This window comes from Abramis brama (assembly GCF_963993115.1).
Source record: "Abramis brama genome assembly, chromosome: 2".
NCBI classification, from domain to species: Eukaryota; Metazoa; Chordata; class Actinopteri; order Cypriniformes; family Leuciscidae; genus Abramis; species Abramis brama.
In genome coordinates this window covers 11,869,716-11,941,804 of record NC_139964.1, presented here as the reverse complement: position 1 = coordinate 11,941,804, position 72,089 = coordinate 11,869,716, and the positions used below count along the sequence as shown (strand labels likewise).

General features: G+C 38.1%; 2 protein-coding genes and 1 long non-coding RNA gene across 5 annotated transcripts; all 3 read right to left on the bottom strand.

Annotated features, from left to right (window-relative positions):
- Positions 1–18,934: 18,934 nt before the first annotated feature.
- Positions 18,935–21,103, bottom strand: LOC311077681. Its single transcript, XR_014604963.1, has 3 exons — positions 21,022–21,103; positions 20,841–20,886; positions 18,935–19,166 (listed from the first exon to the last, which is right to left on the bottom strand). It is a non-coding gene; the product is annotated as an uncharacterized lncRNA (long non-coding RNA).
- A 38-nt stretch (positions 21,104–21,141) lies between these two features.
- On the bottom strand, positions 21,142–40,717 carry LOC311077929 (B-cell receptor CD22-like; the record flags this gene model as incomplete). The annotated part of the gene is made up of 7 exons (XM_084106574.1): positions 21,142–21,147; positions 21,215–21,444; positions 21,536–21,790; positions 23,304–23,552; positions 23,651–23,986; positions 37,476–37,548; positions 40,709–40,717. 7 exons carry the CDS (start codon positions 40,715–40,717, stop codon positions 21,142–21,144), a joined length of 1,158 nt encoding a protein of 385 aa, XP_083962700.1.
- A 5,098-nt stretch (positions 40,718–45,815) lies between these two features.
- On the bottom strand, positions 45,816–70,492 carry LOC311077668 (B-cell receptor CD22-like). Of its 3 annotated transcripts, XM_084106255.1 has the most exons (8): positions 70,436–70,492; positions 50,465–50,806; positions 50,127–50,375; positions 48,366–48,608; positions 48,183–48,282; positions 48,001–48,046; positions 45,957–46,034; positions 45,816–45,882 (listed from the first exon to the last, which is right to left on the bottom strand). In XM_084106255.1, the coding sequence occupies exons 1-8, from the start codon at positions 70,479–70,481 to the stop codon at positions 45,850–45,852; spliced, it is 1,137 nt and encodes a 378-aa protein (XP_083962381.1). In that variant the 5' UTR covers positions 70,482–70,492; the 3' UTR covers positions 45,816–45,849. The 3 variants fall into 3 exon arrangements, with proteins under 3 accessions (XP_083962381.1, XP_083962379.1, XP_083962380.1); XM_084106253.1 differs by having other exon boundaries at positions 45,828–46,034; XM_084106254.1 differs by having other exon boundaries at positions 45,830–46,034; positions 50,127–50,378; positions 50,477–50,806.
- Positions 70,493–72,089: the final 1,597 nt, after the last annotated feature.

The following is a 72,089-nucleotide window of genomic DNA, read 5'->3' as shown; positions in this document are numbered from 1 at the left end:
AAGCTAGGTTTTTTTTTTTTTTTTACAAATTTCTTGAAACAAATTTCACGATTTCAATTCAATTCTTCTGATTTGATTTAATATTGACTCATTTGAATAAATATTAGGTACACAAGATAGGCGTTAATTTTTCTCAAGAAAAAAAAATACATACACACAGACAGCCCTATCAGCTGGTAGTATTATTTAAGGTTAAAAATAACTCAAATTAAATATAATGCGTTTTTTATTATAATAACAACTTTATTTAATGATATAAGTACAAATATAATAAATATGTAATATAGTACACATATTTAGCAAAATACTCTCTATAGCTCTTTCTAGCCAACTAACGTGTCTATATTATGGTCATTAAATGGCTTTCCTGAGGTAAATGTTATGTGACAATTGTTCTCCAGCTGTTTTATTGACCCCTTTGTTTGATTGATTGATCGATATTATGTATGAAGAATATACATTTCGGTAAGCTGTACTGTTTCTTTCAACATTGTTCATTCGTGTTTATTTACTATTAGCTAGTAGAGATGATCGGGTCACGTGCCGCTAGGGATCAATTACAAACACCAAAACGGTATTTATTGTTTGAATTTCGTAATAAAATTGACAGAATCTGAGAGCTGAGATTTTTTTCATATCATAACTAACCTGCTCTGTCAAGTCTGTCGGTGTCCGTGTCCTCTTTGCTTCGCGATTTTTCTGTGCGTGAGAAAATAGATGTGTGGCATGAGAGTGTGTGAAAAGTGTCAATTGCGTGAGTCTCACGGTGAATGCGTGAGAGTTGGCAGCTCTGTTATTATATTTTGGCTTAATTCTATTTGTTATTCAGATTTTACCTCAAATATTACCTTTGAATTGGAACAACATAATGATAAGTAATTGGGATGTTAATGCTACAGTAGAAGTTTTCTTGATAATCTTATCATGTTGACTGTCCCTATAGATTCAGGTATATCACACATTTCAAACTGGTTTATTTTGTACTTCAAGTGGTAATTCGGCATTTTTGGGTTTATATGATAAACAGGTTTGAAAGTGCAAAATTCCCTGTTTTCCTTTTTTTCAAAATGGGCACCTTTAGCATCATTTTTCTCAAAAACTGCAAGGTTGTGTGTGGAGAACTTTTTCCTAGGGAATCTCTATATATTTCTGATGTTAAAAAAGTAGGTAGTGCCCCACTTGGTGGAACGAAACCCTATTTCTAGGCCTCTTTTAGGCTACCGACAGCGGCCTATCTCTCTCTCTCTCTCACTCACACACACACACACACACACACACACACACACTAACCCGACCCCTAAATCTACCCATCACGCACATGCACACAAGTCAAGCGTCTATAAAACGCCGATAGCAGGCCGGGTGAAACCCGTAGTTGTTGGGACATCAGAGACCGGTTTGTCCAGGAGGGCAACATGTTTATTAGCAATAGCTAACGTTAGCTCCGTAGTGTCCGACGTTTTGAGCCATTCCTACGCTTGATTTTTTTCCCATCGGACTTCAGTAAAGGGCTGCGGACCTTTCCCACCATCTTTTCCGACATGAAGAATACACTTTCCGGGTGTTAATCGAGCTTGATCGCCGCTATCAGATGAAGATGCGCTGCTTACGTCCTCCTCCATGTTTACATGTGCGTAGTGATATTGGCTTGATTTCGGCTGTGACCTACTTACATTTTCGATGCTGATTGGTTGAAAATCTAGCTCAACAGTTTTATATGTCTCAATACGCAGTCAATATAGTGCGCCAATAAATTACAATTTCTCATTAACTGCAGGATAATGCGTGGAGAACTTTTTGCTTGGATACCTTTTATTAACGTTGAACATATTGAGCAAAAGAAAAATTAGTGCCCCACTTGGTGGAACGAAACTGAACGATACAGCTCACGTACAGCGGCCTAGTACGGGGACCCACAGTTCACCAGCACCCACTCCACAATCTGTGAAATTCTCCTGAGGGCCCACACTGGGAAGGTCGTTTGCGTGTTGAGGCTTGTGTAGAAAAGACTCTCAACGGAAAGTTGGTGAGGCACGTCAGGTCTAAGAATCCACAGGTGTGGCTCTCGAGAGATTGCTGCCCCTGCTCCGTATCAAACTTTATGTCAAATTTTTCTTTTAAGGAATTAAAATTAGGGCTGCTGTCAGATAACGGGTCAGTGTTCTGTTAAGTACTGAAGGTTTACCAAACAGGACCCGTGCAGGACTCTGAACCACACCAATGTATTCTGGTGTATAAAATATGATTGCTAGCAGTGGACCGCCTTTCAGCAGTGGTGCATCAATGTGATGAGACAAAAAAAAAAAACTTAGATAAAATTATTCACTTTTTAACTCACTTAGAGCAGTTACTGAATGAACATCTGAACACTTTCTAACCTGCCAGATATCAGAATACTAACTTGCTCTCACTGGGTAAAAATGATAAACCTACTACTACACACCAATAGCCTAAATGCTGATGTTTTATATAGGCATATTTAAACAGGACTAGTTTACCCTGAGCTTAAGCAAATTCATTGATCACATACATACACTGTGAACCATTACCATGAATTTAGAGGATTAAAGAGTAATATTTTACAATAAATTATTGTAACCAGGATTTTTTTCCCATGATATATTTTAAAAAACAAAATTCAGAATGAGTGATCTATTGCAATAATTATCATTGCTGAATGTAATCTATAAATAACAAATATATCCACTTTTGGTCAGGAATAAGATTAGTGAATTATTCTACTTTATGATGCTGGAAAATATGTCACCTGATCATCTTTGTTTTTTGGCTTCCTTTGCAACAAATTATGTGTTTTGGTAAACTCTGTTAGAAAAACCACTAACTCACATAAAAAGCCAAGAGTGAAACTGACCAACTAAAGCAAACACAGATCACCATAATGGTGACCAAATATTTTGTATAAATATAAAACATCATCATCTAAACCTCTGTTAATTCTCAAAAATAACTTCTGTAGACGTCTGACAGAAATAAAGTCAGTCTGGTTAGTAATAAGTCAAGCTGGTAATGCTGTTTGTGGAGTTGTTTAATCCTCCTCTGCTGAGATCTTCACAGATTTAATGTCTTCTTTTCTCTTCAGTTGATTTCATCTAAGACTGTGACTGAAGTCAGTTGTAGTTCTTGTGTTTCTCTTTCCTTCAGTGATTCTGCTTGTTAACAGCAGGTGTTCATCACTAATGCTCAATCATCACTTAATTAATCACTTAATTATCTCATTAACTTTAACTCTGATTAAGAGTTACTTTAACACTCTTTAGAGTGGGACCTTATGTGCTCTGTGCAGAGTTGATTTTTCTGTGTAGCCAAGTCAGAAGTGTGACAAATGAAAACTTAAAACTATGATAAGCTAGAAAATGAAATAATATAATTTGCTGATTATAAGTTTGTCAAACTATTCTTAGCATGAATATGAAGATTTTATTTTAGCATTAAGCATGAAAATTTAACAAAAACTAATTTCAAATTCATAACTCTTTGTGTATTAAAGGAGACATATCATGCTTTTAAATTGTTCCTTTTTACATATAAATCATACATTTGTAGTCTATATAAAGCGGAACTGCAATGCTTGGGTCTGAATTCCTCATTATTATAGCTCCACAGGCCCCTTTTCTACCCCTTTTCTGATGTGCGTCTGAGAGCAACTCGTTTTGGTGCGGTCTCTTTAAATACAACTGAGACACTTCATACCCCGCCCACACTCGGTTCAACTCCACCCCGTTCGGCCATTTTTGTAGTTTGATAGCAGAGATACGATTATCTAGCGGCACAGAAACTTTTTATTCACACGTTATTAACAAAATGTCAACAACGGAAGACTTGTCCAGCCAGCCTTACATGTTCGAGTCAGAGTCGGAGCCGGAGCGAGATGAAAATGAAGACGACGAACCTGCAGAACAACGTCTTCATATGGATGTATCGCAATGGTGTGTTACTGTATTTACACATGAAACTTTGGTCTTCCGACCTTTTACCACCGTGTCGATTTATTTTGATTAATATGTGCGAGGGAGAGAGAGCAAGACAGCGTCTAGTTTGGAGACGGTGAAGTCTTGTTTACACTTTCGCCTGGCTCTGAAGAGAGAGAGTAAGCGCGCGCGACAGAGTCTCTCTCTCTGCTCGTTCTTTCAGTTAAACATGCGTCCTGTAGCAAGCGCGGCAGTTCATCTACATTAAACGGTGTAATGAAGCGTGTGGGTTACTACTGTCGTGGATTTTTTTCCCTAAAATTCTTTTTACCTGGCTCTATCTTTTGGGTCTCGTTCCTGACGTCCCCACTTTATAGATCACCTGCTATTCTGACTCGTTTTCCCCAAACCTAGTTTTCTAAACTAGCTTCCTACCTAAACTAGCTTCCTGCGCAGGAATAAATCGACAAACAGACCTGCAAATGTCCTTTAAATGCTTTAATCACGGCCAGGAGATCTTCCCGAGCAGTTCTCAGGGAATCTCTCCCAAGAAGCAAGGCCGGAGGATCTCAGACAAATTCCATTGAGAATCCCACCGAAAAATACATATACAACAGTTTTTATAGTATAGAGGTATGGCATAAATGTCATGCTGCATTACATAATTTCCCCACTATTTGATTGGTTCTTCATATGCAAACCCCTCTGTTACTAGGTAAAGCAAACTTTGATCTTGTGATTACTTATCACAAGGTTTTAATGATGACTTCATTTGTTCTAACAGACTGTCTAGTTTAACTTCCCATAACTATGTTATTTTTACCCATAGACACATACTCAAAGTCACAAGTTTTTCCCCAAAGAGTTTGGAAACATTAAAAGCATATGAATGTCATTCCTGCAAGAAAGACAAATGTTAGTTGATTAATTAAAGTTGATTAATTAAAATTCATTCACACTACATCCAACAACCGAACATTTTAACTTACCCTCTCGTAACTTCTGCATCCTTTAGCTTGGACTACAAAATTGCAGCGAGAAATAATAATGGCAGATTGCTTGAAGTGTTGGGCCGGAAGTCAATGTCCTTATTTGGCAGTTCCGCTGCAAATACTGTGACGTAATAGTTCAAAAAACGTCATAGAGAACAGAAAAATCGGAACAGGTTGAAAAATATGACCAAAACAGAATATAAAGATATCAACGAAGAACCTGAAGAGAATAATTTCATATTTTCTGTACTTCTAAACACTCCAAATATACAACAAAATGCATTTAAGGGCTAAAAAAGTGCATTTGGCATGATATGTCCCCTTTAAAGATGTGACATCATCTTGACTTGCAACACTAGGTTTTATTTTCTTATAAGCATCATCTAATGATGCACTGACATTAATATTTGACATTAACAGTGACACTCAACAAATAAAAACATAAAGCAACATTACAATGCAGGAAGTGTTTAGTGTTTGTGATGAACAGGCTGTTCTCACACCAGCTCAAAACCACAAACAAATGAGCTGAAGATTCAGAGTCTCAGTAAGAAACACAAAACTCAACAGAGACAAATGAAGAAGAACATGTTTTATGTGTAAGTCTGCAGAAGAGACTAAAATACACTCTTGTTACTGCAGAATAATTCAGGTTCATAAAAAATAATAATAAATGAAATGTGAAGCATGAACATTTACAATACTAAACTAGTTCCTTTATGACAAACATTGCAAACAGAGTTCTATAAATATTTAATTAATATAAAAAAGTATATTTTTATATATTTTTTGAATTTGTCATATGTACATGTATAACAACTTGTTTTTTGTTGTTTTTGTTTTACTCTTTAATAATTGGTTGAAAACCAACTCCATACAATCTCTTGTCATGAGACATGGCATTAATATCTTAATTATTTACCTACGCAAAGCATAAAGTTAAAGTCATGCTAGTCACTTACTTATGACTTTGCGGATTGCTCATGGTCAAAAGTCACAGTAATGGCAACATGCTCACCTGAATCATACAAGTCAGTGATTTAAGATGATTCATTTGAAATTGAAAGGACATGTTCACCTGACAATAAAAATACTGTCATAATTAATTCACTATCCAAATGATAATATATATTTTATATATATTTTTATCACACCTAACCCATAAGTGTGAAAACATACATTTATGCCGGATAGAAAAGGGCTGAAAATAAACATTATAAATTTTAATATTTTATTCATGTGTATCTCTCATTTGTTCTCTAATAAGCACTGTGTTTGTGTGTTTTATTTTCAGGTTTCTCCATCATCATCATTATTTGTGTGTGTGTGAGTCTGCTGCTGATTGGTGGATTCACTCTGACTGTGTGTAAATTAAGACACAAGAGACAAGGTTTTATCATTTATTATCTGTTGAAACAAATTAATAATTAAAGTTATTTGAGTTTCTCTGTTCTGCTTCAATGATCAACAGTAAAATCTCAATGAGTTTCTGTCTCAGATGCTGCTGTTCGTCTCCAGTTTGATCTAGTCGCTCTATGTTTTACTAATTGATTCATTTTGTTTTGGGTAATTAGGAAGAACCTCGACATCAGAAAAGAGAAAGAGGGAGAAAAATACATTGGTGAGTCACAGTGTGTGTGTGTGTGTGTGTGTGTGTACATATGTTGTGCTTATGTGATGTTTTCTCCTCTTATTGTACATTTTCTCTTTATTTTTCATGTTCAGTCATCATGTGCAGACAGCAGACGTGATTCTCTCTCAGATCCTGGATCAGCTCAGATTAACAGTCATGATGAACTACCCACAATCCCCTTTGATGAGCTCCTGTACGCGTCTGTCAGTTTCCAGAAGCATGAAGAGTCTCTCAGTGAAGCTTCAGTCACTGTCAGTAAGAACGAGCTTTACTCTGATTACGCCACGGTCAGTCGCCGCATGAGACTCAACTAACTCACTTATAACAGATCACAGATCAGCACACATTACACCAGTATTGCTAATGTTTACAATTCATTGATACAATTCTCTTTATAATCCATAAATTAGTGTTAAAGACGTGTTTTATTGATCACAGTTGTTCAGTCCAGTCTGTTGAATCATGACACACTTTAAAGTTTCTATTGCTCATGTTTCTTCTTTCACATGTTTAAAATAGCAGTTGTGTCAGAGGTCTATTGGTGTGTGTAAAGAGTTTGTCATCTCAGTTTATCTGAGGGTGTGAATAAAACAGGAAATACAACACCTAAGAGACACTTCTAGAAAATACTGTGAAGTTTCCACTCCAAATGCAGAGACACGTACATTTAAATGCATCTTTTGACACATAAAACCTCTTTAATAGCAGCTCTTAAACAGACACAAGTTTAAAACACCTTTATGATGAGACGCATGAAACATGAGAATATGTTCAAAGCTGTTAAAGGACTCTTTCTCATCTCTCTGAATATTGATTATTTTCTTTGATCTGATTTTCCAAGCTTTATAATATTTTTAATAAAAATTAAAATTATTCCATAATTTACTCACCCTCAAGTCATCCTAGGTGTATATGACTTACTTATTTCAACCAAACACAATCAATTATTAAAAATTATTCTGGCTCTTCCAAGCTTAATATAATGAATAGAATTTTTGAAGCCCCAAAAAACTGTTTTAAATTAACTCTGCTCAGAGCACATAAGGTCCCACTCTACAGAGTGTTAAAGTAACTCTGAATCAGTGTTAAATTTAATGAGATAATTACGTGATTAATTAAGTGATGATTGAGCATTAGTGATGAACACCTGCTGTTAACAAGCAGAATCACTGAAGGAAAGAGAAACACAAGAACTACAACTGACTTCAGTCACAGTCTTAGATGAAATCAACTGAAGAGAAAAGAAGACATTAAATCTGTGAAGATCTCAGCAGAGGAGGATTAAACAACTCCACAAACAGCATTACCAGCTTCACTTATTACTAACCAGACTGACTTTATTTCTGTCACACGTCTACAGAAGATCTTATTGAGAATTAACAGCTTAGATGATGATGTTTTAAAAGCTCCATCAAAAACATCACCATTATAGTGAACAGTGTTGCCTTTAGTTGGGTACTTTGTCTCTTGACTTCTCATGTGAGTTTATGGTCTTTTAACAGTGTTTACCAAAACACATTATTGCAAATAAAGCCAATTTTTTGTCTTAAAGTTTCTCATGAACACTGGAGGTGTGTGATGAACAGACAGTTTTTTTCCGTCCAGCTCAAAGCCACAGAAAACAGGTGAAGGTTGAGGGTCTCAGTTCAGTTTAATTAAACACACTTACTCAGGAAACCCACAGAGAGACACATGAGACTGAACAGAGAGACAGAAGATGAACAGAAGACAATAAAGACTAACAGCTGATCATTCAGTAATTCACCTTCAACATTTAATGAAAGAGATGAATTGAGGAAAAGACTGAAAAATGTTTATGATCAACAAATGATTTATGTGTGATTTGACAATTTTTCTATTTTAAAAACAGATCAAACTAAATGAAAACAATGAGTCCACAAGTCAATGATACAGTGTGTCTGTGTTTTGAATGTAATAACTTTGTATTGTTTAAGTTAGGAATATTATGTTAATAAAACAAGCAGCATCTCCAGGTTTACTGTATTATAGTAGGCCTGTGTTTACTAGGTTAAAGACACTTGCTTGTGTCTCAGTCCTTTTTGTGTTTGCAGGGTGGTTTGATACTGTGGTCAGTGTGATAAAGATCATCATCATGAGATGTTCGTCAGCTTGTGGTTTTCTTTTGCTCTATTTACTGTATATTCTCTCGGTATAACCAAAACCCTCGAGCCTCCTGCAGGTGTGAGAAAAACAGGAAATGTTTTTTAGTGCTAAAGGACACAAACTTTTCTCTCCATATAAAGATGCTTTGAATGTGTGCATTATATGAAAAACTAAATATTGTTATATCTCAGCTCTTCCGGGTTATCTGAAATAATAGAGGAAGCAGAGGCTCAAAACTGTTTCTCACACTATTTGGCGTTAAGCTGCGAGTGCTCCTGAACGCCAGCAGAGGGCGCTCTTACCACTGACACTACACACATCATTTCCCACAATGCTTTGTCTGTCATCTGTGTAATCATGTGCAGCTGTTTCCCATCAGCTCTTTATCCATGTGTCTCTTCCTATATAACCCTGTTCTGTTGTTTGTCTCATCGTGAAGTCATGGATCGTGGTTCACTGCATTACTGAGCGTTTCCCCTGTTTTCTATTTTCCTGGTTTTTGAATTCTGCCGTGTCCTGGTTTTCTCGTTCATGTCTTGCTCTCTGGATTTGTTTGTTTGGACTGATTTCTGTTCTCTGACCTTCTGCCTGCTTAGTGGACCACGACTTTGGATTGTGTTATAAACTGCACTTGGATCTTCTTTGTCAAATGGTAAAAGTCAAACTTCTCAACCTCACTTGTTTTACGTCGGTGTTCGCCTCTATTCCGTGATTAAAAACAGCTTCATTATCGTACGCGGTGGATGAAGTGATGAGTAGCATTTACATGTGCTTCTGACTCTGTTACTGACTCTGACTCTGAGAATCTCCTCCACAGTTGCACATCGAACCTTCAGTTCTTATTTATATTGTAAATATTCAAATATAACAACAACATACACGCCAGAGGCAATCAGGTTTTAGCACAGTTTTGACTCCTCCCCTTTATCCTTATATGGCGCTGAGCGCTGAGTGTCCGTTTGAATGAAAACAAAGTTTGCGGTTGAATCGTCGTGTGAACAGGCAGTTCAGAGAGAAGGAAGATTTTCTGTGAGTAATCAGTTAAATTTAGAAATGTTCTTCACACAGATCTGTTTTATGTCCTCAGAAGACTTGCAATTGCACACAACGAAGCGTATGGATGACAGTCGCGCTGAGGCTCGCGAATCACTAAAATATCTTTACAAACTCAAACAACATCTAACTAAGATAAATTATAGACATGCCTAAGTCTGCAGTATATACATTATTATTAAACACCGACCTCTAAAACATGCTGAGATATCAAAATTGACTATATTGTGCTTGTGCAAAACTCTCCCACAATGCAATGGAGTGGTTGCCAGTTCTTCATGGTAAAATTGGGTAAACGTACAATCGGTTTATATCAAATGTAGTTTTACTAATCAAACTGCAGCCTTTCAGAATATAAAACATATCAAATTAATTGAGGGATAGTGTGATTTAAGGAGACAATGAAGCATTGAACTTTTTTAAAGTCTATGAAAAGATGCTGTGAAAACCTCTGGAGAATCTCTCTAGTGTGTGTGATGTTCACCATTGCATTATTATAGATGTACAGCACCTTCAGTAAACACACAAACAGCTCTCTTATTGAACCCTCTGGCTCCATCTAGTGGCAGATAGAAGTTCATGTTCTATTGATATCACAGTGCTATGCATAAGTTTAGACACCCATGCTAAAGTTGACTAAAAAGAGGAATAAAAAATCATCTTTTGGAAATTGAACTTAATGCCTTAATTAAAAAAAAATTGGAAAAATCCAACCTTTAAGGACACCAATTTTCTTTGTGAATGAATAATGTATCGTAAATAAATAAATGTTCTTCCTTAAAATACAGGGTGCATAAGTCTGGACACCCCTATGTTAAATTCCCATAGAGGCAGGCAGATTTTTATTTTTAAAGGCCAGTTACTTCATGGATCCAGGATAATATGCATCCTGATAAAGTTCCCTTTGGCCTTTGGAATTAAAATTCCCCACATCATCACATAGCCTTCACCATACCTAGAGATTGGCATGGTTTTATTTCAGTTAGCCTAATAGCTGGTTTGATTTGCATTGAGAGATGATCTTATGGAAAGTACTCCATGCCAATCTCTAGTCTGCTTTATGAATTATGATTTAACTGTTTATTAATGCTTAACTAATGATTAATAGGCTGCAGTTATTATAAAGGGTTACCATATATATTATATTATATTTTTCATAATATAATTTCAAATATGCATTTTTTTTATTTAAAAAAAAAAACATGCCAAGAGGGGATCTGCAACTCAATATTATAATTATAATGTAATTATTATGTTATTATTAAGATATTAATAATGTGACTGATAGTATTGGCTGCCTATTAATTAAAACATAATTTCTACTCTAATAAAATCAATAGACATGTCCTTATTTTTTTGTTTCCTTTGTTTCTAGGATATTGATGTATAGACATAGTCAGTGTTTGAAATATTGCTCAATTTAAATGCAACCAAACATATGTCGCTCGTTACCATCCAACAGTGGACCTTTCTTGAAGATAAAATTCAAAACTTTTGAGTTGACTTGCTGCATCTGGTCATTTTGAAGAAACAGAAATGAAATACACAATTTTCTTTTAAGGTCTTTTTTCATAATATATAACTTCAAATATGCAAAAAAAACTCTGAACGATCTCTACCTTTACAAGTGGGGACTCACAATAGCCTGCAATGGAACTGTGTGTGTGTGAACAGTTAAGTCTGTCTTTATTATGTTATTATATATATATATATATATATATTACTGATTGACAGCTGCTGTCCGTGGTGCTGAATCCAGAACTGCCTGTTAAAGTGACAGAAGCATCAATCAGACTCAGACTTCAGCTGATGATCCTCTGAATGAGATGTTCAGATCTGAAGACATCTGAAGACTTCTTAGAGCAAAACAAGTTACACAACTTATGGAAGTTCATATGACAACAGTTGTATTTAGAAAAATGTAAACGTATGATATTATTTTTATAGGCATAATGTATTTATCCTGCAGGTCATGTCTGTTTCTTACAGCTGATAGAGATGTCAAAACCTCAAAGTATAAATGTCAAAACATTTAATTGACACAACATTCGATTTCCCAGAGAGACAGGAAGATAACGCTATGTAATAAAGACATGAATTCACTCAAGATGTTCTCTGAGTTGATCAGCCTTTGTATCTCAACATTTCCTGATGTGTGAATTATGTTTTGTGGTATATTTTGAACTATATGTTGTTTCTATAATTTAACAAACACACAAAAACACACATGCACTGATGCACACACGCACACACACACAGTTCTGTTTATTGCTATTAGTTTTATTTACATATTTTTAAAAATAATGTATTATTCTAAAGTTAATCATTTTTTAACTTTTTACATTTGGTTTATTTAATAAAATATTTTGTGAATACAACCTCTCTAAAGTTTTTTTTTTTTTTAGTGTTTCAGTGTATATCTGATATCTCTGCGCCCAAGTAGCAGTGCTTCGCCTGTGCTTCCCCCTAATATAGTCCCAAGTCAATATCTGCCTAGGAAATCGCCTAGTGTTAATCTGCATCGCTATTTGTACTCGTTGTGAATACACAGGCCACAAGAAGTAATTAGGTAGGGTTTTTTTATTTTTTATATCACTTTTATTCAGGACATGCTAGCTGGCAACAAATGATTCCATTAATTATGCTAAGCTAAGCTAGCGCCAACCCTGTCAAACTAAAACAATGCATGCACTGAGACAAAAATGCATTTGCCCACCTATCTAAATGTAGGAAAGAAGGTGAATAAGCCCTATTTCAAAAAATGGTGGAGTGTTCCTTTAAACAAATAGACTATGATATATATCTTTTTATATTTACGCTTATACTCATAGTTTAAATGAAAATGTACTTAATCCATAATTTAGTGTTAAAGAGATGTTTAATTGACAGGCGCGTTCAGTTCAGTCTCTTGAATCATGAGACACTTTATAAATTCTGCTCATGTTTCTTCTTTCACATGTGTAAAATAGCAGTTGTGTCAGAGGTTTATTGGTGTGTGTAAAGAGTTTGTCATCTCAGTTTATCTGAGGGTGTGAATAAAACAGGAAATAAAACCCACAAGTGACACTTCTAGAAAATACTGTCATGTTTCCAGTCCAAATGCAGAGACACGTTTAGTTAATAAAGGCTCTTTAACAGCAGCTCTTAAAGCAGTTTGGTTTACTGTTTCTCTTTCTCATCTCTCTAAATAATGTTTGTGTTTGATCTGCTTTAGATTTGTACATGCAAGAGACTTTTGCAAATTTTTTCTTTTCTTTTTTTAGTTCATTCTTGCTCTGTTGGGACTGACGTCATTTTTCTGATGTATAGTTTTACTGTAGAAACATATTTTATTAATTGAAAAATAAACACTGGGAAACAATATATATATATATATATATATATATATATATAAAATTATATATATATAATTTTGTTATTGTTTCTTGTTTATTACCCAAATAATAGTTATTTAAAGTTGTAGAATCAGAGAGATTATTATTTACTCTTTTTTTATATTATATTTAAAATGTCAAACATTGTCATGCATTGACTGAATCTAGTTTTCCTACTGCGAGAAAAGTTTAAACTCTGCAAAGGAGAGAGTCTGAGTCTGAATTCTGACTAATAATTGTATGTATTTTACTTTGTATTACATTCAGGACTGATCGAAATATGCATATAAACTACTAACAATCAGGTTATTTAAAGTCTTATCAATAGTTCATATTTTTCATTTAAATCTTTTGAAATGATTTGTTGTTATTGTGATATTTAATAAATGGAAATTATTTTTAATCTGAGCAAAAGTTTTGGTCAGAAAGTTTCTCATAAACACTGGAGGTGTTTTTGTGTGTGTGTGATGAACAGACAGTTTTTTTCCGTCCAGCTCAAAGCCACAGAAAACATGTGAAGGTTGAGGGTCTCAGTTCAGTTTAATTAAACACACTTACTCAGGAAACCCACAGAGAGACACATGAGACTGAACAGAGAGACAGAAGATGAACAGAAGACAATAAAGACTAACAGCTGATCATTCAGTAATTCACCTTCAACATTTACTTAAAGTGTTGAACTTTTATAAAATCAAATGAGAAATAGATACAAAAACACTGTCAAGTGTTTTCTAACTGTGAGGTGCCCACACTTTAAAAGGACCAGACTTCGGATTTCAATTATTTATTTTGACCTGTTGAACAGGTACCAATGTAACAGGTTTGAATTCATACGAATTGGGCAACTCGTAAAATATGTACAATTTAGGAAATTTTTTACAAATTCGTACGAGTGAGGTCGTATGAATTAGAATTAGCCACTTCGTAAAATTCGGTTCCTCAGGGTGGGGCTGAAGTCGTGGAAGGCACTTTTTTTCTGCCTGAAACCGCGCCGCTGCCTCCTACGCTCTCACTACCCTCGATGGTGGGGTGGCCTTAGGGTACATGGAGATCCCCCAGGTGGAGAGTGAAGTTGCGATGCAATTATGCCCGCAAAGTGTTGCTGCATGGCGTGGTTGCCCATGTCTCCCATCCAAGGTCTGTAAGTTCCCGGCCATGTTAAGGCTTACATCGGCGCTGGACAAGGGCTTCTCCGCCTTGCACGCTATAGCCCTCCTGCAGGTATATCAGGCCAAAGCACTCAAAGAGCTGCACGAGGGTAATTCTGACCCTCTATTTGACACTATTGATCATAATATTCTTCTGAAAATACTTGAGTGTGTTGTTGGTGTCCAGGGCCTAGCTTTACAGTGGTTCGCCTCAAACTTAAAGGGGAGGATCTTCTCTGTAAATATTGGGTCAGTCACTTCACCCTCTGCACAGATCCATTGTGGTGTTTCACAGGGATCCATTCTTGGCCCTCTTTTGTTTTCCTTCTACATGCTACCTTTAGGCTCAATGGGTCTCATTCATGAAACATTCGTAAATATATGAGTAAATATGTGAGTGATTTGCGCGTAAAGAGACATTCCCGAAAATTCTTCTCCTGATTCACAAATACTTCGTAAACGTCAGATTTGATAGTGAAATGTGTGTGTGGGTTAATGAATTCCAATCACTCGTAAATGGGACGCGCGTGCACGCTCATTCTCAATTACCATAAATCCCGCCAATTAAAACCGACTGACAGCTATATATGGGCATCATATTATGACACGAAACGAAGGATTTCAACATGTCTTCTCAAAAGCGAATGCTATTGTATTATTACATGTATAATTTTGAAAAAAAAAAAAAAAAAAGCGAATGAAGAAGAGAAATTTCTCAGATGCAGAAATTGAAGTTTTATTATCAGAAGTTCATTCAAAACGCCACATTTTATTTTCAAGCGTACATAGTGGCGTATCAGGTCCTAAAAAAAAATGATTTTTTTAGGTAATAGGCTACATGCTTTAGGTAAAAATGCTTGGCAGCATATTACAGATGCAGTTAATGGAGTTTCATCTTTTAATCGAACAGTCCCAGAAGTGAAAAGAAAATGGTTCGACATGAAGCTTGACTGCAACACTTGTAACTTGCGGACTTGTAAAAAAAAAAACAAAAAAAAAACAGCTTGAATATAAAAAAATAAAAAAAACTTGTGGACTTGTGTTCCGTTTGCAGATGCTATTACTGGCTCTCGTAATACAAGTAAAAAGAAAAACCGTATGTAATTACTATATATAATACTTTTTCAAAATGCTGTGTAAATATGTACCCGATTACGTTGAATTAAAATGCAGTTTATTAATGAGCAAAACGTTCGGATGTTAAACGTACTATTTACGCGTGGCTGGGAGCAGGTGTAGATTTCTTTCGTACCAACTAACATTTGGGAAATACGAACATTTTAATGAATCCGAAAATTTACGCCAGAACCACTTTACACACGATTTACACAAAAATTCGTTCTGCTCGTGTTTCATGAATGAGACCCAATATTCCAGAAATATAACATACACTATCACTGTTACACTGAAGACCTCCAACTATATCTTCCAATCAAACCATGAAATGACTTTTCATTAGATAATCTCTTCACATGCCTCGATGAAGTCCAGACCTGGATGACAAATAACTCACTGCAACTGAATGAAAATGTAATGACAATCACTTCTGGGGAATAATTAACTCAAATTAAGGGAATATTCATGAGTTTATGAATATGATTTGCTTATCGATTAAATTACCCGAAAAGGGAATATTTGATCAATTTGTCAGGGTAACTTTTACCAGAATTAATTTCAGTTATCTAAACATACTGTTTGTCCCACAAACTTTATGTAAGATTTCCTTATCAAATATCAATAAAAGTACCCTTCTTACAAACTCCAAGAAAGATTAATTTTCTGGCCATGAACATTAATTTTCCTGTGTTCATAAAATTAAACTACTCAACGTAGTAAATAATAAAAGCTTTGTAGCTGAATCGTACTTCTCATTGACTTTGTAATATGAGCATTTAGACAGAAGCAATCAAGAATATAATGGTTTTAATAAAATGAAACTACGAATACAGAATTCTACATTTACACACGGAATACATGTATATACAGAGTACAGCCAGTAAGACCGTATTGTATGAGCGCATCACTAATACAACTGATCACTTAAAGGGAAAGTCACAGGAACACCAAAGACAGAATAACAGAAGCTGATAATATTGACCATAAAATGATAGAGTGTCTGTTGTGAAGTGGCACTATTATGATTTTGTTCAGTATATTAGGGTAAAATGATCAACTATCATTTAAAGCTGAGAAATGCACATGTATCCACCAATGAACATCACTTTAGGTGATTTACTCCTCTGATTTAATTTTAGCATTTATATTTATATTTTTTTACAGAGTGACAATTCACCAGCTTTTAACCTTTATTTAATTCCACTGTTACATCATGTTTCTTAAACTATACAGAGATGAATCTCTTGTGACTCATCACTGATGATCCCTGTCAATCATCAGTGGCTCCGCCCACAGAGCTCAGGATTGGTTCATTTGTGCTCCGCCTCTCACTGCAGAATCTTCCTGTTGATCTGAACAAACAATACGATGAAGAAAGACTGACTTAAGTTCATCAACAACATTATAAACCCTTTCACAAGATACATAAAACAATCACACAATACTGAAGAGAGTGTTATTAATTATATTTGACATTTGACACTGTCGATCATAACATACTTCTTGACAGGCTGGAAAACTGGGTGGGGCTTTCTGGGATAGTCTTACTTAGATGGGAGAGGTTATTATGTGAGTATAGGAGACCATAAGCAGGGCTGCCAACTTTTGAGCTTAGCTTGGAGTGAGATTTTTTTTATGTAAAAACAAATATTGCATCACAATAAGTGTAATTGTGATTGTCAAAACATTTGGTAACTAAATACAATTGTATGCAGTTTAGTGACAACATGTTACAATGTTTGCATTGTACAATGACTGGTAGGATACAGTTTTTATTATTGCTTGACAAAAATTTCAAGATTTCAATTCCATTCTTGTGATATGTTTCCGATTTTGATTTAATATTGACTAATTTGGATACATGTTTATTTTAAATTTTATTTAAAAAATAATCTCACCTAATGCTGTAAACATAGAGGGCCCAATCTGCTGGTATTTTTAAAGGTTAAAAATAATAATAAAAATGTAATATGCTCAGCAAAATCTCCTCTCTAGCTATTTTTTCTATTCAATTAACATATGGTCATTAAATGGCTTTCCTGAGGCAAATGTAACGTTATGTGACATAATTGTTCTCCTGCTGTTATATTGACCTCTTAACCGTGGTTGAAAAACACTAATTGGTCGATATTATGTATACTTTCGGTAAGTTGTACTGCATCTTTAAATAAAAAAGTAACAGATGATCGGTTCGTGCACTTGAACTGAGGCGCTCAGCGATCTGTCACGTCACATTTACAAGCGCCAAACGTATTTTTGTCTGAATTTCGTAATAAAATTGATGGAATCTAAGAGCTGAGAATTAGTTTAATATCAAAAGTACCTCTTTGCTCCACAATTTTTCTGTGCGTGAGAAAATGGATGTGTGGCGTGAGAGCGTGTGAAAAGTGTCAATTACGTGCGTCTCACGCTCAATGCGTGAGAGTTGGCAGCCCTGCATAAGTCTGAGTGGACATCCATGACATGCGGAGTCCCTCAAGGCTCAACTCTTGCGCCACTCCTGTTCAACCTGTATATGCTCCCAATGAGCCAAATAATGAGAAAGAACCAAATTGCTTACCACAGCTATGCAGACGACACACAGATCTACTTAGCCCTATCGCCTAACGATTACAGCCCCATTGACTCCCTGTGCCAATGCATTGATGAAGTCAACAGTTGGATGTGCCAAAACTTTCTTCAGTTAAACAAAGACAAAACTGAAGTCATTGCGTTTGGAAACAAAGATGAAGTTCTCAAGGTGAACGCATACCTTCACTCTAGGGGTCAAACAACTAAACATCAAGTCAGGAATCTTGGTGTGACACTAGAGTCAGACCTTAGTTTCAGTAGTCATGTCAAAGCAATAACTAAATCAGCATACTATCATCTAAAAAATATTGCAAGAATTAGATGCTTTGTTTCCAGACAAGACTTAGAGAAACTTGTTCATGCTTTCATCACCAGCAGGGTGGATTACTGTAATGGACTCCTCACTGGCCTTCCCAAAAAGACCATAAGACAGTTGCAGCTCATACAGAACGCTGCCGCCAGGATTCTGAGCAGAACCAGAAAATATGAACATATCACACCAGTCCTCAGGTCTTTACACTGGCTCCCAGTTAAATTTAGGATTGATTTTAAAGTATTATTACTGGTATATAAATCATTCAATGGCCTAGGACCTCAATACATTGCAGATATGCTCACTGAATATAAACCCAACAGATCTCTCAGATCATTAGGATCATATCAGCTAGAAATACCAAGGGTTCACTCGAAGCATGGCGAGTCTGCTTTTAGCTATTATGCTGGAACCAGCTTCCAGAGGAGATCAGACGTGCTCCTACTGTAGTCACATTCAAATCCAGACTCAAAACACTTCTGTTTAGCTATGCATTTACTGAATGAGCACTGTGCCACTGTTCGTCCGACTGTTTATACTGTACTGTATTTTATTTTATTTTTCTAAACCGTTTTAATTATTCTTATTTCTTTTTATTATTTTTGCACCATTGTGTATGAAATGTGCTATATGAATAAACTTGCCTTGCCTTGCCTTGCCTATATTGAGAAGAGCTGCAGGTTCTGACACTTACTGATGGATTCTCATGTTTAGAAAAGCTCTGAGGATCAAGAGTCTTCAGGAGGTCTGCGATCAACGGTCTGTGTGAAAGAGAGCGAGAGATCGGTCATGTGATCATTAGTGATGGAGTATCTGACTTTGACGTCTCACTTACTGTGAGTGTGTCGTACAGGTCAGAGGTCGTGGACTTGAGCTCAAGAGCTGTATATGTGTCTTCATTGGGATCAGAGATCTACAGGAGAGACAGAAGGTCTTACACCACAAAATATCACAATCACAATGATAAATATACATTTTTAAAAACATGATCCAATGATAAACTTTGGAATATACACAATTTTATGGAAACACTATCAAAAAAGTTCCCTGACAATGTTCATAGTAAAGGGCTTTTTCATATGTTCGTAATTTTAACAGTAAAAAACTGTAAAAAAGCAACGGAAAAGACATGTTAATTGCAGAGATACCCTTACTATATACAGTGAAAAACTGCAATAGCTCTCATAGGACATTTCATGTAATTTTACAGTAAAATACTGTTAATTGTACGGATTTTGGAAGTACACTGTAAAAAAAAACCTTACCGTTGCATTTACTGTACCTTACCGTAAAAAATACAGTAGCAATTGTTATGTTTTACATTATTGAACAAAAATTTACGGTAAAAAAAACAGGCAGCTGTGGTCTTATCTTTCATTATGTTTATTACTAATATATTTCTCATTTTTGAGTGTAATAGTTCTGTGTCACTACCACATGCGAGCCAGCAGTGACAAAGAAATAATCTGAAGAACTTTAAAAATACATGGTGTAGAAAAAAGGTTTTGAACTACTGCATGATGTAGACCAACACAGACATCAAGAATCAGCGTATGAATCTCAACAACGGTGACAATCAACAAAATAATCAGATTAAACTCTGAACATCACAAAACAAGCTACGGAAAAGCTGCAACAAAAACAACATCAAAAATAAAAGCAGATATAATAATAAAAGAAAATACTAAGGCAATTCAGCATAATTTATTCATGCTGCAATGCATGCTGGGAGATATTGATGAGTTTTGATTGAATGCTCCCATCATGCACTGCACTTTTATCATCACCATTGTTGAGATTCTGAGTGTGTCTGAAAGATACAGTAGTTCAAACCTTTATTGTGCACAATGTTTTAAAATTCTTCAGATTATCACAACACTGATGGATCACATGCTGTAGAATCATAGAGCTACTACAGTCAATAATGTAAAATTATTAATATGAAAAACTTCTCCATTCAACTGAAATGATAAGGTGCTCAGAAGTGTGAGCGTTTGCTGCGGTAACGAAAAATAGCGAGATGAGATGATTACTGAATAAATATTTTACTCCATGTTTCATGTAAGTAAAAGCTATATAAAATTAACAAAATAAAATAACATGAATTTCTTCAAAGTTTGGTCTTGATGTGGATTTTATAGTTTCTGCAGTTTTTCTCACTTTGCTTTATCTTAATTTGAGCATATAGCTGAAACTAATTTACGCCACAACACAGAGATTAGACCATGTTTTTGACCAGATAAAATATAAATCAATGAGAAATGATTGCACGTGAATGAAGTCATCTCCGATTGGTCATGTATCTTGTACAAAACCCTTAATGGCTTGAGTCATCATAAATCTAACAGTAAATTATAATTAAAAACTTAAGCAGATTGGTTAAATTCACTAAAAAAAACTTCACGGCCAAGGCCATTCACAACTGCCCACTAAAATCACTAAAATCTTTTATATTATAGTACAAACTGGTTACCGCTGGATTGGGAAGGTTTGAATCCTGTCACTTTGTACATTTACAGTCTGAAACACAGATAACGGCTGATCGATTCATTCTCTGCGTTTGTGAAGTCATGTTTAGATGATTTACCTGTTTCACTGTGCGATCTTCAGATTTAACACTCCTTCGTTTCTTTCTGTTATAATGAAAGACATTAGCAGCATATGCATTTATTTGAAAGATTACTAATAATCAAACACAAATTAGCCATTTCCTACATTAGACCAAAAGTGAATTTATACAATTACTGCAGTTTGTTTATTGAGCTCACATTATAAACAGGATGAAGATGATGAAGATGATGATGAAGAATAATCCTCCAGATGCCGCTGTGATCACAATCACAGTCCTACCAGCAACATGATGAACTGAAAGAGGAAGATCATCATGATTAACTCTCCAAACTGATGAATGATGTGAAGATACAGGAGTGTGTTAATAAAAGCTTCACCTGTGACAGTTACAGCGTCTGATCTGTGAGATCCATGTTGATTGTGAGCCTGACAGTAGAAGCGTCCACTCTGTAGTGCACTGAAACTCTGTCCAGATCCAACAGCTGAGGTTTCATTCTCCTTAAACCAGCTGAAGTTCAGAGCAGGAGGGTTTGAGTCACTGATGCAGTTCAGAGTCACTGAATCTCCCTCCACTATTACACCAGATCCACTCATCAACACTGAGACGCTCCTGGGTGGGTCTAAAACAGACAAAAATGAAAATTCACAATAACTATTACAAAATTATGTGTTTGGAAATTTTAAACAATGTGCAGATGATCAATAACTCACACATGACGTTTAAAGTCACAGCATCAGAGTATTTCTCTCCATGTTCATTGATGGACTTGCACTTGTATTCTCCACTGTCATCAGAGCTGATCTTTGAGATGCTGTAGATTCTTCCAGATCCTACAATCGTTCCTCCTTTAAACCAGCTGATTTCTGCAGGAGGGTTTGAGTCACTGATGCAGTTCAGAGTCACTGAATCTCCCTCCACTATTACACCAGATGAAATGATGGACACTGAGACGCTCCTGGGTGGGTCTAAAACAGACAAAAATTAAAGTTCAATGAATATGATGATGGCTGAGGTGTCTGAGCACCAGGTCCCTGTGTTCGCACAACTGATCTCGCGAGTGGGCCAAGAAGAGGGCGGCCTCCGCGATCTTCGTAAATATGCGGGGCGACAGAGAGGACTTTGTACTGGTATGCCCGTCCCTCGAACTCAAAGCGTAGGAACGGTCTGTGTTGAGGGAGAATTGAGACATTAAAGTACACGTCCTTCAGGTCGATCGCTGCGAACCAGTCTTAGGGGCGAACACATTCTGCATTAGCATTTTGAACAGAAGCTTGTGAAGGGCCGATTCAAAACACGCACATCCAAGATTTGATGTAACCCACCACTCTTCTTGGGAACAGTGAAGTAGGAGCTGTTAAACCCTGACCTCACAATCTCGCAATCTCCGCATGCAGAACAAGGGGCCTCTACGTTCCCCGCTGTACTGAATCTCATAGCCAAATCTGAACGTCCCAATGAGCCAGCGTGACGGGCGCTAGCCAGGCTCCCAGCGACCGAACCAGCAGGACCAATGGGACCACAGACGCACCCGTGGAGGACAGAGACCCGTCCCGGAGTGGGGTCTGAGTGTTCAGTGCAACACTTACCTGGCTCCACAGTTTGGCAGGGGTGCGTGAGAAGGCATAGCATACAGCTTGATAACTATAACACTGCTTATGATTTATGGGGATTGAAAAAGGTGGTTGTGTACACACACTGCCGACACATTTATGTTCAAACACTGTGTAAAAGTTAATTTTGCATAATAGGTGCCCTTTAAAAACCTTGTTAAAAATCCAAAATACTTCAGAGCACAGACTTAAGTTTGGTATCTTTTTAAAGGGAACACTTCACAGATTATTGTAGAAATATACATATATTTAAGTTTTATATTTTATATAAAATATATATTTTACAAAAAATGTTCAGCTAAAACTTTAAGAAAATTAAAGCTAAATATCTGAACAAATTATGTGACAAATTGTAGGTTGATATAAAAATAAAATAAAAAATAATTCAGTATGATCTTTTTGAGTGCAGTACCAAACTTTTCCACTAGATGACATCCAGACTCCTCTGGTGACCATATAAGGACTCTTCGATTTCCATATATGGATTAAATGATCTTAACTACAGTCTGAACGCTTTCAAATGCTATATAGTTGGTCAAGTTTACTTTAGGTTTAGACTAAGATATTATTGTTATTAATGTATAATGGCAAGTGTCCCACGGGTGTCGGGGAGGGGCCGTCTTAAAAATATTGGTTAAAACATTTTTATAAATCATAAATTCAGAAATGTATTCTTTGTAATGTGTGAAAAGTATTGATATTAAAAGTTCATTATTTGTACCTGAATGTAATTATTATAATGTTTTTTCATAGTGTGATTTTTGGGGAATTGAATCCAATTAGGGTCAATTTGACCTGGACCACACAGACTGTAACCAGAAATCTAAAGTGCATGAGGGTTAAAGAGAGAAAGTCAATCTGCACTCACACATGACATTGAGCTGAACAGCAGGAGAGATGTGAGTGTGTCCGTCTACAGCACAGCTATATCTGCCTGAATCCTCTCTTCTGACTGACTGCAGCAGGAGTTCATTGTTTCTGTCTCTTCTCTCAGTTAATGGCTGTGAGTTTCTGTACCAGATGAATGTTGCTCTGTCAGTCAGAGCGCAGCTGCTTTTACATCTCAGAGTGACTGAATCTCCCTCTGTCACTCTCTCAGGAGACTCCACCTGAAGATCTGAACACAACACACACATTATATCTAGTGCTGCTGTCATACACTGATTATTATTCAACATAATGCACAGAAGAAGAGATAAACCTCACCAAACTCACCTGTGACAGTAAGAGTCACTCCTGGATCACCAGTATATTTTCCATCAGGTTTATCAGTGATGAATCTGAAATAGTACATGCGTGAATCCTTCAGTGTCACATGACTCAGTCTGACGGTGCAGTTCTGCTGTTTATCTCCCAGATACTGAAGCCTCTGACTGTATTCAGGGTGCTTAGACAGATCTCGAGGACCTACACGTGTTTTGGTCCAGAACACTTTCTTGATCTGATGTCCAGTAGGGTATGTATAAGTGCATCTCATTATCACTGTTGAGTCCTTTAGTGCACAGATGTGTGAAGGACTGTAACTCACACTCATATCAGCACTAGAAACCCCTGAAACACAGAATTCATCAAACTGTAAATGTTGTTTTATCTGTTATATTGGGCCATGAAAACATGACAATACTTTATTACTATTAGAAAACAGCGACTCATTACAGGAAATATAAGATAAATGTAAATAAATAATCTCAGTGTGAATTACTTTAAGACAGAGGAGTGAAGAGAGAACCAAGAAATCAGCCAAAAACAACAAGCTGCACAATTACAATTTTTCTGAATTGCTAAAACACATTTCTTGAAACCATCACTCACTTTCTCAAAACCTTAAACACAAAAGCAAATGTGACCCGTCACGGAAACCAGGGACACAAGGTTACAGTAAAAAACTGTAAATGAAAAGCATGTTACTGTAAAGTACAGTCAGAAGAGTTGAGCAACTGCAGAATCAAGGTCAGTGAGAGAGATTTATTCTGCTTCAGCTTCACGTCTTCATGTCGGTCCGGCCGGAGAATATCATCTCTGCAGGAGAAGAGAAAAACCCTGAAGCAGATCCAGCCTTGACAACATTCTCCACACCTTCCTCTTCCTCTTCCTCCTCGTTCAGCACCTCTTTCACACACTCTTCCTCCTCTAACTCACACTCTTCCTCCTTTTATACACACACTCTTCCTCCTCTTACACACACTCTTCCTCCTCTTATACTCACACTCTTCCTCCTCTTATACTCACACTCTTCCTCCTCTTATACTCACACTCTTCCTCCTCTTATACTCACACTCTTCCTCCTCTAACTCACACTCTTCCTCCTCTTATACTCACACTCTTCCTCCTCTAACTCACACTCTTCCTCCTCTAACTCACACTCTTCCTCCTCTTATACTCATACTCTTCCTCCTCTTATACTCACACTCTTCCTCCTCTTATACTCACACTCTTCCTCCTCTTATACACACACTCTTCCTCCTCTTATACTCACACTCTTCCTCCTCTTACACACACTCTTCCTCTTACACTCACACTCTTCCTCCTCTTATACACACACTCTTCCTCCTCTTACACTCACACTCTTCCTCCTCTTACACACACTCTTCCTCCTCTTACACTCACACTCTTCATCCTCTTATACACACACTCTTCCTCCTCTTATACACACACTCTTCCTCTCACACTCTTCCTCCTCTTATACTCACACTCTTCCTCCTCTTATACTCACACTCTTCCTCCTCTTATACTCACACTCTTCCTCCTCTAACTCACACTCTTCCTCCTCTTATACACACACTCTTCCTCCTCTAACTCACACTCTTCCTCAGCTTATACTCACACTCTTCCTCCTCTTATACTCACACTCTTCCTCCTCTAACTCACACTCTTCCTCCTCTTATACACACACTCTTCCTCCTCTAACTCACACTCTTCCTCAGCTTATACTCACACTCTTCCTCCTCTTATACTCACACTCTTCCTCCTCTAACTCACACTCTTCCTCCTCTAACTCGCACTCTTCCTCCTCTTATACTCACACTCTTCCTCCTCTTATACTCACACTCTTCCTCCTCTTATACTCACACTCTTCCTCCTCTAACTCACTCTTCCTCCTCTTATACTCACAATCTTCCTCCTCTTATACTCGCACTCTTCCTCCTCTTATACTCACACTCTTCCTCCTCTTATACTCACACTCTTCCTCCTCTTATACTCACACTCTTCCTCCTCTTATACTCACACTCTTCCTCCTCTAACTCACTCTTCCTCCTCTTATACTCACACTCTTCCTCCTCTTATACTCACACTCTTCCTCCTCTTATACTTACACTCTTCCTCCTCTTATACTTACACTCTTTCTCTTCTTATACTCTTCCTCTTCCTCCTCTTATACTCACACTCTTCCTCCTCTAACTCACACTCTTCCTCCTCTTATACTCACACTCTTCCTCCTCTAACTCACTCTTCCTCCTCTTATACTCATACTCTTCCTCCTCTTATACTCACACTCTTCCTCCTCTTATACTCACACTCTTCCCCCTCTTATACTCACACTCTTCCTCCTCTTATACTCACACTCTTCCTCCTCTTATACACACACTCTTCCTCCTCTTATACTCACACTCTTCCTCCTCTTACACACACTCTTCCTCTTACACTCACACTCTTCCTCCTCTTATACACACACTCTTCCTCCTCTTACACTCACTCTTCCTCCTCTTACACACACTCTTCCTCCTCTTACACTCACACTCTTCATCCTCTTATACACACACTCTTCCTCCTCTTATACACACACTCTTCCTCTCACACTCTTCCTCCTCTTATACTCACACTCTTCCTCCTCTTATACTCACTCTTCCTCCTCTTATACTCACACTCTTCCTCCTCTTATACTCACACTCTTCCTCCTCTTATACTCACACTCTTCCTCCTCTAACTCACACTCTTCCTCCTCTAACTCACACTCTTCCTCATCTTATACTCACACTCTTCCTCCTCTTATACACACACTCTTCCTCCTCTAACTCGCACTCTTCCTCCTCTTATACTCACACTCTTCCTCCTCTTATACTCACACTCTTCCTCCTCTTATACTCACACTCTTCCTCCTCTAACTCACTCTTCCTCCTCTTATACTCACAATCTTCCTCCTCTTATACTCGCACTCTTCCTCCTCTTATACTCACACTCTTCCTCCTCTTATACTCACACTCTTCCTCCTCTTATACTCACACCCTCCTCTTATACTCACACTCTTCCTCCTCTTATACTCACACTCTTCCTCCTCTTATACTTACACTCTTTCTCTTCTTATACTCATACTCTTCCTCCTCTTATACTCACACTCTTCCTCCTCTAACTCACTCTTCCTCCTCTTATACTCACAATCTTCCTCCTCTTATACTCATACTCTTCCTCCTCTTATACTCACACTCTTCCTCTTCTTATACTCATACTCCTCTTACACAAATACTCTTCCTCTTCATATGACAACATTCTCCACACCTTCCTCTTCCTCCTCGTTCATCGCCTCTTTCACACACTCTTCCTCCTCTTATACTCACACTCTTCCTCCTCTTATACTCACACTCTTCCTCCTCTTATACTCACACTCTTCCTCATCTTATACTCACACTCTTCCTCCTCTTATACTCATACTCTTCCTCTTCTTATACTCACACTCTTCCTCCTCTTATACTCATACTCCTCTTACACAAATACTCTTCCTCTTCTTATGACAACATTCTCCACACCTTCCTCTTCCATCGCCTCTTTCACACACTCTTCCTCTTCTTATACTCATACTCTTCCTCCTCTAACCTCCTCTTATACTCATACTCTTCCTCCTCTTATACTCACACTCTTCCTCCTCTTATACTCACACTCTTCCTCCTCTAATACTCACACTCTTCCTCATCTTATACTCATACTCTTCCTCTTCTTATGACAACATTATCCACACCTTCCTCTTCCTCCTCGTTCATCGCCTCTTTCACACACTCTTTCTCCTCTTATACTCACACTCTTCCTCTTCTCTTCCTCCTCTTATACTCACACTCTTCCTCCTCTTATACTCACAATCTCCCTCCTCTTATACTCACACTCTTCCTCCTCTTATACACACACTCTTCCTCCTCTTATACTCACTCTTCCTCCTCTTATACTCATACTCTTCCTCCTCTTATACTCATACTCTTCCTCCTCTTATACTCATACTCTTCCTCCTCTTATACTCATACTCTTCCTCCTCTAATCTTCAATGCAACATTTTGAGTCAATTTAGGCACTTTAAACTGTCTTGTAATTTGTACAGTTGGTTTCCTCTCATCATTAGAAATAAGTCTGAACAATTGTGAGTCGTTGTGTGTAAACGATGACAACTGTGTTGTACTTGTGTTTAACTTTAGCCTGCCCGTGTTTAGTGTTTTGAAACATAAGTGCATCACAGTGCAAAATGTGTTTAAGTGAGTGAGAATGTGTTTTGAGTTTTGCAAAAAGAGTGCAATGAGATTGAGATTTGCAAACAGTGTTTTAACGACCTGAACTTGTTTAATGTTTTACAGAAAGAGTGATTTATTCGACAAATTGGTTTAGGTTAGTTTAGGTAAGTTTAGGTTCAGAGAAGTGGGTTTAGTGTTTTAGCAATTCAGAAAAACTGTAAATCCTGGAATATGACTAAATAAATATTTAACATATACACATTCACTTCCGAGAACAAGAGCAAAATATATTCACGATCTAGTGCAAAAGCAGGGCTGTGAACCGTCACACTTAGTGATCCAACGCCGGATACTCTTATAGGTTACTCCCTTGGATCACGGCTGAACGCGTCTTCTCCACACTCACTTACAAACAAACATTTTTTCGCCTATCGTGCGTCTACTCTACACCCGTACCGCTAAAAAGACGGATTATATCCAAGACTTAAGCCATAAATTAGTATTAATATTGATAGCATCACTGGTAGCGTCGTTGCTAACTTAACGTTACTGTCCATCTGTTAAAATGGCGAATATATCAGATGTAAGTAGTCTACCTTTTGGCGCAGGTGAAGAGCACTTCACTTCACGCACTTCAGTCTGAGCTGGAAGCTGTTGAGAAACAGATCCACGACCTTTTAGTGAGACAGGCCGAGCTGATAGACCGGCGTTTGGCTCTTGAAACATCACGCGCCGATGCACACAAATCAGCGATTAACGTTACTAACCCGCTGACTCCGACCTCGTCTACTCCGTGCGTTTCTCAACATCGGTCCCGAGCGTCGAGGCCGCGATCAGCTATGGTCTCGTTCACTCCGGCTCCAACACGCCACCACGAAGCCTGGATGGTTCCGCAGCGGAAGACGCGAGTCAGGTCTAGACCAAGAAAACTCTCTCCGACCCTCCCGGTTTTCGAGATATCCACCCAAAACCGCTTCTCCCCTCTTCGCGAAACTGAACGCGATGCTGTGATCATCGGTGATTCCATCGTTCGGCACGTACACGCTACGTTAGGTAAAAGTAAGGTGCACAGTCACTGCTTTCCTGCTGCTCGTGTTTCTGAAATCGCTGCTCGCGTTCCCGAGATTCTGAATGGTGACGAGCGCGTCGGAACTGTGGTCCTGCACGCGGGAGTGAACGACATCAGGCTGCGCCAGACAGAGGTTCTGAAGAAAGACTTCAGGAATCTGATCGATACGGTACGCAGCACATCGCCTGAAATAACGATCATTGTGTCAGGACCGCTTCCCACGTACCGACTAGGACATGAAAAGTTTAGTAGATTATTCGCGCTAAATGAATGGTTAATGTCATGGTGCAATGAGCAGAAACTGCTCTTTGTAAATAATTGGAATCTGTTTTGGGAGCGTCCTAGGCTTTTCCGTGCTGATGGCTTACACCCAAGCAGATTCGGATCGGATCTTCTGTCGGATAACATCTCCAAAATGTTAAATACCTTTTGACTAGTAACCAAAAGTCCAAATCATAGTCCCTGCTGCACCAATTTAACTGATATAAATACTAGTGTTGAACATTGCATAGAAACTGTGTCTATTCCTCGTCTAGTGAGATCAAATAATAAATCTACTGCAGGATCTAGGAAAAATCTAATTGTTATTAAACCAGAAAATGTTGCTATTAGTAGCTAGGTCTTCTAAACATTAGATCACTCACACCTAAGGCAGTTATTGTAAATGAAATAGTCACAGATAATAGCTTCGATGTACTTTGCCTTACTGAAACCTGGCTTAAACCAAATGATTATTTCGGTCTAAATGAGTCTACTCCGTCAGGATACTGTTATAAACATGAGCCCCGTCTGATTGGTCGTGGCGGCGGTGTTGCAACAATCTATATGTGACCCCTAGGGGGCCTTTTTAAATCAATCACAAGTGGATAACCAACAATCTAAATTTTAGAGGTTTACAAGCAGGCTATCCCAATGAAGGGAAATGAAAGGAGAGAGAGGGACTGGAGTATTATAAAAATATAAACAGTTTATTTTATTTTTCTCAAGTAGGACATACACATGAAAAACAGACCTTAGGCCTCTGGGCAACAAATTCATGAACGGGGACAACAAAGTGCAAAATCAAGGTGTTTGAATAAATAGCACTCAATAAAAATTCAGCAAGACTCAAACACAGAATAAATAGGGCACATCACAAATCACATGCACAAAAAAAATAGTTTACACTCAGCAAACAAGTGGACACACAATACAATTGTTACCCCCCCAGGATATTGCACCAACCCAATGGCCTAAGATACAAACATTAGATACACAAACATGAAACATACAACAACGCACACAAGGGAGAGACTGATGGACTACCCAGTGGGCCTCCCTCACACACACACACACACACACACGCACGCACAACTAGATACTAAAAACAAAGCACAGGAAAAACAGTGGCCAAGATGGCATGTGATGGTCCTCCTGCAAAGAAAACAGTTACAATACCATACAAGTAATTATACAGGTCAAATCAAAGCTATGCTTAGTTTGTAGCTTGTGCATCAATGGGCTAAAAGTTACTTAAAACATAAAAGGTCTTCAATTAAATACAAGCAGTCGGAACAGGGCAAGGTGCTAAAGTAGCCTACTTTACCAACCTGTATGAATGCTGAATACAGACCGCAGCGTCGAGCCACGAGCTTGTTTAGTTGTAATATTGTAGCAATCGCTTTATTCCGTCTGGTTTTTACTCGTACATTCCCAGGCCAAACTATAATACAGACATGGCGAGTCAACATGACTACATACATATGAACAAGCGTTCCGTGATGAAAATGTACACACGTGAGGGAGAAAGGAAGCCAGTGAACTTACATTCTCAGCACAACAAACAGCACTCAGCAAACTTTGTAGTGGTCACTCTAAACCCGTAACTAATATAAACAGAAGACGAATCAATGAGAGTTCATTACGGCCAGTGCCTAAAGAAAAAAAACTGAACGCTGCTCACGAGTAAAAGCAGAGAACTTACATTTTCGTTGAAACGAGCAGACACAATTCATAGCCAGTGAGGGCTCGTAAAGACAGGAAGCTGGATGTAACCACGGCACTGAATAACCGCACAAACGCCAGATCACGCTACAAAACAATGCAATAGTCTGAATCAAAATCAGATCCATGCCAACCATGTTTTCACAAGGAGGCTAAAATACATTTAAGCATGAACTCACATCAACTCGTACAACCAACCAAGAGTCCAAGGAACCAAGAGTCTGTAGCAAAACAGTAATGAGAGAGACCGCCAGCTTGCTGGATTTAAAGGTGCAGCGCCAAATGATCACCACCTGATTCAATCAAGGAACAATTCCCACTGCCTACGTCCTACCCGCTACATATAGAGATATTCTCAATGTTACTCAGAAAACGGGCTATAAGTTTATTTCGTTTGAAGTACTTGTTCTAAATGTTACGCTCTTAGATGTTCGAAAAACATCCATATTATCTCTAGCCTTGGCTACCATATGTAGACCGCCTGGGCCTTACGCTGATTTCCTAAAAGAGTTTGCAGATTTTCTCACAGATCTATTAGTTAATGTCGATAAAGCATTAATTGTTGGAGATTTTAACATACACGCAGATAATCCAAATGATGCGTTAGGGGCTGTGTTTATAGATTTATTAAACTCCTTTGGGGTCAAGCAAAACGTTACCGGACCAACTCATCGTTTTAATCATACACTCGATTTAATTATATCACATGGAACCGATCCAACCGATATAGATATTCCACAAAGTGACGATGTCACTGACCATTACATGGTAACTTGCATATTACCTACTCCTGTAATATATCATGTTGCGCCACGTTAGCGATCAGGCAGAACAATCCTTCCATCCACCATAGATAATTTTTCAAATTGCTTATCTGATCTGTCTCAGCTGCTCAGTGAACCCAAACAAACAGATGAACTAGAGGAACTAACTAGCACTATGAGCACCATTCTCTCTGGAACATTGGATGTTGTTGCACCCGTTAGATTAAAAAAGGTCAGAGAGAAAATTAAAGCACCATGGTACAACAATACTACGCATGTTCTAAAGAGAGAAACCCGTAATTTGGAGCGTAAATGGAAACAAACTAATTTATAGGTCTTTAGAATCGCGTGGAAAGACAGTATGTCACGTTATAGAAAGGCCCTAAAAGTAGCCAGGGCCGAGCACCTCCGCAAACTAATAGAAAACAACCAAAACAATCCTAGGTTTTTATTTAGCACCGTGGCTAGACTAACAAATAAACAGATGTCACCTGAACAAAATATTCCGTTACAGTTTAGTAGTAATGATTTCATGAACTTCTTCACTGAGAAAATAGAAAGCATCAGAACCACAATTGTAAACGTTCAATCCTCAATCGCGCCTTATAATTCAGCCTCAATTATCACCCCGCAAGAACAATTACAGTGCTTTACAACTATAGAACAAAAAGAGTTAAATAAACTTATCACTTCATCTAAAACAACAACATGTTTATTAGATCCTATACCAACTAAACTACTGAAAGAAGTGTTACCTGTAGTGGAAGAGCCTCTCCTCAATATTATTAAATCATCTTTATCTTTAGGTCATGTTCCAAGAACATTTAAACTGGCAGTTATAAAACCTCTCATTAAGAAACCACAATTTGACCCACATAATCTAGCAAATTATAGACCTATTTCAAATCTACCTTTTATGTCTAAAATACTAGAAAAAGTTGTGTCCGCTCAACTGGGCTCTTTCTTGCAAGAAAATGACATCTATGAAAAGTTTCAGTCAGGATTCAGGCCGCATCATAGCACTGAAACTGTGCTCGTTAAAATCACAAATGATTTACTTTTAGCTTCTGACCAAGGCTGTATCTCAATATTAGTTTTACTTGATCTAAGTGCTGCGTTCGATACTATAGATCACACAATACTCTTAGATCGACTAAAAAATTATACTGGTGTTCAAGGACAAGCATTAAGCTGGTTTAGATCGTACTTATTTGACCGCTACCATTTTGTCTATTTAAATGGAGAAAAATCGATCATAACTCCAGTAAACTATGGAGTGCCGCAGGGATCTGTGTTAGGCCCTCTGTTATTCTCAATATATATGCTGCCACTTGGAAATATTATAAGGAAACATGGAATTAGTTTCCATTGTTATGCTGATGACACTCAAATCTATATTTCATCACGGCCGGATGAAAACGCTAAATTATCCAAATTGACAGAGTGTGTTAAAGATATAAAAGATTGGATGACGCGCAATTTTCTTTTATTAAATCCAGACAAGACAGAGGTACTAATCATCGGTTCAAAAAACCGCCCACAAAACCTCTCACAATACAACTTTAACATAGTAGGATGTCCTGTTACTTTATCCTCTACAGTAAAAGACCTAGGTGTTATACTAGACTGCAACCTGTCTTTTGAAAATCATATTTCATATGTTACAAGAACAGCCTTTTTCCACCTTAGAAACATTGCTAAGCTACGTAACATGCTATCAGTTTCTGATGCAGAAAAGTTAGTTCATGCATTCATGACCTCGAGACTAGATTACTGTAATGCTTTATTAGCCGGTTGTCCTGCATCCTCAATAAACAAGCTACAGTTAGTCCAAAATGCCGCCGCTAGAGTTCTTACTAGATCAAGAAAATATGATCATATAACACCAATTTTATCATCACTACATTGGTTACCTATAAAGTTCCGTATTAATTATAAGGTATTGCTACTGACTTATAAAGCCCTAAACGGCTTAGCTCCAGTCTATTTAACGGATCTTCTTTCGCCCTATAATCCATCGCGCTCTTTAAGATCACTAAATTTGAGGCTTTTGGTCATACCTAGGATATCCAGATCAACCAAAGGAGGGAGAGCATTTTCACATTTAGCTCCAAAACTCTGGAATAGTCTTCCTGATACTGTTCGTTGCTCAGACTCACTCTCCCAGTTTAAAACTAGATTAAAGACACATCTCTTCAGCCAGGCATTTAATTAATCAATCAACAATACTATTGATCAGCATTACCAAACGTGGACGTTTTCCACTAGAAACAAACACTGATGTATTGTTTTAATTTAATACTGTGACGCTGCTTTGATACAATCTATGTTGTGAAAAGCGCTATATAAATAAACTTGACTTGACTTGACACTTTCAGCCTGAGACTATAATCCACACGTTTCACACACTCTCACGCCACACACACATTTTCTCACGCAGAAAAAAAAAAAAAATAATCGCACTGACACTGACCAGAGGTGTATAGTCCAGGGGTCAGAAAGTAGAAGTCCTGCCATATGTTTATTCCACCCATGAACTCAGCAGCTGATTCTCCTGCTGAATTAGCAAATCCAGGTGATTGGAACAAAATACTGAGGAGGACTTTTACTTTCTGAACCTGGACTTTCCACCTCTGACACCAACAGACAAGACAGAGCTGGTTACTTTTGATATGAAACAAATTCTCAGCCCTCAGATTCTGTCAATTTTATTTCGAAATTAAAACAATAAATAACGTTTTGGCGTTGTAAATGTGACGTGTAAATATAAAGTGGCAGATCGCTGTAGCGCCTCAGTAGTGGTATAGATTCAAATACTTGTATATTGTTATTCATATGTTTTATTATTATGTATTGTTGGTTACCATTTACCAAGTAGGCTATAGATGTTTATGTTAACATCACTTAAACCTGCGTGTACTGGCGAGTGACACTAGGGGGCAGTGGTGAGCCACAGGGCATTTCACTTTTTGACATGGAGTCACACTGCCAGCTACTTTGGCCCTGTCCCAAATGGCACACTCCGGACTTAAGGACTTCCTCAGAGTCCACACTTTGGTGACGTCATGTAGTGCAGATCTATAATATAATATAATATACCTATTTATTGTTGTCTTTATTTAATTTTCAGATTGTACAGCGTGTGACAGAAATAAAAATGATATGTGCCACCAGAAAACACAGCCTCTTCTGTGTGTGCAACACCTCATACATAATATCGATCAATCAGTGTTTTTCAGCTGCAGAAAGAAGTCAATAAAACAGCTGGAGAACAAGAATATCACATTACGTTACATAACGCTGGAGAAGCATAACATTACATTTACCCTAGGAAAGCCAATTAATGACCATAGCACGTTAATTGGCTAGAAATATAGAGGCCATTTGCTAAATATGTGCACTATATTAGCCTACATATTTATTAAATTTTTACCTATATCACTACGATATTATAATGTTGTTATTATAATAAAAACACATTATATTTAATTAGAGTTGTTATTTTTAATCTTTAATAATAATAGCTGACAGGGCTCTGTATGATTACAGCAATGTGTGAGATTAGTTTTTTCTTGAGAAAAATTTACATGTATCTTCTGTACCTAATATTATCCAAATTAGGGGTGGGCGGTATGACCAAAATTCTGTTTCACGGTATGACTAATTTTATTTCACGGTAACAATATATTTCACGATATAGTTATTTATATGTTATTCTCAAAAAATCGACAAAAAGGGCTTTGTATAATAAATAAACCCAAATACTTTAGAAATGAAAAGTAGGCTACTTCACTTTGTTTGAATTTTCTTTTTCTTTTATTTGGTAAATTATTTCTTTGGTAAATGATTTTTTATAGCTAAATATAGTAAACAAAACACTCTCATCAACTTTTAGATGAACTGCCCCCATATGGTTGATATTAAATACAACTCAAAGCAATTCAACTTTAAATAAAGTGTTTCTGAATCATTTTTCAATCTCATGTTATTGCTTTACTTCATCAATCAGTTTATAATATCTGAATATTTTATATTGAACTGTTCAATTCATAATAAATTAGCTTGTTTTGTTATTTTTGCGATATCTGGCAACCCGTCACCTTAAACAAGAGATGTTCAGCAGTGTCAAGTTCATAAGTGACTAGGAGAACAGCAGTATGAAACAATAGCCTCACACTAACACGGTAACATAATGAGGGTCCTTACATACAAACCGAAGCATTGAGAACTTTGTAAGTGTACAGACAGTTTAATAAGAAGATACTTTATAAAGACAGTACATTACGCGTTTACATCCAGGATCCATCTTGGAAAACAGTCTCGACTAATCGAGCCACGAACTCCGTCGATAGGATAGCTGGTCGATAGGAGTTACGTTTGTGAAATCTAACGTAGCACGCCGTTCGTGGCTCGATTAGTCGAGACTGTTTTCCAAGATGGATCCTGGATGTAAACGCGTAATGTACTGTCTTTATAAAGTATCTTCTTATTAAACTGTCTGTACACTTACAAAGTTCTCAATGCTTCGGTTTGTATGTAAGGACCCTCATTATGTTACCGTGTTAGTGTGAGGCTATTTTGAGCCTTGTTAGTGGTATTAACTAGCGATTTAATTTTACTTACTCTATGCCCCATACTACTGCTATGAGCTATACTGTTTTTAAAGATAAAACTCTATACATTCGATTTTCATGAAAACGCATCGCAGGGAACGATCGACTCGGTAACCATGTGTTAAATACCCCTAGGTTCATTTTTCACTGGAATTGTCCTTTAACAAATCTCATTGTCTCATGCATGCGAGTTAACCACGCCCACTTATTTGCGGTATCACAGAATAAAAAAATCTGTTATGGTTGACCTTTTCTACCGTGGTAACGATATATACCGTCATACCGCCCAGCCCTAATCCAAATTAATTGATATTGAATCAAGATCGGAATCAAATCACAATAATTGAATTCGTGATAGAGATTGAAAGAATTGAAATCATGAAATTTGTGTCAAGCAATAATAATAATTAAATAAAACAGTAGCCTACCAGTCATTGTACCATGTAAACATTTTAAGATGTTGTCACTAAACTTCTAAAATTCTTCTGTTATTTTAAATAATACAATTCTGATGTTTTGCCAATCACAATAAACTTATTATGATGCAAGTTTTTTTTCTTTTTTACACCCCATCAATCCCCCTTCCATAATTCTCCCTTTAAACTGAACTCAAAAGTTGTCCTACAGTGATCTTTTGATGAGCTTTGATGGAGGGTGTTGCAGAAAAGCAGAAGTAAATGTACAGAGACAGAGGAGTGAAGAGAGAACCACGAACAACATGATGCACTCTCAAATAATGAAATATATGACAAATAAGACGAAGAAAATAATCAAAGTTGATTTATTAAAAACCCAATGACATCAAAATATTAGTTTTGTGGCTTTTAGTTCTTATCTATCAGCTCAGAGCTCATTTATGCTAGTGAATGATAAATATTTAACACATTCACTTCCGAGAACATGAGCCAAACATATTCATGATCTGCTGCTACAGTGACTTTTGTCCAATCAAATGCTCTGAACATTGAGAAATTCCCTCCCCCTAAACCATGTGACACTGACTAGCAAGTAGCAAAAGACTATTGGACATTTCTAAAAGGAGCGTTTGACATGTTCAACACAAACTTCCTGTTTCAGAGAGAAATATGTGAGAACAGGACAGAAGAAAGTGCAGATCAGCCGCTCATGAGGCCTTAAATAAAACATCAGAGTGTTTCTAATGTGAATGTAAGAGAGACTCACCGTGAATCATGAGCAGAAAGAAGATCAGAGGAAGAGGAGGAGCCATTCTGACCCACATCAGCATAACATATATCTATAATACACATATACATATACAATACACATCGTTTCAAAGCAGCTTTACAGAAAATACACGAGTCCATATTACAATTTAGAGTGATCTGTTATCAGAGGAAACTGTCTAAGTTATGCATTTCAGAAATGTACATATACAAAGTCACAATTAGCTAAAAATGTATTAATTTAAACAATGTAATAATTTCAAGCAGAAACAATGAGCTCATTGAAGTAATGAATACTTGCATTAATATATTCATCACTTAAACAAGTATATGTAAATCACCCTATTCTTAACATTTCTCATGTAAAGATCCGCATGTTATATGAGCAATAATCATTTAAGTAAGAGTGTGTTTGTCTTACCGTGTTGAAGCTCATCAGATCAACAGCAACCAAATGACTGACTGTTTTAACACAAGCACTTTAGCTTTACAGTGAAGGACTTTGTGTGGTGTAACACTGTTTATTAATGACCAGCGACGGAAACATCACAGTCCCTCCCTCAACAAGAGAACAACATTACTGAACTAAACCTACTTAAAGAAAAATGATGATCTTTATCTGTAAGTTGAAGATGAATAATTGTGAAGATGAATGAAGATGAATGATAGTGTTTTACAGGTGAGGCTCATCAAGGTGGATGTCAGACGCAGGAGATGGTGACCTCTGGTGGCAGTTTGAGGGACTGAACTCAGTGCATATTTCCACTGAAATATATATACAGTAGATAGATATAGATATAGATATATAGATAGTTATAACTGCCTAAAAAAAACGGGGTTGAATCTAAACATGTTCACCATGGTCAATGGGCTTTATGCACAGCTGCACTACTTCCTGAACTTCAGCCAGCACCTTTGTTTCCTGTCTGCCATTATTGGACAAACTGATTAATTCAGGTGTGCCTGATAAAGTCTAGAGTATTTACTAGCCTATGTAAAATCACATACTAGTAACATGTAAGTCAACATTTTCAGTAGTATATATTAGGGATGTTAACCGATGACCGTTTGACCGATGGTTGACCGTATCAACGTTAACCGATCAAAGCTGTCGGTAGTCGGTTAAAAAAAAAAAAAAGTTATCTCTAAATTAGGCTATTATAAACAGTGGGCTAAACGCTACTACAGTTAGCCATCTCATTCCAATATCTTTTTGTGTGAAGTGAACAAATCCCTCACACTCAATTTGTCATAACTCGCCTGTTTGTACTTAATAAACCAATAAAAACATTTGGCGCGAGGTCACAGCGTTTGGGTTCGCGCGCTCACAAGGTTTACGAAAAGTAAAGGCTAGCCTACAGGCTAAAACACTCGAGGTTCGAGCCAGGGCAGACGACAGGATGAAGCGTGCAAAGAAAAGTAGTGTGTGGGACCATTTCACCAAAAAGAATGACACAGATGTAAGTTGCAACTTGTGTGATACAGTGCTATCATAATCTTTCTTTATTATTGTTAGCACTACCTCAAACTAAAGCGGCGTCTCTTTGGAGCTGTCATTTTCTTGAATGAGCTGCGGCAATGTTTCAAATGAGCTCCTAACGCTAGACAAACGCCTGTATTTTCAACGCGATCACCTTGTACCCAAACCATTTTGAAACTAAGGAGCCATTTGTCGGCGCCGCGTTTGCGGGACTCATGTTTCGCGCTGTAGGGGATTTAAAAAAAGTGACGTGAGTGGAAGGGCACGGGCAGTGTGTGTGTGTGTGTGTGTGTGTGTGTGTGTGTGTGTGTGTGTGTGTGTGTGTGTGAGCGGGAGGCAGAGCGGCAGAGAGATGCGACAGAGTTGCGAAATTGCAGGCGCTGCTCGAAATGGCTGTTATTTCAAATAGCATATTTTAAACTAACCGGTTAACCGGTTTCAACCGGTTAATGAGGCTCGGTGGTCGGTCAAGAAATTTTTTAGTTTTCGCCATCCCTAGTATATATTGTGTTAAAGTGGATGTTGTTGTGAGGACTTTTATTATGACGGGGGGACAGAGAGGAGAGCAGAAGAGAAATTTAATCAAACACACCTGAACCAGCCAATCAATGTCTTCAGGATTACTAGAAAGCTGCAGACAGGAGTTTATCAGGGTTGGAGCTAAACTCTGCAGAGCTGTGGCCCTCCAGGACTGAGTTTGAAGACCCCTGATCTAGGGTATTAATCAGTATTTATCCTTCTACATATTAAAGGATTTGAATGATTTGTTCAGGCGTATGAGATTTACTTAGTTTTACACACATGTCTGTTTACTGGAATGCGCTCTCCATGTTTTAAAGACAGAGAGACACCCAACATGTGTTAAAACATATATTTAATCTTCTAGCTGAAGACATCCGAGGTCACTGGGGTCTTCAATCAGTCGCCTACGTGATCACTTCTTAGTTAAAGCATTTACTTTACTTTTAATCTTCAATCACTAGAGAATAATGATGAATATTGTCTGAACCTCTCACTGAGAGAAAGAACATCATCATCATCATCATCAAAGCTTTATTAAAGGTGCTCTAAGCGATGCCACGCGTTTTTTAGGCCAAAACATTTTTTCCACATACAGCAAACATCTCCTCACTATCCGCTCGCTGCCTGTCCCCTGAACACACTGTAAAAACACGCGGTCTCTGTAGACACCACAGGCTCCACAAACAGCAAGAAAAACAAACTGGACTCACCCGTACCATGAAACACAGCAAACAGTGCTCCAGCCAATCACCGACAAGAAGTATTTGAGGGTGGGGTTTGGGGGGTTAGTGCGCGTGCACATGAAGTGGGTGTGGATTATGTTTGAATTTTGAATTATGGCCGAAACACGACCAAAGAGACGACGTTCCGAATTGCAAAGAAGAGGGACGAGGATAAGGAACGCGTGAAATACCGAATTTACATCGGAAAAACCTTTGAAAGGTGGCGAGAACTCCGGCGGCAGAACGGCTTTCGATCCGACATTCAGTTGCTCTGTTTTTGCAGAACAGGATAAATCCATATTTCTTTCTAAACTGACGTTCATATTCACCAAACCAACACAAGGATGTAATTAGCTAGAACTATGCAGTCAGCGTAACTTTGGTGAATACAACATATAGCTTATGTTTCTAGCAGCTAGCGATCAATCTCTAACTTATTGAAAACCTCAATATTTAATGGATCTTTTGACTCCGTACAGTTCATCCAGAAACCTGAGATCCTCTGACCTTGGCCATCTTACGGTCCCTAAAGTTAAACTTAAAAACGTGGTGATCGTGCTTTTGCCGCTGCTGGGCCGAAGCTGTGGAACAGCCTTCCTCCTTCTATTAGGCATGCTCCATCTATCTGTACTTTTAAATCTCAGCTCAAGACTCATTTCTTCACCTTGGCTTTTAACACTCTGTAGTTTGTCTTCCTGGATTTTTCTTTTATTCTATCGAGTGCCTTTTTGTCCTGTCTGGTATTTATTTACTCATACAATGCAAGTAGTAAGAGCCTCAGCATTTAATAAAAACTGGCTTTAATCGGTTAACTATTTTCTTTATTATGTTTTTCAATAAGTTTCATGCGGTTTCATGTGAGAGGGACGCCGGACAAATGGATGTCTATGGAGTCTTTAAATTTTCGGGCAGCATGTGACCTGAAGCTGGTCTCTAATTGGTTTCTTAAAGATTCTCCTCCGGACGCAGGTCGCTGCGTCCCTGGCGAATCAGAATTGGATACATGTTATTTTATCCAATCTGATTGGTTCTCGTCACCTGCCATTCAACTCAACGCTCTTTGCCACTACTGCGAGTGCGCGGGCGACACCGTCACTCCGACTCCGTCAAAACCTTGCTAGGCTGATCATTTTCGTAGAGAGAATGGCAGAAGTTAAACCAAATTCTGTCATTGATTTACAAATAAAAACCTTTCACAAGGCGTTCACTGGAAGAAAAAAAACGATAAAGGATCTCCGACCGGACCAACCCGATTTACAGGCCAGTGACAGAGGACGAAGCTAACGCTACACCCGGAGCTTCACCCGCGCTTGTTATGAGAAACGGAGGTGGCTGGCTTTATTTGCTTACTTGTTAACTTATGCTGTTCAATTCATTGCATTTTAATGTTCATGTCATGTATTTGTACTCAATATATAATCTAACTGTACATATCTGTTCTGTTACAGTTAGTAACTGAAGTGTAGATCACATTTGAACAATAATATGAAAAAAAGATGATTGAAATAAATGATAAACTCTAAAATGTCAACTTTTATTCTTTTTTTAGGTTTGATTCTAATCATAATGTAACATTATTTGAAAAAACTAAATTTCAGTACAAAAAAACATTGTTATTGTTAGAATTGTGATTTCATAATATTTAGATATGAATCCAACTGGAAAATCTTGTGAAAAGATATATTTCAGTTAGTCAAATAACATATAGTGGAGCTCTATAGCCATCTAGTAGCTAAAATTATAAAAAAAAAATATTTTAAAACTACATTTTACAAAATATGGGCAAAAAGTTTATACTAAACCATGTAAAATTATCCATGTTATCCCCATGAATGAAAGTTAGAAATATGGGTCTTTTATAAAGTGAATTTTACATAAAATGCTGTTTTTTTTGGTAAAAAAAAGCCTATTTAAATAAATATTTATTTATTTAAAGAAATTTAAAATGTATCATAAATCTTCCAAAAACTGCACAAATGTTGAGTAAAAACATTAATAAACAGTGTAAAATTATATTTGTAAAAAAAAAAATATATATATTATTCTGTTACAAAATTAAATGTTATGGTCTGGGGACCCCAAAGATAACTAGTGTCGTCCCAAATGAAGATAATCAGAGGGTTAAATTTCTCTTGTTTGGTGGGTGTGTCAGAACTGCAGTCCAATCAGCAGCAACATGTATATAAAGCACGTGGTATTAAAGTGAACTGGCACAATGGGTTCAAGGAAAGTAATTTACAAATGTGTTTGATGCAGCTCGATATACGCAACAACTGAGGATATTAGAAGACATGTTTGTCGTAAGTTTTGTTGTAAAAATATAGGATATCGACATGATGATGTAGTTGTTTATATTTTTAGCTTCATTGCAAGTGTATGACATTTGGTATAGAAATAAACAATGGTAATTAAGTGCTTTTCTTAAAAATGAGAAAGAAAATACAGGGTATTAAAACAGTATGAACTACAAATAAAGTCAGTATGTGAGGCTAAATAGATGTGTTTTAGTTTAAGATGTGTGCTTCAATTTCAGTTTCAGCAATCCCTTCACTCGATTGGGATGTTCTCTTTTGTTCTGGGCGGCAAGTGCAGTAACCGTAACATCGGGCATATGTAACAGGTACAGAAAGTGTACTATTAAATGTATATATTGTTTATAAGAATTCACCCAAAATTGTTTGTTTATTTATACCTGATATCTCTGCCTAATTGAAGAGTGAGTGCTTTCCCCTTTAATTGTGATGACGTCATGAGTCAGTATATCTTCCTGTTCTGTCCCCTCCTCTTCCTCTTTGCATTGGTGATGTAGTGGAGAGGTGAGGTTATTTTGGCCTCCTGATAATCTTATTTAATCCTAATTTTAATTGTTGCTTTTATGCCTATATTTTCACTCTAATTTATGTATATATTTTCATTGTATCTATCTGTGTGGTTATTTTCGTCATTTCACCCCGATTGAGCTATATTTTTGCATCTGAGCCTAAATGTGAAACGAGAGCACATGTGACAAGTGTACATCACATTTGTTTTATAGAGTTAAAGAGGGCGAATCTCACTAAGAGGCTGATTACATTTGTTTGTACATCAGGTATGTTTTCTGTTCTATGCATTTTATTGTTATGTGATTTATTGCTCTTTGCATTGGTGATGTAGTGGAGAGAGTTAAAGAGGGCGAATCTCACTAAGAGGCTGATTACATTTGTTTGTACATCAGGAAATAAAGATCAGTGGAACTGCCGATTGCTGTCCTGTTCTTCTCATACGCAACCCAAAAACACAACGCAGACAACAGACCAGTTACACATATTTTGTACATATTAAACACATATTTATACCGACTTCATCAGGCTCCGAAAATTCTTCACAAAGAACACAAAGAATGGCCTTCTCAGCTGCCATAGTTGCAACTCTTGCGTCATCAGAACAGTGTGTTCAACGCATCACCGTTTCTGTTTAAAAAACGTTGTGCAACGTTTTGTCGGGGCTGAACGCAGCCCAGGTGTCAGCTGTATAACCGGTGGAGATATGCTTTATCAGTCCATGTGTGGATATTTCTTAGCCAGTCAGAATCATTCATCCTGAAATAATGACGTTGCTTCATGATTGTGTGAGAGTATTATTGGTGTGAAAATGGGAATGTACGGCAGAACCGCCTACGAACTCCTGTCTGAGTATTGAAGCTGATTCTGCTGATGAAACTGCAAACTTTCTTCAGGAAAACTTTCATCAATTGACTGCACTTCTGACTCCTGGTCTTTATCATCATATCTGGTCCTGGTCTTTAACTGTAAATTCCTCTCCCACAAGATAACAATAGGACAAAAACTAAAGACAAATTATGATATTTTTCTTTGTTGAAGAATGAAGATGAATGATAGTGATTAACAGGTGAGGCTCATCGAGGTTGATGTCAGACGCAGGAGATGGTGACCTCTGGTGGCAGTTTGAGGGATTGTTAGGGATGGGCGATTACAAACTTTTTTATTTTGATCCGATACTAATACTTTTTCTTACAGTTTTAACAAAACCAGTTATTTCTTAAACTGATATGTGATTTTTCAAAATTATTTTTAGAAAAAAATAATGTATTACACTTAAAGGCATATCACACCAACAAACTCCAGCTAAATGCCAGGGGTGTTTTGGAGCAAACATGAAAAATGTATTGAAAACAAATAAAAGTGATGCAGAAACCCATGTTTTGTCATTAACAATTTTAATATTGATATTTCTTAATGGAATCAATATCAAATAAGTAGCTTGTGAGAATCTCTATATATTAATACTGCAGGATCTATGAGCCCTTAAAGGGATACTTCAGCATTTAGCATTAAGCTTTGTATCAGTAGAAAACCTGTAGTATTTTCAAATTACCGTGCTTCCCTCCCTCATGTCCCCCTGAGACGAGAGATTTATGTACTTATTGTCTGGAAAAAAAAGGATTTTTTGGCCAGAGGCGAGAGACTACAGCCAGTAGTAGGAGCTGTTCTCAACCCGCCCATAGGGGGTGGGATCTCACCCACAGAATGTACACACAGTGTTAGCCGTCTTTTTTTGGAAGCTAAGCTAGCAGGCTCTTGTTCTGTGGAGAAAGCTGAGTAGGAGGGGTTACCATCCTCTTTTTCCCAGACATGTCCGGCCGTCGAGATCGTCCAAAATGTCCGGGATTCAGCTTTTGCTTTCTGGGGTCGCCATTCATTGTTTACATTGCTAAGAAAATTCCCGCTCCTCCGTGAGAGATACGAGACCCGGCGCGTCTCACAGGTGTCGCTCATCATCAGTAATCACGCCACCGGCCTTGGGAGTGGCCTCGTAGGGCAGCGAAGCAAGTGCATTCTGGGAGTTGTTGTCTTTCATCCACATAAGCCAAAAATACATTTTCTGGCTTTTCTTAGTTTAGAAGGCTCCAAATTCAAAAATAATTTCACATTTCTTCTACATAAATGACCCATTTTAAATACACATTCATCTTTCCAGAGGTGAAGAATCCCTTTAAGGTTTGTACAAGCAAATATGGAACAATTACAAATAAAACTGAACATTTAAAGGGAGAGTTACAGGAACACAAAAGACAGAATAACAAAAGCTGATTATATTGAATTATACATTTTCCATTGTGAATGTGCAGAATTATGAATTATTTTGTTCAGTATATCAGAATAAAATGATCAATTATGATTTAAAAGCAGGAAGATGTTGTAAAACGAGAAAGCATAGATTGTTTGCCACAACTGAACATCACTTTAAGTGTTTTGACTTAATTTTAACATGTGTTTAGACAATATCAATTCACCAGCTTTTAACTTTCATTTAATTCCACTGTTACATCATATTTCTTAAACTATACAGAAATTAATCTCTTGTGACTCATCACTGATGATCCCTGTCAATCATCAGTGGCTCCGCCCACAGAGCTCAGGATTGGTTCATTTGTGCGCCGCCTCTCACTGCAGAATCTTCCTGTTGATCTAACCAAACAATAAGATGAAGAAAGACTGACTGAAGTTCATCAACAACATTATAAAACCTTTCACTAGATACATAAAACAATCACACTATACTGAAGAGAGTTTTATTGATTATATTGAGAAGAGCTGCTGGTTCTGACACTTACTGATGGATTCTCATGTTTAGAAAAGCTCTGAGGATCAAGAGTCTTCAGGAGGTCTGCGATCAACGGTCTGTGTGAAAGAGAGCGAGAGATCGGTCATGTGATCATCAGTGATGGAGTATCTGACTTTGACGTCTCACTTACTGTGAGTGTGTCGTACAGGTCAGAGGTCGTGGACTTGAGCTCAAGAGCTGTATACGTGTCTTCATTGGGATCAGAGATCTACAGGAGAGACAGAAGGTCTTACATCACAAAATATCACAATCACAATAATACATATACATTTTTAAAAACATGATCAATGATAAACTTTGGAATATACACAATTTTATGGAAACACTATCAAAAAAGTTCCCTGACAATGTTCAAAGTAAAGGGCTTTTTCATATGTTCGTAATTTTAACAGTAAAAAAACTGTAAAAAAGCAACGGAAAAGACATGTTAATTGCAGAGATACCCTTACTATATACAGTGAAAAACTGCAATAGCTCTCACGGGACATTTCATGTAATTTTTCAATGGATTTTGGAAGTACACTGAAAAAAAAAAAACCTTACCGTTGCATTTACCGTACCTTACCGTAAAAAATACAGTAGCAATTGTTATGTTTTACATCATTGAACAAAATTTTACGGTAAAAAACAGGCAACTGTGGTTTACTAGTGCTTTACTGTAAAAAATACGGCAGTAATATTTTAGGTTTTATGGCATTGAACCATGGTTAAAAAAAAAAAAACGGCCAACTGTGGTTGCCTGTAATTTAAAAATATTGTATCACAAACCAATTTGTCATAAACGTTATTGTTGAGAATTAGCAGAGGTTTAGAAGTTGATGTTTTATTGAAAATAATAAAAACTGAAGTCATCATTATGGAGATCAGTGTTTGCTTTAGTTGGGCTCTTGATCCTTGACTTTCTAACGTCAGATTTTCTTTATGGCATGAAAATCTGAGAGAAAATGTGATCAGGTGTTGTTATTTATTGATGGTGACTTTATCATCATGTAGTGGCCTGATCTCATAAACAGTCTTATCTTTCATTATGTTTATTACTAATATATTTCTCATTTTTGAGTGTAATAGTTCTGTGTCACTACCACATGCGAGCCAGCAGTGACAAATAATTAATCTGAAGAACTTTAAAAACACATGGTGTATAAAAAAGGTTTTGAACTACTGTATGATGTAGACCAACACAGACATCAAGAATCAGCGTATGAATCTCAACAACAGTGATAATAAACAAAATAATCAGATAAAACTCTGAACATCACAAAACATGCTACGAAAAAGCTGCAACAAAAACAACATCAAAAATAAAAGTAGATATAATAATAAAAGAAAACACTAAGGCAATTCAGCATAATTTATACAATGCATGCTGGGAGATATGAGTTTTGATTAAATGCTCCCATCATGCACTGCACTTTTATCATCACTGTTGTTGAGATTCTGAGTGTGTCTGAAAGATACAGTAGTTAAAACCTTTATTTTGCACAATGTTTTAAAATTCTTCAGATTCTCACAACACTGATGGATCACATGCTGTAGAATCATAGAGCAACTACAGTCAATAATGTAAAATTATTTATATGAAAAACGAAAAATGGCGAGATGAGATGATTACTGAATAAATATTTTACTCCATGTTTCATGTAAGTAAAAGCTATATAAAATTAACAAAATAAAATAACATGAATTTCTTCAAAGTTTGGTCTTAATGTGGATTTTATAGTTTCTGCAGTTTTTCTCACTTTGCTTTATCTTAATTTGAGCATATAGCTGAAACTAATTTAAGCCACGACACAGAGATTAGACCATGTTTTTTGACCAGATAAAATATAAATCAATGAGAAATGATTGCACGTGAATGAAGTCATCTCCGATTGGTCATGTATCTTGTACAAAACCCTTAATGGCTTGAGTCATCATAAATTTAACAGTAAATTATAATTAAAAACTTAAGCAGATTGGTTAAATTCACAAAAGAACTTCACGGCCAAGGCCATTCACAACTGCCCACTAAAATCAGGTTTATTTCATAATTTTTTTATATTATAGTACAAACTGGTTACCGCTGGATTGAGAAGGTTTGAATCCTGTCACTTTGTACATTTACAGTCTGAGACACAGATAACGGCTGATCGATTCATTCTCTGCGTTTGTGAAGTCATGTTTAGATGATTTACCTGTTTCACTGTGCGATCTTCAGATTTAACACTCCTTCGTTTCTTTCTGTTATAATGAAAGACATTAGCAGCATATGCATTTATTTTAAAGATTACTAATAATTAAAAACACAAATTAGCCATTTCCTACATTAGACCAAAAGTGAATTTATACAATTATTGCAGTTTTTTATTGAGCTCACATTATAAACAGGATAAAGATGATGATGAAGATGATGATGAAGAATAATCCTCCAGATGCCGCTGTGATCACAATCACAGTCCTACCAGCAACATGATGAACTGAAAGAGGAAGATCATCATGATTAACTCTCCAAACTGATGAATGATGTGAAGATACAGGAGTGTGTTAATAAAAGCTTCACCTGTGACAGTTACAGCGTCTGATCTCTGAGATCCATGTTGATTGTGAGCCTGACAGTAGAAGCGTCCACTCTGTAGTGCACTGAAACTCTGTCCAGATCCAACAGCTGAGGGTTCATTCTCCTTAAACCAGCTGAAGTTCAGAGCAGGAGGGTTTGAGTCACTGATGCAGTTCAGAGTCACTGAATCTCCCTCCACTATTACACCAGATGGACTCATCAACACTGAGACGTTCTTTGGAGGGTCTAAAACAGACAAAAATTAAAGTTCAGTGAATATGATGATGGCTGAGGTGTCTGAGCACCAGGTCCCTGTGTTCGCACAACTGATCTCGCGAGTGGGCCAAGAAGAGGGCGGCCTCCGCGACCTTCGTAAATATGCGGGGTGACAGGGAGGAGTTTGTACTGGTATGCCCGTCCCTCGAACTCAAAGCGTAGGAACGGTCTGCGTCGAGGGAGAATTGAGACATTAAAGTGCACGTCCTTCAGGTCGATCGCTGCGAACCAGTCTTAGGGGCGAACACATTCTGCATTAGCATTTTGATCAGAAGCTTGTGAAGGGCCGATTCAAAACACACACATCCAAGATTTGATGTAACCCACCACTCTTCTTGGGAACAGTGAAGTAGGAGCTGTTAAACCCTGACCTCACAATCTCGCAATCTCCGCATGCAGAACAAGGGGCCTCTACGTTCCCCGCTGTACTGAATCGCATAGTCAAATCTGAACGTCCCAATGAGCCAGCGTGACGGGCGCTAGCCAGGCTCCCAGCGACCGAACCAGCAGGACCAATGGGACCACAGACGCACCCGTGGAGGACAGAGACCCGTCCCGGAGTGGGGTCTGAGTGTTCAGTGCATCACTTACCTGGCTCCACAGTTTGGCAGGGGTGCGTGAGAAGGCATAGCATACAGCTTGATAACTATAACACTGCTTATGATTTATGGGGATTGAAAAAGGTGGTTGTGTACACACACTGCCGACACATTTATGTTCAAACACTGTGTAAAAGTTAATTTTGCATAATAGGTGCCCTTTAAAAACCTTGTTAAAAATCCCAAATACTTCAGAGCACAGACTTAAGTTTGGTATCTTTTTAAAGGGAACACTTCACAGATTATTGTAGAAATATACATATATTTAAGTTTTATATTTTATATAAAATATATATTTTACAAAAAATGTTCAGCTAAAACTTTAAGAAAATTAAAGCTAAATATCTGAACAAATTATGTGACAAATTGTAGGTTGATATAAAAAAAATATAAAAAATAATTCAGTATGATTTTTTTGAGTGCAGTACCAAACTTTTCCACTAGATGACATCCAGACTCCTCTGGTGACCATATAAGGACTCTTCGATTTCCATATATGGATTAAATGATCTTAACTACAGTCTGAACGCTTTCAAATGCTATATAGTTGGTCAAGTTTACTTTAGGTTTAGACTAAGATATTATTGTTATAAATGTATAATGGCAAGTGTCCCACGGGTGTTGGGGAGGGGCCGTCTTAAAAATATTGGTTAAAACATTTTTATAAATCATAAATTCTGAAATGTATTCTTTGTAATGTGTGAAAAGTATTGATATTAAAAGTTCATTATTTGTACCTGATTGTAATTATTATCTTCTTTTTTTTTTTCACAGTGTGATTTTTAGGGAATTGAATACAATTAGGGCCAGTTTGACCTGGACCACACAGACTGTAACCAGAAATCTAAAGTGCATGAGGGTTAAAGAGAGAAAGTCAATCTGCACTCACACATGACATTGAGCTGAACCTCAGGAGAGATGTGAGTGTGTCCGTCTACAGCACAGCTATATCTGCCTGAATCCTCTCTTCTGACTGACTGCAGCAGGAGTTCATTGTTTCTGTCTCTTCTCTCAGTTAATGGCTGTGAGTTTCTGTACCAGATGAATGTTGCTCTGTCAGTCAGAGCGCAGCTGCTTTTACATCTCAGAGTGACTGAATCTCCCTCTGTCACTATCTCAGGAGACTCCACCTGAAGATCTGAACACAACACACACATTATATCTAGTGCTGCTGTCATACACTGATTATTATTCAACATAATGCACAGAAGAAGAGATAAACCTCACCAAACTCATCTGTGACAGTAAGAGTCACTCCTGGATTACCAGTATATCTTCCATCTTTATTAGTGATGATTCTGAAATAGTACATGTGTGAATCCTTCAGTGTCACATGACTCAGTCTGACGGTGCAGTTCTGCTGTTTATCTCCCAGATACTGAAGCCTCTGACTGTATTCAGGGTCCTTAGACAGATCTCGAGGACCTACACGTGTTTTGGTCCAGAACACTTTCATGATCTTATATCCAGTAGGGTATGTATAAGTGCATCTCATTATCACTGTTGAGTCCTTTAGTGCACAGATGTGTGAAGGACTGTAACTCACACTCATATCAGCACTAGAAACCCCTGAAACACAGAATTCATCAAACTGTAAATGTAGTTTTATCTGTTATATTGGGGCATGAAAACATGACAATACTTTATTACTATTAGAAAACAGCGACTCATTACAGGAAATATAAGATAAATGTAAATAAATAATCTCAAGAGAGAAGAGAGAGAAGAGAACTGAAGAGAGAACTGACAGTGGTGAGTGAATGAATACTGTATGCACTGCAAGTACTGTATAGTATTGCACTGAATATTGTATAGTATGGAATGTCTGTATATTCAGCATTTGCATACTGTGAAATACAGTGACCAACTGCAGAAGCCCAAAAGGTTACAGTAAAAAACTGTAAATGAAAAGCATGTTACTGTAAAGTACAGTCAGAAGAGTTGAGCAACTGCAGAATCAAGGTCAGTGAGAGAGATTTATTCTGCTTCAGCTTCACGTCTTCATGTCGGTCCGGCCGGAGAATATCATCTCTGCAGGAGAAGAGAAAAACCCTGAAGCAGATCCAGCCTTGACAACATTCTCCACACCTTCCTCTTCCTCTTCCTCCTCGTTCATCACCTCTTTCACACACTCTTCCTCCTCTTATACACACACTCTTCCTCCTCTTATAGACACACTCTTCCTCCTCTTATACTCACACTCTTCCTCCTCTAACTCACACTCTTCCTCCTCTTATACTCACACTCTTCCTCCTCTTATACTCACACTCTTCCTCCTCTTATATTCACACTCTTCCTCCTCTAACTCACACTCTTCCTCCTCTTATACTCACACTCTTCCTCCTCTTATACTCACACTCTTCCTCCTCTTATACTCACACTCTTCCTCCTCTTATACTCATACTCTTCCTCCTCTAACTCGCACTCTTCCTCCTCTTAAACACACACTCTTCCTCCTCTTATACACACACTCTTCCTCCTCTTATACTCACACTCTTCCTCCTCTTATACTCACACTCTTCCTCCTCTAACTCACACTCTTCCTCCTCTTATACTCACACTCTTCCTCCTCTTATACTCACACTCTTCCTCCTCTAACTCACACTCTTCCTCCTCTTATACTCACACTCTTCCTCCTCTTATACTCACACTCTTCCTCCTCTTATACTCACACTCTTCCTCCTCTTATACTCACACTCTTCCTCCTCTAACTCACACTCTTCCTCCTCTTATACTCACACTCTTCCTCCTCTTATACTCACACTCTTCCTCCTCTTATACTCACACTCTTTCTCTTCTTATACTCATACTCTTCCTCCTCTTATACTCACACTCTTCCTCCTCTAACTCACTCTTCCTCCTCTTATACTCACAATCTTCCTCCTCTTATACTCACACTCTTCCTCTTCTTATACTCATACTCCTCTTACACAAATACTCTTCCTCTTCATATGACAACATTCTCCACACCTTCCTCTTCCTCCTCGTTCATCGCCTCTTTCACACACTCTCCCTCCTCTTATACTCACACTCTTCCTCCTCTTATACTCACACTCTTCCTCATCTTATACTCACACTCTTCCTCCTCTTATACTCACACTCTTCCTCTTCTTATACTCACACTCTTCCTCCTCTTATACTCACACTCTTCCTCCTCTAACTCACACTCTTCCTCCTCTTATACTCACACTCTTCCTCCTCTTATACTCACACTCTTCCTCCTCTTATACTCACACTCTTCCTCCTCTTATACTCACACTCTTCCTCCTCTAACTCGCACTCTTCCTCCTCTTAAACACACACTCTTCCTCCTCTTATACACACACTCTTCCTCCTCTTATACTCACACTCTTCCTCCTCTAACTCACACTCTTCCTCCTCTTATACTCACACTCTTCCTCCTCTTATACTCACACTCTTCCTCCTCTAACTCACACTCTTCCTCCTCTTATACTCACTCTTCCTCCTCTTATACTCACACTCTTCCTCCTCTTATACTCACACTCTTCCTCCTCTAACTCACACTCTTCCTCCTCTTATACTCACACTCTTCCTCCTCTTATACTCACACTCTTCCTCCTCTTATACTCACACTCTTCCTCCTCTTATACTCACACTCTTCCTCCTCTTATACTCACACTCTTCCTCCTCTAACTCACTCTTCCTCCTCTTATACTCCTCTTATACTCACTCTTCCTCCTCTTATACTCACACTCTTCCTCCTCTTATACTCACACTCTTCCCCCTCTTATACTCACACTCTTCCTCCTCTAACTCACTCTTCCTCCTCTTATACTCACACTCTTCCTCCTCTTATACTCACACTCTTCCTCCTCTTATACTCACACTCTTCCTCCTCTTATACTCACACTCTTTCTCTTCTTATACTCATACTCTTCCTCCTCTTATACTCACACTCTTCCTCCTCTAACTCACTCTTCCTCCTCTTATACTCACACTCTTCCTCTTCTTATACTCATACTCCTCTTACACAAATACTCTTCCTCTTCATATGACAACATTCTCCACACCTTCCTCTTCCTCCTCGTTCATCGCCTCTTTCACACACTCTCCCTCCTCTTATACTCACACTCTTCCTCCTCTTATACTCACACTCTTCCTCATCTTATACTCACACTCCTCCTCCTCTTATACTCACACTCTTCCTCTTCTTATACTCACACTCTTCCTCCTCTTATACTCACTCTTCCTCCTCTTATACTCACTCTTCCTCCTCTTATACTCACACTCTTCCTCCTCTTATACTCACACTCTTCCTCCTCTTATACTCACACTCTTCCTCCTCTTATACTCACACTCTTCCTCCTCTTATACTCACACTCTTCCTCCTCTAATACTCACACTCTTCCTCATCTTATACTCATACTCTTCCTCTTCTTATGACAACATTATCCACACCTTCCTCTTCCTCTTCCTCCTCGTTCATCGCCTCTTTCACACACTCTTCCTCTTCTTATACTCACACTCTTCCTCCTCTTATACTCACACTCTTCCTCCTCTTATACTCACTCTTCCTCCTCTTATACTCACACTCTTCCTCCTCTTATACACACACTCTTCCTCCTCTTATACTCACACTCTTCCTCCTCTTACACACACTCTTCCTCCTCTTACACTCACACTCTTCCTCCTCTTATACACACACTCTTCCTCCTCTTATACTCACTCTTCCTCCTCTTATACTCACTCTTCCTCCTCTTATACTCACACTCTTCCTCCTCTAACTCACTCTTCCTCCTCTTATACTCCTCTTATACTCACTCTTCCTCCTCTTATACTCACACTCTTCCTCCTCTTATACACACACTCTTCCTCCTCTTATACTCACACTCTTCCTCCTCTAACTCACTCTTCCTCCTCTTATACTCACACTCTTCCTCCTCTTATACTCACACTCTTCCTCCTCTTATACTCACACTCTTCCTCCTCTTATACTCACACTCTTTCTCTTCTTATACTCATACTCTTCCTCCTCTTATACTCACACTCTTCCTCCTCTAACTCACTCTTCCTCCTCTTATACTCACACTCTTCCTCTTCTTATACTCATACTCCTCTTACACAAATACTCTTCCTCTTCATATGACAACATTCTCCACACCTTCCTCTTCCTCCTCGTTCATCGCCTCTTTCACACACTCTCCCTCCTCTTATACTCACACTCTTCCTCCTCTTATACTCACACTCTTCCTCATCTTATACTCACACTCCTCCTCCTCTTATACTCACACTCTTCCTCTTCTTATACTCACACTCTTCCTCCTCTTATACTCACTCTTCCTCCTCTTATACTCACTCTTCCTCCTCTTATACTCACACTCTTCCTCCTCTTATACTCACACTCTTCCTCCTCTTATACTCACACTCTTCCTCCTCTTATACTCACACTCTTCCTCCTCTTATACTCACACTCTTCCTCCTCTAATACTCACACTCTTCCTCATCTTATACTCATACTCTTCCTCTTCTTATGACAACATTATCCACACCTTCCTCTTCCTCTTCCTCCTCGTTCATCGCCTCTTTCACACACTCTTCCTCTTCTTATACTCACACTCTTCCTCCTCTTATACTCACACTCTTCCTCCTCTTATACTCACTCTTCCTCCTCTTATACTCACACTCTTCCTCCTCTTATACACACACTCTTCCTCCTCTTATACTCACACTCTTCCTCCTCTTACACACACTCTTCCTCCTCTTACACTCACACTCTTCCTCCTCTTATACACACACTCTTCCTCCTCTTATACTCACTCTTCCTCCTCTTATACTCACTCTTCCTCCTCTTATACTCACACTCTTCCTCCTCTAACTCACTCTTCCTCCTCTTATACTCCTCTTATACTCACTCTTCCTCCTCTTATACTCACACTCTTCCTCCTCTTATACTCACACTCTTCCCCCTCTTATACTCACACTCTTCCTCCTCTAACTCACTCTTCCTCCTCTTATACTCACACTCTTCCTCCTCTAACTCACACTCTTCCTCCTCTTATACTCACACTCTTCCTCCTCTAATACTCACACTCTTCCTCATCTTATACTCATACTCTTCCTCTTCTTATGACAACATTATCCACACCTTCCTCTTCCTCTTCCTCCTCGTTCATCGCCTCTTTCACACACTCTTCCTCTTCTTATACTCACACTCTTCCTCCTCTTATACTCACACTCTTCCTCCTCTTATACTCACTCTTCCTCCTCTTATACTCACACTCTTCCTCCTCTTATACTCACACTCTTCCTCCTCTTATACTCACACTCTTCCTCCTCTTATACTCACTCTTCCTCCTCTTATACTCACACTCTTCCTCCTCTTATACACACACTCTTCCTCCTCTTATACTCACACTCTTCCTCCTCTTACACTCACACTCTTCCTCCTCTTACACTCACACTCTTCCTCCTCTTATACACACACTCTTCCTCCTCTTATACTCACACTCTTCCTCCTCTAACTCACACTCTTCCTCCTCTTATACTCACACTCTTCCTCCTCTTATACTCACACTCTTCCTCCTCTTATACTCACACTCTTCCTCCTCTAACTCACACTCTTCCTCCTCTTATACTCACACTCTTCCTCCTCTTATACTCACACTCTTCCTCCTCTTATACTCACACTCTTTCTCTTCTTATACTCATACTCTTCCTCCTCTTATACTCACACTCTTCCTCCTCTAACTCACTCTTCCTCCTCTTATACTCACACTCTTCCTCTTCTTATACTCATACTCCTCTTACACAAATACTCTTCCTCTTCATATGACAACATTCTCCACACCTTCCTCTTCCTCCTCGTTCATCGCCTCTTTCACACACTCTCCCTCCTCTTATACTCACACTCTTCCTCCTCTTATACTCACACTCTTCCTCATCTTATACTCACACTCCTCCTCCTCTTATACTCACACTCTTCCTCTTCTTATACTCACACTCTTCCTCCTCTTATACTCACTCTTCCTCCTCTTATACTCACTCTTCCTCTTCTTATGACAACATTCTCCACACCTTCCTCTTCCATCGCCTCTTTCACACACTCTTCCTCCTCTTATACTCACACTCTTCCTCCTCTTATACTCACACTCTTCCTCCTCTTATACTCACACTCTTCCTCCTCTTATACTCACACTCTTCCTCCTCTAATACTCACACTCTTCCTCATCTTATACTCATACTCTTCCTCTTCTTATGACAACATTATCCACACCTTCCTCTTCCTCTTCCTCCTCGTTCATCGCCTCTTTCACACACTCTTCCTCTTCTTATACTCACACTCTTCCTCCTCTTATACTCACACTCTTCCTCCTTATACTCACTCTTCCTCCTCTTATACTCACACTCTTCCTCCTCTTATACACACACTCTTCCTCCTCTTATACTCACACTCTTCCTCCTCTTACACACACTCTTCCTCCTCTTACACTCACACTCTTCCTCCTCTTATACACACACTCTTCCTCCTCTTATACTCACTCTTCCTCCTCTTATACTCACTCTTCCTCCTCTTATACTCACACTCTTCCTCCTCTAACTCACACTCTTCCTCCTCTTATACACACACTCTTCCTCCTCTAACTCACACTCTTCCTCCTCTTATACTCGCACTCTTCCTCCTCTTATACTCGCACTCTTCCTCCTCTTATACTCACACTCTTCCTCCTCTTATACTCACACTCTTCCTCCTCTTATACTCACACTCTTCCTCCTCTTATACTCACACTCTTCCTCTTCTTATACTCGTACTCTTCCTCCTCTTATACTCACTCTTCCTCCTCTTATACTCACACTCTTCCTCATCTTATACTCACACTCTTCCTCCTCTTATACTCATACTCTTCCTCTTCTTATACTCACACTCCTCTTACACAAATACTCTTCCTCTTCATATGACAACATTCTCCACACCTTCCTCTTCCTCCTCGTTCATCGCCTCTTTCACACACTCTCCCTCCTCTTATACTCACACTCTTCCTCCTCTTATACTCACACTCTTCCTCATCTTATACTCACACTCTTCCTCCTCTTATACTCATACTCTTCCTCTTCTTATACTCACACTCTTCCTCCTCTTATACTCACACTCTTCTTCCTCTTATACTCATACTCCTCTTACACAAATACTCTTCCTCTTCTTATGACAACATTCTCCACACCTTCCTCTTCCATCGCCTCTTTCACACACTCTTCCTCCTCTTATACTCACACTCTTCCTCCTCTTATACTCACACTCTTCCTCCTCTTATACTCACACTCTTCCTCCTCTAATACTCACACTCTTCCTCATCTTATACTCATACTCTTCCTCTTCTTATGACAACATTATCCACACCTTCCTCTTCCTCTTCCTCCTCGTTCATCGCCTCTTTCACACACTCTTCCTCCTCTTATACTCACACTCTTCCTCTTCTCTTCCTCCTCTTATACTCACACTCTTCCTCCTCTTATACTCACTCTTCCTCCTCTTATACTCACACTCTTCCTCCTCTTATACTCACACTCTTCCTCCTCTTATACTCATACTCTTCCTCCTCTTATACTCACACTCTTCCTCTTCTTATACTCGTACTCTTCCTCCTCTTATACTCGCACTCTTCCTCCTCTTATACTCACTCTTCCTCCTCTTATACTCACAATCTTCCTCCTCTTATACTCGCACTCTTCCTCCTCTTATACTCGCACTCTTCCTCCTCTTATACTCACACTCTTCCTCCTCTTATACTCACACTCTTCCTCCTCTTATACTCACACTCTTCCCCCTCTTATACTCAATCTTCCTCCTCTTATACTCGCACTCTTCCTCCTCTTATACTCGCACTCTTCCTCCTCTTATACTCACACTCTTCCTCCTCTTATACTCACACTCTTCCTCCTCTTATACTCACACTCTTTCTCTTCTTATACTCATACTCTTCCTCCTCTTATACTCACACTCTTCCTCCTCTAACTCACTCTTCCTCCTCTTATACTCACAATCTTCCTCCTCTTATACTCACACTCTTCCTCTTCTTATACTCATACTCCTCTTACACAAATACTCTTCCTCTTCATATGACAACATTCTCCACACCTTCCTCTTCCTCCTCGTTCATCGCCTCTTTCACACACTCTCCCTCCTCTTATACTCACACTCTTCCTCCTCTTATACTCACACTCTTCCTCATCTTATACTCACACTCTTCCTCCTCTTATACTCATACTCTTCCTCTTCTTATACTCACACTCTTCCTCCTCTTATACTCACACTCTTCTTCCTCTTATACTCATACTCCTCTTACACAAATACTTTTCCTCTTCTTATGACAACATTCTCCACACCTTCCTCTTCCATCGCCTCTTTCACACACTCTTCCTCCTCTTATACTCACACTCTTCCTCCTCTTATACTCACACTCTTCCTCCTCTTATACTCACACTCTTCCTCCTCTTATACTCACACTCTTCCTCCTCTAATACTCACACTCTTCCTCATCTTATACTCATACTCTTCCTCTTCTTATGACAACATTATCCACACCTTCCTCTTCCTCCTCGTTCATCGCCTCTTTCACACACTCTTCCTCCTCTTATACTCACACTCTTCCTCTTCTCTTCCTCCTCTTATACTCACACTCTTCCTCTTCTCTTCCTCCTCTTATACTCACACTCTTCCTCCTCTTATACTCACACTCTTCCTCCTCTTATACTCACACTCTTCCTCCTCTTATACTCACACTCTTCCTCCTCTTATACACACACTCTTCCTCCTCTTATACTCATACTCTTCCTCCTCTTATACTCATACTCTTCCTCCTCTAATCTTCAATGCAACATTTTGAGTCAATTTAGGCACTTTAAACTGTCTTGTAATTTGTACAGTTGGTTTCCTCTCATCATTAGAAATAAGTCTGAACAATTGTGAGTCGTTGGGTGTAAACGATGACAACTGTGTTGTACTTGTGTTTAACTTTAGCCTGCCCGTGTTTAGTGTTTTGAAACATAAGTGCATCACAGTGCAAAATGTGTTTTAGTGAGTGAGAATGTGTTTTGAGTTTTGCAAAAAGAGTGCAATGAGATTGAGATTTGCAAACAGTGTTTTAACGACCTGAACTTGTTTAATGTTTTACAGAAAGAGTGATTTATTCGACAAATTGGTTTAGGTTATTGAGAATTAGGTTCAGAGAAGTGGGTTTAGTGTTTTAGCAATTCAGAAAAACTGTAAATCCTGGAATATGACTAAATAAATATTTAACATATACACATTCACTTCCGAGAACAAGAGCAAAATATATTCACGATCTAGTGCAAAAGCAGGGCTGTGAACCGTCACACTTAGTGATCCAATGCCGGATACTCTTATAGGTTACTCCCTTGGATCACGGCTGAACGCGTCTTCTCCACACTCACTTACAAACAAAATTTTTTCGCCTATCGTGCGTCTACTCTACACCCGTACCGCTAAAAAGACGGATTATATCCAAGACTTAAGCCATAAATTAGTATTAATATTGATAGCATCACTGGTAGCGTCGTTGCTAACTTAACGTTACTGTCCATCTGTTAAAATGGCGAATATATCAGATGTAAGTAGTCTACCTTTTGGCGCAGGTGAAGAGCACTTCACTTCACGCACTTCAGTCTGAGCTGGAAGCTGTTGAGAAACAGATCCACGACCTTTTAGTGAGACAGGCCGAGCTGATAGACCGGCGTTTGGCTCTTGAAACATCACGCGCCGATGCACACAAATCAGTGATTAGCGTTACTAACCCGCTGACTCCGACCTCGTCTACTCCGTGCGTTTCTCAACATCGGTCCCGAGCATCGAGGTCGCGATCAACCATGGTCTCGTTCACTCCGGCTCCAACATGCCACCACGAAGCCTGGATGGTTCCGCAGCGGAAGACGCGAGTCAGGTCTAGGCCAAGAAAACTCTCTCCGACCCTCCCGGTTTTTGAGATATCCACCCAAAACCGCTTCTCCCCTCTTCGCGAAACTGAACGCGATGCTGTGATCATCGGCGATTCCATCGTTCGGCACGTACACGCTACGTTAGGTAAAAGTAAGGTGCATAGTCACTGCTTTCCTGCTGCTCGTGTTTCTGAAATCGCTGCTCGCATTCCCGAGATTCTGAACGGTGACGAGCGCGTCGGAACTGTGGTCCTGCACGCGGGAGTGAACGACATCAGGCTGCGCCAGACAGAGGTTCTGAAGAAAGACTTCAGGAATCTGATCGATACGGTACGCAGCACATCGCCTGAAATAACGATCATTGTGTCAGGACCACTTCCCACGTACCGACTAGGTCATGAAAAGTTTAGTAGATTATTCGCGCTAAATGAATGGTTAATGTAAACCAACCAGAAACTGCTCTTTGTAAATAATTGGAATCTGTTTTGGGAGCGTCCTAGGCTCTTCCGTGCTGATGGCTTACACCCAAGCAGATTCGGATCGGATCTTCTGTCGGATAACATCTCCAAAATGTTAAATACCTTTTGACTAGTAACCAAAAGTCCAAATCATAGTCCCTGCTGCACTAATTTAACTGATATAAATACTAGTGTTGAACATTGCATAGAAACTGTGTCTATTCCTCGTTTAGTGAGATCAAATAATAAATCTACTGCAGGATCTAGGAAAAATCTAATTGTTATTAAACCAGAAAATGTTGCTATTAGTAGCTAGGTCTTCTAAACATTAGATCACTCACACCTAAGGCAGTTATTGTAAATGAAATAGTCACAGATAATAGCTTCGATGTACTTTGCCTTACTGAAACCTGGCTTAAACCAAATGATTATTTCGGTCTAAATGAGTCTACTCCGTCAGGATACTGTTATAAACATGAGCCCCGTCTGATTGGTCGTGGCGGCGGTGTTGCAACAATCTATATGTGACCCCTAGGGGGCCTTTTTAAATCAATCACAAGTGGATAACCAACAATCTAAATTTTAGATGTTTACAAGCAGGCTATCCCAATGAAGGGAAATGAAAGGAGAGAGAGGGACTGGAGTATTATAAAAATATAAACAGTTTATTTTATTTTTCTCAAGTAGGACATACACATGAAAAACAGACCTTAGGCCTCTGGGCAACAAATTCATGAACGGGGACAACAAAGTGCAAAATCAAGGTGTTTGAATAAATAGCACTCAATAAAAATTCAGCAAGACTCAAACACAGAATAAATAGGGCACATCACAAATCACATGCACAAAAAAAATAGTTTACACTCAGCAAACAAGTGGACACACAATACAATTGTTACCCCCCCAGGATATTGCACCAACCCAATGGCCTAAGATACAAACATTAGATACACAAACATGAAACATACAACAACGCACACAAGGGAGAGACTGATGGACAACCCAGTGGGCCTCCCTCACACACACACACACACACGCACACACACACACACACACACACACACACACACACACGTGCACGCGCACGCACAACTAGATACTAAAAACAAAGCACAGGAAAAACAGTGGCCAAGATGGCATGTGATGGTCCTCCTGCAAAGAAAACAGTTACAATACCATACAAGTAATTATACAGGTCAAATCAAAGCTATGCTTAGTTTGTAGCTTGTGCATCAATGGGCTAAAAGTTACTTAAAACATAAAAGGTCTTCAATTAAATACAAGCAGTCGGAACAGGGCAAGGTGCTAAAGTAGCCTACTTTACCAACCTGTATGAATGCTGAATACAGACCGCAGCGTCGAGCCACGAGCTTGTTTAGTTGTAATATTGTAGCAATCGCTTTATTCCGTCTGGTTTTTACTCGTACATTCCCAGGCCAAACTATAATACAGACATGGCGAGTCAACATGACAACATACATATGAACAAGCGTTCCGTGATGAAAATGTACATACGTGAGGGAGAAAGGAAGCCAGTGAACTTACATTCTCAGCACAACAAACAGCACTCAGCAAACTTTGTAGTGGTCACTCTAAACCCGTAACTAATATAAACAGAACACGAATCACTGAGAGTTCATTACGGCCAGTGCCTAAAGAAAAAAAACTGAACGCTGCTCACGAGTAAAAGCAGAGAACTTACATTTTCGTTGAAACGAGCAGACACAATTCATAGCCAGTGAGGGCTCGTAAAGACAGGAAGCTGGATGTAACCACGGCACTGAATAACCGCACAAACGCCAGATCACGCTACAAAACAATGCAATAGTCTGAATCAAAATCAGATCCATGCCAACCATGTTTTCACAAGGAGGCTAAAATACATTTAAGCATGAACTCACATCAACTCGTACAACCAACCAAGAGTCCAAGGAACCAAGAGTCTGTAGCAAAACAGTAATGAGAGAGACCGCCAGCTTGCTGGATTTAAAGGTGCAGCGCCAAATGATCACCACCTGATTCAATCAAGGAACAATTCCCACTGCCTACGTCCTACCCGCTACATATAGAGATATTCTCAATGTTACTCAGAAAACGGGCTATAAGTTTATTTCGTTTGAAGTACTTGTTCTAAATGTTACGCTCTTAGATGTTCGAAAAACATCCATATTATCTCTAGCCTTGGCTACCATATATAGACCGCCTGGGCCTTACGCTGATTTCCTAAAAGAGTTTGCAGATTTTCTCACAGATCTATTAGTTAATGTCGATAAAGCATTAATTGTTGGAGATTTTAACATACACGCAGATAATCCAAATGATGCGTTAGGGGCTGTGTTTACAGATTTATTAAACTCCTTTGGGGTCAAGCAAAACGTTACCGGACCAACTCATCGTTTTAATCATACACTCGATTTAATTATATCACATGGAACCGATCCAACCGATATAGATATTCCACAAAGTGACGATGTCACTGACCATTACATGGTAACTTGCATATTACGTACTCCTGTAATATATCATGTTGCGCCACGTTAGCGATCAGGCAGAACAATCCTTCCATCCACCATAGATAATTTTTCAAATTGCTTATCTGATCTGTCTCAGCTGCTCAGTGAACCCAAACAAACAGATGAACTTGAGGAATTAACTAGCACTATGAGCACCATTCTCTCTGGAACATTGGATGTTGTTGCACCCATTAGATTAAAAAAGGTCAGAGAGAAAAGTAAAGCACCATGGTACAATAATACTACGCATGTTCTAAAGAGAGAAACCCGTAATTTGGAGCGTAAATGGAAACAAACTAATTTATAGGTCTTTAGAATCGCGTGGAAAGACAGTATGTCACGTTATAAAAAGGCCCTAAAAGTAGCCAGGGCCGAGCACCTCCGCAAACTAATAGAAAACAACCAAAACAATCCTAGGTTTTTATTTAGCACCGTGGCTAGACTAACAAATAAACAGATGTCACCCGAACAAAATATCCCGTTACAGTTTAGTAGTAATGATTTCATGAACTTCTTCACTGAGAAAATAGAAAGCATCAGAACCACAATTGTAAACGTTCAATCCTCAATCGCGCCTTATAATTCAGCCTCAATTATCACCCCGCAAGAACAATTACAGTGCTTTACAACTATAGAACAAAAAGAGTTAAATAAACTTATCACTTCATCTAAAACAACAACATGTTTATTAGATCCTATACCAACTAAACTACTGAAGGAAGTGTTACCTGTAGTGGAAGAGCCTATCCTCAATATTATTAACTCATCTTTATCTTTAGGTCATGTTCCAAGAACATTTAAACTGGCAGTTATAAAACCTCTCATTAAGAAACCACAATTTGACCCACATAATCTAGCAAATTATAGACCTATTTCAAATCTACCTTTTATGTCTAAAATACTAGAAAAAGTTGTGTCCGCTCAACTGGGCTCTTTCTTGCAAGAAAATGACATCTATGAAAAGTTTCAGTCTGGATTCAGACCGCATCATAGCACTGAAACTGCGCTCGTTAAAATCACAAATGATTTACTTTTAGCTTCTGACCAAGGCTGTATCTCAATATTAGTTTTACTTGATCTAAGTGCTGCGTTCGATACTATAGATCACACAATACTCTTAGATCGACTAAAAAATTATACTGGTGTTCAAGGACAAGCATTAAGCTGGTTTAGATCATACTTATCTGACCGCTACCATTTTGTCTATTTAAATGGAGAAAAATCGATCATAATTCCAGTATACTATGGAGTGCCGCAGGGATCTGTGTTGGGCCCTCTGTTATTCTCAATATATATGCTGCCACTTGGAAATATTATAAGGAAACATGGAATTAGTTTCCATTGTTATGCTGATGACACTCAAATCTATATTTCATCACGGCCGGATGAAAACGCTAAATTATCCAAATTGACAGAGTGTGTTAAAGATATAAAAGATTGGATGACGCGCAATTTTCTTTTATTAAATCCAGACAAGACAGAGGTACTAATCATCGGTTCAAAAAACCGCCCACAAAACCTCTCACAATACAACTTTAACATAGTAGGATGTCCTGTTACTTTATCCTCTACAGTAAAAGACCTAGGTGTTATACTAGACTGCAACCTGTCTTTTGAAAATCATATTTCATATGTTACAAGAACAGCCTTTTTCCACCTTAGAAACATTGCTAAGCTACGTAACATGCTATCAGTTTCTGATGCAGAAAAGTTAGTTCATGCATTCATGACCTCGAGACTAGATTACTGTAATGCTTTATTAGCCGGTTGTCCTGCATCCTCAATAAACAAGCTACAGTTAGTCCAAAATGCCGCCGCTAGAGTTCTTACTAGATCAAGAAAATATGATCATATAACACCAATTTTATCATCACTACATTGGTTACCTATAAAGTTCCGTATTAATTATAAGGTATTGCTACTGACTTATAAAGCCCTAAACGGCTTAGCTCCAGTCTATTTAACGGATCTTCTTTCGCCCTATAATCCATCGCACTCTTTAAGATCACTAAATTTGAGGCTTTTGGTCATACCTAGGATATCCAGATCAACCAAAGGAGGGAGAGCATTTTCACATTTAGCTCCAAAACTCTGGAATAGTCTTCCTGATACTGTTCGTTGCTCAGACTCGCTCTCCCAGTTTAAAACTAGATTAAAGACACATCTCTTCAGCCAGGCATTCATATAATACTTTTAATCTTACAGTTAAATCCGACCTCTAGTTCATAAACGCCAGAGGAGAACTGGCCCCCGACTGAGCCTGGGTTCTCCGAAGGTTTTTTTTTTTTTTTTCTCCATTAGGTCACCTGATGGAGTTTTTCGGTTCCTTGCCACTGTTGCCTTTGGCTTGCTCAGTTGGGGATATTTGTGGATATTTAATTTAATTAATCAATCAACAATACTATTGATCAGCATTACCAAACGTGGACGTTTTCCACTAGAAACAAACACTGATGTATTGTTTTAATTTAATACTGTGACGCTGCTTTGATACAATCTATGTTGTGAAAAGCGCTATATAAATAAACTTGACTTGACTTGACACTTTCAGCCTGAGACTATAATCCACACGTTTCACACACTCTCACGCCACACACACATTTTCTCACGCAGAGAAAAAAAAAAAATAATAATAAAAAAAAAATAAAAAAAATAATCGCACTGACACTGACCAGAGGTGTATAGTCCAGGGGTCAGAAAGTAGAAGTCCTGCCATATGTTTATTCCACCCATGAACTCAGCAGCTGATTCTCCTGCTGAATTAGCAAATCCAGGTGATTGGAACAAAATACTGAGGAGGACTTTTACTTTCTGAACCTGGACTTTCCACCTCTGACACCAACAGACAAGACAGAGCTGGTTACTTTTGATATGAAACAAATTCTCAGCCCTCAGATTCTGTCAATTTTATTTCGAAATTAAAACAATAAATAACGTTTTGGCGTTGTAAATGTGACGTGTAAATATAAAGTGGCAGATCGCTGTAGCGCCTCAGTAGTGGTATAGATTCAAATACTTGTATATTGTTATTCATATGTTTTATTATTATGTATTGTTGGTAACCATTTACCAAGTAGGCTATAGATGTTTATGTTAACATCACTTAAACCTGCGTGTACTGGCGAGTAGGCTTGGGTATCGAGTATCGAGTATCGATTGGAACCGGGACTAGCTTTGCGATTTTCCCGGAATCGTTCAAAAGTTTAAATTTCGATTCCTAGTTTCGATTCCCAGTCTGCCGACCGGAAGAAGACACCGCTGTTAGGGGCTGTTTACACCTGGTCACTTCATGCGTTTTCTCAGATTGGATAGCTATCTGATTAATCAAAACGATTCCATTTACACCTGGTCACATAAATGTGTTTTTGCGAAACGGATTTAAATCCGATCTTCAATTCCCGCGCTATATGCAGATTGTGCACGTCACTGAAAGCAACAGATATGAGCTGCATTTTATTGATCATCAGCTAATTTCAAAATCAAAGACCGCAATAAGAGAGAGTGACAACAGCCCTGGTAAGATCATTTCTTTCTTTACTTTTAATGATGATGATTATGTGTTAAGCGTCTGCGACTTACTTTCACTTTACTTTGCGATAGTTTGCACGTTGGCTTAATGAACAGATGCTCAGCTTCTCATCTGCGGTGACGCGCGTGTTCCAGTATCGTCGTATCTGGCTATTACATTACATAGCCTATAACACGCTCTCACACGTTTATTTATTTATTTTTTTGCATTTTTGGGAGGAGGACAATTTACATATGTGGTTTCAACAACCAGATGCATTTACACTTGTCCAGTTTCGTCTGGAATGCGGCCCAGGCCACCTCCTGAAGTGGTTTGAGCGATCGGATTCATTTTACTCACGTTCCCCTATTAACTCACAGTGCCTCATAAAATGTATTCAGAGCAAACAACCCTGACGTTAAACCTTAAAAACGTACTTATATGATGTTTTCTTATTCTTCGGTATCTTGCAAGTTACAACCATATTCTCTCGTCCTCTGCTCGTTCGTTTGAAAACTGCGCGCGATGCCGGCGAACGTAAAATAAATAAATAAATAAATGATGAAAACACATTTACACATGAGTGTAAACAACCTTATTTAGCCTATTTTACCTGATAGCCCATTTAGGTCAGACTATTTCCTTCAGAAAGACCGTTGGTTAGCTAGCTCATTTAAAATATCCTAAAAAAATTGTTTAAAATAGATTTGATATTTATATTGTACTGTAGTTGAAAACAGCCCTGTGAGAAATTCATAGTAAAGTTCATAAAAAGTAAAAAATTCATAGAATTAAAATTGATCTAAACTTTTTTGACCCTACCTCTTAAAAGAATCGGAATCGAGAATCGTTAAGAACCGGAATCGAAACAAGGAATTGGAATCGGAATCGGAATCGTTCAAATTCAAACGATACCCAACCCTACTGGCGAGTGACACTAGGGGGCAGTGGTGAGCCACAGGGCATTTCACTTTTTGACATGGAGTCACACTGCCAGCTACTTTGGCCCTGTCCCAAATGGCACACTCCGGACTTAAGGACTTCCTCAGAGTCCACACTTTGGTGACGTCATGTAGTGCAGATCTATAATATAATATAATATACCTATTTATTGTTGTCTTTATTTAATTTTCAGATTGTACAGCGTGTGACAGAAATAAAAATGATATGTGCCACCAGAAAACACAGCCTCTTCTGTGTGTGCAACACCTCATACATAATATCGATCAATCAGTGTTTTTCAGCTGCAGAAAGAAGTCAATAAAACAGCTGGAGAACAAGAATATCACATTACGTTACATAACGCTGGAGAAGCATAACATTACATTTACCCTAGGAAAGCCAATTAATGACCATAGCACGTTAATTGGCTAGAAATATAGAGGCCATTTGCTAAATATGTGCACTATATTAGCCTACATATTTATTAAATTTTTACCTATATCACTATGATATTATAATGTTGTTATTATAATAAAAACACATTATATTTAATTAGAGTTATTATTTTTAATCTTTAATAATAATAGCTGACAGGGCTCTGTATGATTACAGCAATGTGTGAGATTATTTTTTTCTTGAGAAAAATTTACATGTATCTTCTGTACCTAATATTATCCAAATTAGGGGTGGGCGGTATGACCAAAATTCTGTTTCACGGTATGACTAATTTTATTTCACGGTAACAATATATTTCACGATATAGTTATTTATATATTATTCTCAAAAAATCGACAAAAAGGGCTTTGTATAATAAATAAACCCAAATACTTTAGAAATGAAAAGTAGGCTACTTCACTTTGTTTGAATTTTCTTTTTCTTTTATTTGGTAAATTATTTCTTTGGTAAATGATTTTTTATAGCTAAATATAGTAAACAAAACACTCTCATCAACTTTTAGATGAACTGCCCCCATATGGTTGATATTAAATACAACTCAAAGCAATTCAACTTTAAATAAAGTGTTTCTGAATCATTTTTCAATCTCATGTTATTGCTTTACTTCATCAATCAGTTTATAATATCTGAATATTTTATATTGAACTGTTCAATTCATAATAAATTAGCTTGTTTTGTTATTTTTGCGATATCTGGCAACCCGTCACCTTAAACAAGAGATGTTCAGCAGTGTCAAGTTCATAAGTGACTAGGAGAACAGCAGTATGAAACAATAGCCTCACACTAACACGGTAACATAATGAGGGTCCTTACATACAAACCGAAGCATTGAGAACTTTGTAAGTGTACAGACAGTTTAATAAGAATATACTTTATAAAGACAGTACATTACGCGTTTACATCCAGGATCCATCTTGGAAAACAGTCTCGACTAATCGAGCCACGAACTCCGTCGATAGGATAGCTGGTCGATAGGAGTTACGTTTGTGAAATCTAACGTAGCACGCCGTTCGTGGCTCGATTAGTCGAGACTGTTTTCCAAGATGGATCCTGGATGTAAACGCGTAATGTACTGTCTTTATAAAGTATCTTCTTATTAAACTGTCTGTACACTTACAAAGTTCTCAATGCTTCGGTTTGTATGTAAGGACCCTCATTATGCTACCGTGTTAGTGTGAGGCTATTTTGAGCCTTGTTAGTGGTATTAACTAGCGATTTAATTTTACTTACTCTATGCCCCATATACTACTGCTATGAGCTATACTGTTTTTAAAGATAAAACTCTATACATTCGATTTTCATGAAAACGCATCGCAGGGAACGATCGACTCGGTAACCATGTGTTAAATACCCCTAGGTTCATTTTTCACTGGAATTGTCCTTTAACAAATCTCATTGTCTCATGCATGCGAGTTAACCACGCCCACTTATATCACAGAATAAAAAAATCTGTTATGGTTGACCTTTTCTACCGTGGTAACGATATATACCGTCATACCGCCCAGCCCTAATCCAAATTAATTGATATTGAATCAAGATCGGAATCAAATCACAATAATTGAATTCGTGATAGAGATGGAAAGAATTGAAATCATGAAATTTGTGTCAAGCAATAATAATAATTAAATAAAACAGTAGCCTACCAGTCATTGTACCATGTAAACATTTTAAGATGTTGTCACCAAATTTCTAAAATTCTTCTGTTATTTTAAATAATACAATTCTGATGTTTTGACAATCACAATAAACTTATTGTGATGCAAGTTTTTTTCTTTTCTTTTTTACACCCCATCAATCCCCCTTCCATAATTCTCCCTTTAAACTAAACTCAGAAGTTGGCAGCCCTGTCCTACAGTGATCTTTTGATGAGCTTTGATGGAGGGTGTTGCAGAAAAGCAGAAGTAAATGTACAGAGACAGAGGAGTGAAGAGAGAACCACAAACAACATGATGCACTCTCAAATAATGAAATATATGACAAATAAGACGAATAAAATAATCAAAGTTGATTTATTAAAAACCCAATGACATCAAAATATTAGTTTTGTGGCTTTTAGTTCTTATCTATCAGCTCAGAGCTCATTTATGCTAGTGAATGATAAATATTTAACACATTCACTTCCGAGAACATGAGCCAAACATATTCATGATCTGCTGCTACAGTGACTTTTGTCCAATCAAATGCTCTGAACATTGAGAAATTCCCTCCCCCTAAACCATGTGACACTGATTAGCAAGTAGCAAAAGACTATTGGACATTTCTAAAAGGAGCGTTTGACATGTTCAACACAAACTTCCTGTTTCAGAGAGAAATATGTGAGAACAGGACAGAAGAAAGTGCAGATCAGCCGCTCATGAGGCCTTAAATAAAACATCAGAGTGTTTCTAATGTGAATGTAAGAGAGACTCACCGTGAATCATGAGCAGAAAGAAGATCAGAGGAAGAGGAGGAGCCATTCTGACCCACATCAGCATAACATATATCTATAATACAGATACATATACAATACACATCGTTTCAAAGCAGCTTTACAGAAAATACACAAGTCCATATTACAATTTAGAGTGATCTGTTATCAGAGGAAACTGTCTAAGATATGCATTTCAGAAATGTACATATACAAAGTCACAATTAGCTAAAAATGTATTAATTTAAACAATGTAATAATTTCAAGCAGAAACAATGAGCTCATTGAAGTAATGAATACTTGCATTAATATATTCATCACTTAAACAAGTATATGTAAATCACCCTATTCTTAACATTTCTCATGTAAAGATCCGCATGTTATATGAGCAATAATCATTTAAGCAAGAGTGTGTTTGTCTTACCGTGTTGAAGCTCATCAGATCAACAGCAACCAAATGACTGACTGTTTTAACACAAGCACTTTAGCTGTACAGTGAAGGACTCTGTGTGGTCAACACTGTTTATTAATGACCAGCGACGGAAACATCACAGTCCCTCCCTCAACAAGAGAACAACATTACTGAACTAAACCTACTTAAAGAAAAATGATGATCTTTATCTGTAAGTTGAAGATGAATAATTGTGAAGATGTATAATTGTGAAGATGAATGAAGATTAATGATAGTGATTTACAGGTGAGGCTCATCAAGGTTGATGTCAGACGCAGGAGATGGTGACCTCTGGTGGCAGTTTGAGGGACTGAACTCAGTGCATATTTCCACTGAAATATATATACAGTAGATAGATAGATAGATATAGATATAGATAGATAGATAGTTATAACTGCCTAAAAAAAACGGGGTTGAATCTAAACATGTTCACCATGGTCAATGGGCTTTATGCACAGCTGCACTACTTCCTGAACTTCAGCCAGCACCTTTGTTTCCTGTCTGCCATTATTGGACAAACTGATTAATTCAGGTATGCCTGATAAAGTCTAGAGTATTTACTAGCCTATGTAAAATCACATACTAGTAACATATAAGTCAACATTTTCAGTAGTATATATTGTGTTAAAGTGGATGTTGTTGTGAGGACTTTTATTATGACGGGGGGACAGAGAGGAGAGCAGAAGAGAAATTTAATCAAACACACCTGAACCAGCCAATCAGTGTCTTCAGGATTACTAGAAAGCTGCAGACAGGAGTTTATCAGGGTTGGAGCTAAACTCTGCAGAGCTGTGGCCCTCCAGGACTGAGTTTGAAGACCCCTGATCTAGGGTATTAATCAGTATTTATCCTTCTACATATTAAAGGATTTGAATGATTTGTTCAGGCGTATGAGATTTACTTAAGTTTTACATACATGTCTGTTTACTGGAATGCGCTCTCCATGTTTTAAAGATAGAGAGAGACACCCAACATGTGTTAAAACATATATTTAATCTTCTAGCTGAAGACATCCGAGGTCACTGGGGTCTTCAATCAGTCGCCTACGTGATCACTTCTTAGTTAAAGCATTTACTTTACTTTTAATCTTCAATCACTAGAGAATAATGATGAATATTGTCTGAACCTCTCACTGAGAGAAAGAACATCATCATCATCATCATCATCATCATCAAAGCTTTATTAAAGGTGCTCTAAGCGATGCCA

Coding starts and splice junctions, on each gene's coding strand:
- LOC311077668 (XM_084106253.1), bottom strand. CDS start 70,481: ATGGCTCCTCCTCTTCCTCTGATCTTCTTTCTGCTCATGATTCACG. Junction 48,609..50,126: donor GGTTCAGCTCAATGTCATGT/GTGAGTGCAGAT, acceptor TGTCTGTTTTAG/ACCCTCCAAAGAACGTCTCA. Junction 46,035..48,000: donor AAGATCGCACAGTGAAACAG/GTAAATCATCTA, acceptor TCTCTCCTGTAG/ATCTCTGATCCCAATGAAGA.